The 72089-nt window shown below is 35.6% G+C and overlaps 2 protein-coding genes across 3 annotated transcripts; one reads left to right on the top strand and one right to left on the bottom strand.

Annotated features, from left to right (window-relative positions):
• Positions 1-17566: 17566 nt before the first annotated feature.
• LOC138697565 (fidgetin-like protein 1) lies at positions 17567-46615 on the bottom strand. 2 transcript variants are annotated; one of them, XM_069822910.1, is made up of 11 exons: positions 46373-46615; positions 41028-41164; positions 40643-40909; positions 37460-37597; positions 35626-35810; positions 33730-33896; positions 31682-31886; positions 27913-28139; positions 24640-24754; positions 24431-24559; positions 17567-18029 (listed from the first exon to the last, which is right to left on the bottom strand). In XM_069822910.1, the coding sequence occupies exons 1-11, from the start codon at positions 46516-46518 to the stop codon at positions 17718-17720; spliced, it is 2028 nt and encodes a 675-aa protein (XP_069679011.1). In that variant the 5' UTR covers positions 46519-46615; the 3' UTR covers positions 17567-17717. The 2 variants fall into 2 exon arrangements, with proteins under 2 accessions (XP_069679011.1, XP_069679012.1); XM_069822911.1 differs by lacking the exon at positions 46373-46615 and adding an exon at positions 42139-42205.
• Positions 46616-46746: 131 nt separating this feature from the next.
• Positions 46747-64463, top strand: Nop56 (Nop56 ribonucleoprotein). Its single transcript, XM_069822909.1, has 10 exons — positions 46747-46884; positions 47162-47366; positions 50948-51115; positions 52389-52587; positions 53909-54096; positions 56066-56318; positions 57715-57863; positions 60115-60242; positions 64022-64115; positions 64288-64463. The coding sequence occupies exons 1-10, from the start codon at positions 46882-46884 to the stop codon at positions 64383-64385; spliced, it is 1485 nt and encodes a 494-aa protein (XP_069679010.1). The 5' UTR covers positions 46747-46881; the 3' UTR covers positions 64386-64463.
• Positions 64464-72089: the final 7626 nt, after the last annotated feature.

Below are 72089 nucleotides of genomic sequence, written 5' to 3'. Positions count from 1 at the left end.
CTGACCAAAGTCATCAGTATGCACTTTCCAACAATGTGGCCTCCGCGATCTCCAGATTTCAATCCGGCCGACTTTTGAAGAACAGTTTTCCTGACACGTCCAACAATCCTACTGCAACTGAAAGATGCCATCTCGCAAGAAATTGCCAATATTCCAAGACATTATCTGCAAAAATGCTGTGCATTATGTCGCAGACAGAATGCTGTACGTTGAACAAGAGAACGACGGACATCTTCCCAATGTTTCGTACACCCCTTTGTTTGCCCAACACTGTGATGTTTTTGTTTTTTCCCTATCTCAAATATTATAATATTTATAGCGGTTTAATGTTTGAACTGACTTTCGAAATACCGTATACAGTAGATACTTAGATCGATGAATTTTGGGTTAGAATTGAAAATATCTGAAATGCTTCTTGTGCAAATATTACTTTTTTTTTTAATTGTGACACCTCGTTCAGGCATTAAAAATCCATATTTTTTCTCTCTTTCTTTAGGAAAAATTTCTATTTCCTAAAATTCTCTTGAATTTTACATTCGCAGCAAATTGACCCGGGATCTCCACCGCCACTTACATCATAACATTGGGAGTTGTTAATTTTTGTTTTTTCTTTATTTTATTGGGTTATTTTACGACGCTGTATCAACATCTAGGTTATTTAGCGTCTGAATGAAATGAAGGTGATAATGCCGGTGAAATGAGTCCGGGATCCAGCACCGAAAGCTACCCAGCATTTGCTCGTATTGGGTTGAGGGAAAACCCCGGAAAAACCTCAACCAGGTAACTTGCCCCGACCGGGATTCGAACCCGGGCCACCTGGTTTCGCGGCCAGACGCGCTGACCGTTACTCCACAGATGTGGACGGGAGTTGTTAATACTGGTCTATCAGCTTATTCCCTCCATTTTAGTAAATACTTGTGGAGTTTGCTACAAGTGTGCAAAGGTTAGATTTCTTTCTTGAAAAAAAGTGAAAATGGGTCGAAATTCAGAAATGTGGACGTGAAGTGGCAGATTATTGAGATGTGGAAGAATGACTTGAGATAATATCTAACTCCCTAATCTGTATGAAACGAATCAAAGTCAAGATAGGAGAAGAAAATGTCAGAAGGAAGTGAAATTGGGAGAGGTGTAGCCTATGTCAAGAATTTCCTTTATCACCTACCCTGTTCAACATCTACTTGGAGGATTTAGTGAAGAACTGTTTTCAGAACATGGGAGGGGTGATAGTAGAATGAAGAAGAATGAAGTGCATAAGATTTTCTGATGATATGGCGTTGTTAGCAGAAGAGGAGATGATACTAAGGGATATGTTACTGGAGCTAAATGACAGCTGTGAGCAGTAGGGGATGAAGATAAATGCAAACGAAGACCATGGTCATAGGAAGAAAAGCAAAGAAGGCAAACTTGAAAATTCTAAATGAGGCAGTAGAGCAAGTGAACAGCTTCAAATACTTGGGGTGTACTATAAGCAGTAACATGGGCTGCTGCCAGGAAGTCAAAAGGAGGATAACAATAGCCAAGGAAGCTTTTAACAGAAAAAGGAGCATCTTCTGCGAACTCTGGAAAAAGAACTAAGGAAGAGACTAGTGAAGAACTTTATGTGGAATGTGACATTGTATGGAGCAGAAATATGGACATTACGACAAAGTGAAGAAAAGCGAATAGAAGCATTTTAAATGTGGATATGGAGAAGAATGGAACGTGTGTATAGTGAAGAGACAGAATAAGAAATAAAGCTGTGTTGGAAAGAGTGCATGAAGAAAGAATGATGCTGAAAGTGATCAGGAAAAGGAAAAGGAATTGATTGGGTCACTGTCTGAGAAGAAACTGCCTACTGAAGGGTGCACTGAAAATAATGGTGGACGGGGGAAGAGTTCGAGGCAGAAGAAGATATCAGATCATAGACGACATTAAGATATATGGATCACATGGGAATACAAAGAGGAAGGCAGAAAATATGAAAGATTGGAGAAAGCTGGATTTGCAGTGAAAGACCTGCCCCTGAGCAGAATACTGAATGGCTGAATACATTGCTCTCTTAAATTGACTGAGCATATTGTGAATTCAATCAATGACTTTCCCTAAACATGCTATGAAATGTTTCTTATAAAACATTTTTTATCTCGGGAAGGAAGCACTAACGACCAAAATTGTATTAAACTTTTTTCTTTGAAATATTTCAAAGAATAACCCTCTGTAATTGAGACAGGGAAATCAAAAACTCCCTAACTCCAATAAACCAAATTTTACAGGAGAGAGAAAAAACTTATTATTTCTAATTAATTGATTAACTAGTGGACTTACTAGTGTTAATTATGTAAGATTTGTCCGGCTTACAGCTGTTTCAGTGCTTCACGCACCATCCTCAGAGCCTACTAGATCTAGTAGGCTCTGAGGACGGTGCATGAAGCACTGAAACAGCTGTAAGCCGGACAAATCTTACATAATTAACACTAGTAAGTCCACTAGTTAATCAATTAATTATATTCGTGTTGAAAGTAGTGTACGCAAGATTCAAAATGGATTATTATTTCTCTTACAAACTTTAAATATTATGCATTTATCTATTAATATTGTGTAAAATTACATTTTTTTTATTAATTAAATACTTCAAAACCTAAATTTTTACATTATCTTACGCTACAATTTGAAATAAACACTGCTGGAGTTAGTTAATGTTATGTTTTATTTAACGACGCTCGCAACGGCAGAGGTTATATCAGCGTCGCCGGATGTGCCGGAATTTTGTCCCGCAGGAGTTCTTTTACATGCCAGTAAATCTACTGACATGAGCCTGTCGCATTTAAGCACACTTAAATGCCATCGACCTGGCCCGGAATCGAACCCGCAACCTTGGGCATAGAAGGCCAGCGCTATGCCAACTCGCCAACCAGGTCGACCGCTGGAGTTAGTGGTTTTTTGACTTCCACAGTGTATGAATTAAGAAAAGTGAATAAATATGAGTCATGTGAAGAAAAAGAGATAAGTATATCATAATTCCCTTATGAAACATTGGAATATACGAGAAAATGGAAGTTTATTATTAAGATTAACATTGCTACATTTTTTAAAAGTGCAAATATATGAGACAGAAAGTCACAAATTACCATGAAGCACATCAAAATACACAAATAAAACCACAAAAAATGTTCAAATGTTAACACAGTCCCATTCATGTTACAGATTCTGTTTTTTCTCTCACTCTCATGCTCTTCCTGTGCATCTAGATTCTGTCCGTAAACAAAATTAGGTAATTTATCCTACTTTCCTCAGAAATAAACTGCATTAAATTTTGCAAGTCCTTTTGCTTTCTTCTTCAATGGCAATGCTGAATTGTACTTTAGTTGACTGGGGAATGATGCATCTGTATTGGGATTCTGGAAGTTAATCGACTCGATATTGTGCCTTTAATAGTCTTACTTATATAGATTTCATAGATTTTTGTGACATTCTGAATACCGTATCGTATCACTTTACTCAGCTGGTTGAGCGATAGTGTTGCCACCTATTGGGCAATTAAGCTTGGAATGCAAAAACTCTCTTATTCCATGGAGTAAGTGGAGTTCTGATTTCCACGAGTTTTAAAACAGCCCCTAGAATGCAGATGAATGTCGATATTAGCACAATATACAATCATGAAGCTCAATACTTACTAAATATGCAAACATAGACAGTTGAAATATGCATCCATAGATAGTTGCTAACCACCAGGATCGCTACTATCGCCTCATCACAGACTCTTTCCCTAGCAGATCATAAAATGTATTGTACTTTCGATATCGTATTCTTTTGAAAAAATTAACACCTTCCTTCCACTATTGAAATATGAAATACATATATTATTTTCATAAAATATATTATATTTTATAAATTCACCTTCCTGGATCTCTCGGAAGAAGGATAACTCTGACCTGTTTTTCTTACAATATTTATAGTACCACAAACGTCTCCTTGTCCCATATTATTATTCAAATTATTGTATTTTAGCCATTTACAGTTATTACAACCGATAATGAACATTTCACAGTTTACACAACTTTTCACAACAAAGCGAAATACGGCACAGTCAATGCCTTTTCGATCTAGACCAGGCCGTAATGTATGTTAGGGTTTTCTATTTCAGTGTATGTAGCTCAGTGAAATATTATATTATAAATTTATTGCGTATTATTGCTAAGTTTTATTTAGTGTAATGTGTCCATAAGTTCCGTTTACTTCTTGTTGCATAATATGTTGCCGAAATAATTACAAAACTGTGTTATTTTAATGTGAAGAGAATTTTACGTGTTAACATAATCTGTTCGCATCAAATTTTAAGTTTAGATGGAATCTATTTTGAGGTTCAATAAAAAAGAATTTATATTGTGATTTTGTGCACATCTACCTCCCTTAATTGTAGACAGAAAATTTACCATACCACTCCTATGAAATTAGTGTAGGCCTACGTACGATTATGTTACTTCGTCTCTTAGGTAGTAGATAAATACAATAATTCAGTACTCAATTGTAGTATTAAAATACAGACAAATAGAATGTGACGGGTGTCATACATGACATTATGTTTAATTATATACTGTATAATTGCGAATATAGGAATATAAGTTAAATATAGTAAACATAACCTATAATTTCAATATATCTAAATATTCGTACGGGAAGCGACGGTGATATAACCTCTGCAGTTGCGAGTGTCGTTAAATAAAACGTTTTTTATTCGTACGGTGCAACTGAAAATTATTGAATCGTGCATAAATGAATGTACAAGACTTTTACAATATTTAATCGAAATAGAGGCAGGTGCGGTATTACACATATGAACAACGTAATTTTCACACCAAAAATAATATTACACCTTAACTCGCAAGGAATTATGTCTGAAGTGTCCCCTAATCATTGTTTTAAATTTTATTAATGCAATTACACTACATTTTAGAGAAATATATGTTACTTTTTATACATTTCTATTGTAATTTATATGGTTGAAACGCCGCACAGTGGTCAATATCGCGATATTAGGAGGACAAAAGTCGAAATTTCGAGTTTCTCTGATGATGTTTTGTTGTATGGGAATGCGATAACAAAGAACCAAAGCTTTCTAAACTGAATATAGTTTATGGCTTCGATGTTTGTATTAAACTTGAGACAGGGTCAAAGTTATGGGTTCTTGCGTATCCCTCAGTCGTGCGTTATCTGCAGTGTGGAGCGATCGCATTTCTTGTGTGGTTCTGTGTTACTGGTGAAGTGTTTCGTTAAATCTGTTGTGCAGGAATGGAGAAGAATGTTGAAGGTATGTTTTACATTTTATTCCAAGTCTATAACATTAATAGTTTGGGTGTACATGCTTAACACTTATGCGCGTAAAATATTATAATTTTAAATATATTTCGCAACTTGCTCTTGGAATATAAAAATTGGTTCACGATGGGTCACGATAAAATCTTAGCAATCAATTTCCTTAGAACTTAATCTCTAAGCCTGCATATATTTTATTTGCCGAGGTTTGCCCGTTTTTTCAAAATATCTACTTTCTTGCAGATTGTGCGACTGCAGTTACGCGCCGCGATCTATTCACTTTTCTCCAAAGCACAAACTGTGTAATGAAAGCAAGGTCATCACAAGTGTTACAACAATTACTTTCATATGCATTGTCAAAATTGAAATTTGAAGGTTGTGATGAAAACCTAAGTCAGAACTTTTTGAAAAAATTAGAATTTTTTCGTGTAACCTGTTATGAAGGTGGAGGTCATGTAATAGGACAATGTCGCGATTTTTAGAGAAATATTCAGAATGGCTTGATGTAGAATTGTCAGTTCCAATACCTACTGAGGAATCTTGCCAAGGAGAAGCCTCGGGTGCAGTTAGAGGGCGCCCAAGGAAACTGTTTTCTTCGAGTAGTGTAGAAACAAAGAAAAGAAAAGTGGAAAATCTTTCAAAATCTTGTTCGTCACAAGAACTTGCCCTGGCAACACAGATGTCTCTTACGTATGAAGGTAAAAGAAATGTGGCAACAATTATTCAAGAATCTGTGTCGAAAAGTCCGAGATCAGTACGGAAAATAAAAAAAATTTGCCAACAGCCAGCCACTGAGCCTAATTGTAATACATATACAACAGAGGAGGCACTAGCTTTGCTTGTTGATTTAAAATTAACAAAACATCAATATGTAGCATTACAAAAAAGTGCGAAAGAAAGAAGCGCAAACACCCGCCATATTATAGACTGCTAAATGCAAAATCAGAATGCTATCCCAGTCAGGAAGCGCTAATAATTACAGATTCACTGGCAGAAGTAAAATTACAATGTTTACTTGACCACACTGTTGAGCGTTTATCTATTGTTCAAAAAGAAGTTCTTGAACATTCCTTTCAAAACGAAGAAAACTGAATTCACAAAATTCAAATGACTTACAAATGGGGGTGTGAAGGGAGCTCAGGCCATTCCCTTTACAAACAAAATATTTCGGGGTATGAAGGAGCTACAGATTCTGAAATACTTTTGTCTTCAATAGTGCCTTTACAACTCCTGGGTGAAGATGAAGAGTCTAGGCGAAAAACGGTTCTCTGGCAAAATCCAAGAACATCATCAACAAGACATTGCAGACCCAACCGATTTCAGTTCACAAAAGAGACGCCACAAAAAACGAGAGAAGAAATCGCACATATTGGAGAACAGATACAGAGTTTAGTACCAACCAGAATTATAATGGGAAATAGAGAATTTTTTGTGGAACATAATTTAATTAAAACTATGGTCGACGGCAAAATATGCAATGCTCTCATGGATAATCCTTCAGCCCAAGTGTGTTACATATGTGGTGCTAAGCTGAAAGACATGAATGATTTGAAAAAATACAGTCATTACCTATAAATAAAAGTGCATTTGAATTTGGACTTTCGACACTGCATGCAAGAATTAGATTTTTTGAGTGTTTGCTTCATATTGGGTACAGAATAGAAATAAAGAAGTGGCAGGTACGCGGGGATCAAAGGAAGAAAGTAGCTTATGAGGCAAGGAAAAGAAGAAATTATTAACAAATTTAGAACTGAAATGGGCCTTTTAGTTGATGTTGTGAAACCAGGTAGTGGTACCACGAACGATGGCAACACTTCTCGCCGATTTTTCGAGGATTCAAAGAAATCGTCTGAAATAACTGGTGTTGATGAAGCTCTTATCCATCGTTTCTCCGTAATTTTGGACGTTATGTCAAGTGGATATAGCCTGAACATTGGTGCATTCAAAAAGTATGCCTTAGACACTGCTGATCTCTGTGTGAAATTGTGTGGATGGTACTACATGCCTGCCACTGTCCATAAAATACTTATACATGGTGCAGATGTTGTGAACAACATGATATTGCCTATTGGAGAGTTATCAGAAGATGCCCAAGAAGCCAGACATAAAGAGTATAGATTTTTCCGAGAACACAACACTCGAAAAATCTCAAGAATAAATTGTAACAAGGACCTTTTGCACATGCTTCTAATTTCTTCTGACCTGCTTATTTCAAGCAAAAGGAAATTACCAAGAAAGAAAAGTTCCCTTGGCAGTGAAGTGTTAGGTTTGTTGGAAACACCGAGACTGGACAGCATTGCCCATGGTTCAACGGATGGGAGTTCAGAAGAGGATAGTGATTAAGACCGTCTCTTCCTGTGATTGATGGGAAAGAATACCGTCTTCATTTTACAATAATATCAGGTAATTTATATAATATTTGTAGAAGTTAACAATGTTTATAAATTAGTTGTATCTAAATATCTTGTAACAGTAGGGCATGTTCGTAAAAATTATAAATAATAATAATAATAATAATAATAACAATAATAATAATAATAATAATAATAATAATAAATATTATATTTTCATTATCATTATCAACATGAAGTTGATATTTAGTTAAGTTAACTTCTAGTTGTATCGCATGTATTTTGATATTATTATTATTATTATTATTATTATTATTATTATTATTATTATTATTATTATTATTATTATTATTATTAAATTTTACGTCTTGTAATCTTAAGAGTGTCAATTACTAACAGGAAAGTAAAAAAAACCGATGCTATTGCCAGTAGAGAACAAAAAATAATTTTGTCCTCCTAAAATCGAGAAATTGACCACTGTGCGCCGTCCTTCGTGATCGGGTTAAGCGAGTTACATGGTCTGCCTTACGGCCTGTATTAGATCACGATGACTGTGACAGTCTATTGTTCCTAGTACTCACAGCGCTCCAAGCGGCTAGCAACTATCGCGAGAAATGCAAAAAATCATCCCAAGCTTCGTGACTGTATATAGTAGACTGTGGTATCATATCACTTTACTCAGCTGGTTGAGCGATAATTTGCCACCTACCGGGAAATTAAGTTTGGAATGCAAAAACTCTTTTATTCCATGGCGTAATTGGAGTTCTGACTTCCACGAGTTTAAAACAGCCCCCAGAATGCAGATGAATGTCGATATTAGTGTATTCTTGCCTTCCACTAAAAACATCATCCAGCCCGTAATTCAATTTTGTCAAAAATTGGAGTTAGTGGGTTTTTGATCTCCCTGTCTCAATTAATGACATTACTTACAGTTCCACCTGTATTGCATCTTGAAAACAGGTTTATTTATTTTTGATATAGCAAATACAGAGTTTCGTATGTGAATTAGCCTGTAAAACTGGGTTAGCCATCAGTGACAGCTGCATATCGCGCAGCGAGGAGAATAAAGGAAACTTGTCACTGTTTTATACCAAGCACTAATGTGTCGGTTCAATAGGGAAATTATGTCCAGTTATTAGCCGTTCATTATATGAGGCCAGCAATTAAAGGCAGTAGCACTTTCATTACATTCGCAACTGTACTCTGACCTGTAATGAATGGCAAATGTTTAGCAAATTAATCGAACACATCTCATATGATAATGACTGGGCGAAGAATGGCGATGGGGCAATTTAATTTGGAGAGCTCGACATGTTTAAGAGCTGTACAACAGTAGCTTACTATCACCTTTACTTTTTAACTTCGCTCTAGAGTATGCCATTAGGAAAGTCCAGGATAACAGAGAAGGCTTGGAATTGAACGGGTTACATCAGCTGCTTGTCTATGCGGATGACGTGAATATGTTAGGAGAAAATTCACAAACGATTAGGGAAAGCACGGGAATTTTACTGGAAGCAAGTAAAGAGATAGGTTTGGAAGTAAATCCCGAAAAGACAATGTATATGATTATGTCTCGTGACGAGAATATTGTACGAAATGGAAATATAAAAATTGTAAATTTATCTTTTGAAGAGGTGGAGAAGTTAAAATATCTTGGAGCAACAGTAACAAATGTAAATGATACTCGGGAGGAAATTAAACACAGAATAAATATGAGAAATGCGTGTCATTATTCGGTGGAGAAACTTTTATCATCCAGTCTGCTGTCAAAAAATCTGGAAGTTAGAATTTATAAAACAGTTATATTACCGGTTGTTCTTTATGGTTGTGAAACTTGGACTCTCACTTTGAGAAAGGAACATAGGTTAAGGGTGTTTGAGAATAAGGTGCTTAGGAAAATATATGGGGCTAAGAGGGATGAAGTTACAGGAGAATGGAGAAAGTTACACAACACAGAACTGCACGCATTGTATTCTTCACCTGACATAATTAGGAACATTAAATCCAGACGTTTGAGATGGGCAGGGCATGTAGCACGTATGGGCGAATCCAGAAATGCATAGTTGGGAGGCCGGAGGGAAAAAAACCTTTGGGGAGGCCGAGACGTAGATGGGAGGATAATATTAAAATGGATTTGAGGGAGATGGGATATGATGATAGAGCATGGATTAATCTTGCTCAGGATAGGGACCAGTGGCGGGCTTATACTTTTGCTATTCAGTCTGCTTTAAAAAAAAAACTGAAAATTAGAATTTATAAAACAGTTACATTACCGATTGTTCTGTATGGTTGTGAAACTTGGACTCTCACTTTGAGAGAGGAACAAAGGTTAAGGGTGTTTGAGAATAAGGTGCTTAAGAAAATGTTTGGGACTAAGAGGAATGAAGTTACAGGAGAATGTAGAACTGCACGCATTGTAGTCTACACCTGACATAATTAGGAACATTAAATCTAACCATTTGAGATGGGCAGGTTATGTAGCATGTATGGATGAATCCAGAAATGCAGAGTCTAAAAAGTGTTAGTGGGAAGACCTGGGGGAAAAAGACCTTTTGGGAGGCCGAGACGTAGATGGGAGGATAATATTAAAATGGATTTGAGGGAGGTGGGATGTGATGGTAGGAACTAGATTAATCTTGCTCATGGTAGGGACTGATGGCGGGCTTATTTGAGGGCGGCAATAAACTTCAAAATTTCATCTCCCTCTAGTCATTGTGTAAAAAACACTATATTTATCGGGAAACCGTTGATAATGTCAATTATGTGAATAATTTATATTTAATCTGCATCAACATTTTCTCACATACTTTTTTTACCCGTCCCAAATAATAGGATCACCTATTGAGAGCTAGCGAAACTATTTCAAAGTTTATCAATTTGTTATGTCTTTGGTTCTGACTTTTCCCATGATTATAAAGTTCGCTACACGATAAAAAAAATTGCAGGTCAGATACACTAACGTTCAAAGGTATCCGACCTACGATTTTATGATCGTGTAAGTGAACTTTCTAACAACGGGATAAGTCAGAACTAAAGATATGAAAAACTGACAAACTTTGAAAGAGTTCCGCTAGTTCTCAATAGGTGTTACCATTATTGGGAGCCATTAAAATAGTGTCAGGGAAAATGATTATGTAGATTGAGCATAAACTATTCTTTTAATATACAATATCAGCTGTTTCCAGCCAAACTTAGTGTTGTTTTACAATCAAGAGGATGAAAAATTGTATTCTATAACAGGGGTATATTTATCTACGATTGGCAACAGTGACTTATCTTCGCCATCTATTCATAGAAGTAATAACTAAAGAATCCACACTTACACCACAGTCTACCATATACAGTCGCGAAGCTTGAGGTGTTTTTTTGCAAATCTCGTGATAAAGCGCTCCAAGCGATTAGCAACTAGAAACAATAGACTGTCCATGGTCGACTTTGGACTGTGTCGTATTTCTATCGAGTGCTAGCTCGTATTTCACATTGATGCTTGTGAAATGTTCGTTATTGGTTGTAATGAAAATGTTAATGGCTAAAATATTATAATTGGAATAATAATATGGGGCAAGGAGGAGACGTTTGTAGTGATATAAATTGTAACAATAGTAAGAGAAAGAGGCCAGAGTTATCCTTTTTCCGAGTTCCGAAAGATTCAGAAAGATTCCTGGGTTTCCACAAGAATGCTGTACAGAAACAAAACTCTTAATTTTGAAGTTCTTTGTGACTGTTAGAATACATTATATCCTTAAATTTCACAATGAAATGTTTCAGTCTAACCGAAAGGACATTAGATACCGGTTAAAGTTCTGTCACTTAGGGTGCTAAATTTCCAGAGAAATAAAGGTTAGGTCTATTTTTTTTATTCAGAGGATATAATTTTAATTGTAGCTATTAATTTTGTTATTATTTTTATGTGTCATTTTACTAAAGACGTAGAAAAAAATTAAGTTTGTTTTAATGAAATTTATTGATCACGTTTTATTTTCAATTCTGGTGGGATTATTATTGCTTAGGCCTACTTTTTTTTTTTTCAAAGGATATGTTTTTAATTATAGCTGTTAATTTTGTTGTTATTTTTATTTGTTGCTTTACTAGAGACGTAGAAAAAGTCTGTTACAATAAAATTTATTGATCACGTTTTATTTCCAATTCTGGTGTGATTATTATTGCTTAACCTCATCCCACTTTGTTAACTACGTAAGCCTACACTACAAGTATCGGTACACGTAAGTTACTCCATTAATTCATATTTACATTATTATTGTTGTAAAGGGAAATACAAATCAATATTTATTGGTTTCATAGTTAATTATCGCTATAATCTTGAATGAGTGAAGCTATTATAGTAAATTTCAGTTCGTTTTGCACAAACAAAAATTATATTAACTTATTTCTTGCAGGTATCTTCGAGTTTATGGTGGAATTTAATATACTTCATTAAAATAATAAATTAACTTTATGCATTTAATATTTCAATAATGGAAGGAAGGTGTTAATTTTTCCAAAAGAACACGACAACGAAAGTGTACGTATTTTGTCGTCTGCTAGGAGAGAGATCTGCGATGATGAGGCGATAGTAGCGATCCTAGTGGTGGGCAACTACCCATGTTTGCATTTTTACTACATATTGAGCTTCGCGACTGTATATAGTAGACTGTGCTTACACTAACAAATTTTTTATCACTATCGATTAGTAGTGTCGATATCTTTGAACGTCAGTGTGCCATCAATTATAGAATTTAAAAAGTCTACAAATACGGAAGGACGTTCAGAATTCCATTAAAGAAATCCTAATCGCCATTATCTCCACGAAGGAAAAAAAACGCGACAGAACAGGTCAAAAGGCAAGGTGATGCTTAAACTGTTTTCTGACTCATCGGGAACTGTTCACTTGGAATTCATCCCACAAGAAGCAATTGTAAACAAGATCCTGTACGAAGAGATCCTTAAGTAACTGCGTAAATCTTGTGGGATGAAAATAAAAACAACGTTTTGAAAAGTAAACGCTTCGACTACGATATAGGCTTACTAAATATCTTACTGGTTTCATAATAAGAAAATAAAATACATTGGCATATGCATTATTTTGTCTTGTTTTTATGAACAATTTATTATGTGAAGAAAGTGTTTCATCAGTCAATCAAGACCATAGAATAGACAAATATCAAGACTGAGAACGTAGACAAATAACAAACTTCAGAAATACGATGGCACTCCCATCTGGTGGTGAAACACTGAACTATTTAATTATGTTGACCATATTCGGTGACTCACTCGGTCAAGTCAGCGTACGAGTGCAGACTGCACATTAAAGTCGATTGTTGGGTCTGAATGGCGGATCTTTTGAACTTGTATTCTGCCCGGCATAAATACATTTAATCAGTGTTTCGCTTTAATTTGATCAGTGTTTTTGTGTTTTAATTGTTTAAGTGTTGTTTGTAGTTATAAATTAACAATAGTTGTCCTTGACATTAATAATATTGTGTTAAATAAGACATTTTTCTGTGCCCATATTGGGTTCAGTTTTATTGTTAGCAACGCATTAGACCGACAATATTGAAATGGCTAATGAAAATATCACAAATATGCGTCAGCTGCCCTCGCCTGAGGATACACAACACATTGTGGATAGTGATTTAGAATTACGATATTGTTCCGTAAATTCTCCTGTGCTAAAAACTTATTCACGTTTCCACTCTGTCAAAAGACTTTCCTAAGTGTACAAATACTGTATAGCATACACTTCTTTATTTTTCTTTCTAGACATTTTTCGCCAATTGTTTGCAGCAGCCCAATTGATTGCATCTCTTCTCTAGTAAGTTTTTCCTCCCTGAAGCCAAACTGCTCTTCTTCCAACTGTACTTCCATATTCGAATATAAACGTCGATTTAGTATTCACAGGAGAATCTTCAGAAAGTATGAATCATCTAAAAAGAGAAAGATAAAGATGGTGGCGGTGAAAGGTGGATAAGTAAAATTTAGTATCACAACATTTGCCTTGATCAGCAATATACTCCCTTACTAATGGTAATGCTATGGGCCATGAAGAAAGAGGGTTACTCAAATAACATTATCGCATATGGCAAAAAAGTATGATTTACAAACTACTTCATTATGGGATATAATGAAGAAAAAAGAAGAAATTTTCAATGCCGAGTTTGAGTGTGATTCAGGTTCAACCAAATGGAAGAAAACATCGTGCTACACCATTTGAAGAGTTAGAAAATATTATAATGAAATTTATTATTATTTTTTTTTAATCCAATGCCACCAGGTTGTCTTTCGACATTTCTGGTCTTCTCTCCTGGCCGTGGCTTAGGAGTAACCCACTTCTGAGGTTGGGGCGCCTGGAAGGCGGAGTTACATTACCCCGATGATGTGATAGGATGATTATGATAATGTGGTGCCAGGAGAGGTCTTAAATCTAAACTTAACCTGAATTCCAGACCATGGACGAACACAGGAATAATCCCCTTTAAGGAAAAATTCCTGTGCTCTAACCGGGAATCGAACCCGGGACCTCATGAACTATAGCCAGAAGCTCTGACCACTAGACCATGAGGCTGGTCATGAAATTTATTATAAATAATAATTAAAGCCCAATTAAATGGTTATTCATTCATTCAAAATCTTGTGCCCAAGTGCAGGTCTTTTACTGCAAACCCAGCATTCTCCAATCTTTCCTATTTCTGCCTTCCTCTTACTCTCCACATATGATCCATAATATATTGTGACAGCCGAGAAATGATCTCACGACCGGCAGGAGGGCAAAGTCGGCCGTGGTTCGGCGCGGAAATTGCGCGCGCATCTGCTTCCTGGGGCATGTGCTGTGGTGTAGAGAGGAGAGGAGAGACAGCGACCGCGCCAGAGAGGGGAGAAATCCAGAGAATTCGGGAGGTGCCATCTTCTGGACATCCGTGGAAATTTCTAGCATCGTACTTTCCCAAAACTATGGTTTGGTTATAAAAGAAGAGACGCAAGTTAGTTAGTGGGCAGTTGTTGTTATAGTCGGTGGACAGCAAGCCAGCCAGTCTTGTGTAGCAGTGAAGCCAGCTTCGAGACGCAGCTGTGTGAGCGTCCAAAGTCCTGAGTTTGAGTGCAGTGGACCGCAGTTGGGGGACCTGAGTTCGAAGTTCAGTGGATTGTCTCTGAAGGTCTGAGGTTCGAGATATTGTGAACTCGAGTGACTGAGCTAGAAGCATTAGCCAAGGCAAACGAACTGTGAACTGAGAACTGACAGTTCTGATTTGTAAATAGTGCTCTGTGAACATTAGTTAAGATTAACAGTTCATTGTTGTTCTCAATAATCCAAGTAAATTGTCATTGTCGTCGGTGGAGTGCAATAACGAATACTGTGTTACTGTGTGGAGTGGAAATTCCATTGTTGACGGGAGTATTTGAACTAAATTATAAAGTGACTATTGTTGAAACAATAAAATTACATTATTGTTTTGAAATAAAAGTTACAATATCTTAATGCCGTCTATCATTTGATATCTTCTTCTGCCCCAAACTCTTCTCCCGTTCACCATTCCTTCCAGTGTATCCTTCAGTAGGCAGTTTCTTCTCAGCCAGTGACGCAACCAATTCCTTTCCCTCTCCCTGATCAGTTTCAGCATCATTCTTTTCAACACAGCTTCATTTCTTATTCTGTCTACTTCACATGTTCAATCCTTCTCCATATCCACATTTCAAATGCTTCTAATCGCTTTTCTTCACTTTGTTGTAATGTCCATGTTTCTGCCTCATACAATGACACACTCCACGCAAAGCACTTCACTAGTCTCTTCCTTAGTTAAATTGTTATAATGTTTGGTATATAACACACATATTAGTACTAGTTTTTTTAGCCTTTCCTACCCATTTTTTATGTAAACTCCCTTTTAAGGGAAAAAAAAAGTAATCCCTCAGAGATTCGTTAAAAAGGGGTTTTATCAGGGGCGGTTCGTCCATAAGAGCTGCGGAGCTGCAGCACTCCCTGCTTTGACAGGAAAATAAAAATAATATTTATTTTAATTTTTAGAAAAATTGTTACAGCTTTTATTGGTAAATTGCTTTATATTTCATCTGGCCGGGAATATGTACTATTATCTTATGCATAAATCTTTTTGCGTGTCGACTGTATTGGAATTGACATTGCATTCAAAGTCGTCCTGGGATCTGCAGGGTGGTCAGCTCATAGAGAGTGTGTCTTGCTTGGTCAGGGGGTAGAGAGGTGAAGGGGAGCAGAGGAAAACTGCTGCTGTTTAAAACCCATATCTCGCTGCAGTGGCTTGCAGAGCCAGGCCACAAGGGATCTTTCCTCTCCTCCCACACCGCTATTGTAATGCTGCGTCAAATGGATTCTCTGTTCCCTTGAAACTTAATGATAAAATTTTTATTTTCTTTTCACATACTTATTGTTGTAGAATCTTATCGTGTTAATATAACGAAATTAATATTCTCTTTTGCCTTATTATTACGTATATATCCAGCCTCCAGCAGAACCTAATATTTGCCTTAACTCAAAATGATTGCACGAGCAGAATCCTTTTGATATAGCACGTAAAATACGAAAGAGACTTCTTTTCCAGTTTTAGAATATTGTTGACCATCAGTATATCTGAATGTTGCTTTGGTGTGACGTCTTAATACCATAACTTAACCAGTGCAAATTTGCAAGCATGAGTGTGTGTGAATTACAGAATATTAATTTTATTTTTCTCAACTTTCCCTTGTGGAGAATATTGATGTAATGAAGTGAAATTAAAGGGTCGTTCGTTACCAGACTTAAATCTTACTCAAGCTTCATCCAGCCGAAATAGTGCATATATGCAAGGAAGTATAACAATGAAATTTACGCTAAGCATTTGTGGTTACGTGGATGTAAACAAAAAAAATCTGTATTTTGTTTTCCTTGCCTCCTCTTCGGTGGTGATGCTGCATGGACTAGGAGTGGTGTGACAGATTTAGGACATTTGCCCCTAAAAAGCAAAATGCACGAATCTTCGCAGTCTCACCTGAAAAATGTTGTTTCATTGGCTATGTTACGCAACTCATACTGCTGTGCAATTAAGTGAAACGAACAGAACAAACACTCTCAAACATAATCAAGAAGTGAGAGAAAATCGTGAAATTATTTTTAAAAAAATATTGATTGTATCAAATTTTGTGGCCAATATGAACTTCCCCTTAGGGGACATGATGAAAAAACGATTCGAAGAACCCTGATATGTTTTGTGGGTTGCTACAGTTCGCAAGTAATCTAAACGAGCCTCTCAAAAATCATTTGGAATATGCCACTGTTTAAGGTTATTCTAAGACAATTCAGAATGAACTGGTAGATTGTAAGTTGAGTGTCTGCCGATCTGAAATTCAGACTGAAATCGATGGTATTAGTTTTTCTTAGGGATTAGCAAATGGTCCTACAGACATCTCCCAACTAAGTCAGGAAGTTTTGGTTTTTCGATATGTAGTGCATTTATTTTTGTCCTATACTTATTAGTAATGATATCAAGAAGTGAAATTTGTATGTACCGAAATCTACTGCAGCTCTCCCAATCCACAAGTTCACGAGCCGCCACTGGGTTTTATTGTATAAGGAACAGGAAGATGATAATGAACAACTGTATCAAAGTAGAGAAGTTAACTATATTTATTTTGATAGGCTATGGCAAGTTATCACAAAAATGACATTCAATTGATTAGAATTTCTGTTTGTAAGAAAAAAAAATTACAAATATCTCACTGGTATCAATTATTTAATTAAATTACAACTATTATAAGCCATATTTTATTTAATGATATTGTTCAGTATTTGATGTTGATTGAAATATAACACTGCACTCCTATCGCCAAATATAAATTACAATTACCGATATTCGGAGGTCAGAATTGTACATATTATGCACTCTGTTATGCATGGGAACATTTCGACGAAATAAAAATAGTTACTATGAATCTGATGAACTGAACTGATAACTTATTACATAATCTACATTCAGAGGCAATCTTCTTTCTCTTAAACTTCACAACTACTCCAACCTGCCGTATTAGAAAACTTCGTCTTCTACATTTTATAACAACTGCTTTTTTGCATTACATCCCTGAACCATACAGTTTATCCCAAGCCACGTAGCTATCCAGATCTCCTGGTGACACACTAGCTCGAACTCTGTTTAGAGCAGATTTGAAGTCGCTGACTGTTACTGGACGGACTTGATCAGGACTTATATGTTGAATTTCAATGAAACCAAGGGAACGAATGGGTCCCAAAGATGCTTCTTGGCATAAATTCTTCATATCGGCACCAGAATAGCCATCTGTTAGAGTCGCAATTTCATGCACATCTTCTTCTGTTAGGTTATGGTTCTCATCTGACATAAGTCGATCAACAATTTGCCGACGAGCCTGAAACCAAATCAATATGAATAAAATATAATGGATTGTATTGTCTATTATGCCTGCAAAGGTTAACACAACACTTAAATAACTACAGATAGTGATTTTTGACAATAGCAATAAATTTTAAATGCCTCCAAAATATGTGTATTTAAATACGTAGGATATAAAATGAATTAAAGTGATGCACTAAGTGATACTAATTTTTTAGCTAGAGAGTTGAAATTTTTACTGAATATGCATAACAATATCATAATCCCACATTATACATTTCTATCTTTTCTCATGAACACTTTTTAATAAATTAAACTTTTTCTTTAATTTTCTTAGTGAAAATCCTATTTATAAAAAAAAATATTATTTTTTTAATCTAATTTTTTCTTAAATATAACACTGCATATTGTGCACTATAGATAGTAATATTCTACTCTAATTTGTTCATTTGTAAAAATATATATATATGTTGTTGTTGTTTTCTAATGCCAGGCGTTTGACAATAGAGTCATTTGACCTCTTGCACTCCAATATTTTTCAAAGATATTATCATGGCCAGCCACTGAAGCACAGATTTTGAGGTGTTCCGAATCCATTTCTTGGTTTGAGTTGCACAATGGGCAGTTAGGGGACTGATATATTCCAATTCTATGCCGGTGTTTGGCCAAACAATCATGGCCTGTTGCCAATCTAAATGCAGCTACAGACGATTTGCGTGGTAAATCGGGAATTAACTGTGGATTTTGATGCAGAGAGTTCCATTTTTTCCCTTGGGATTGTGTTATCAAATTTTGTTTGTTGAAGTCTAAGTATGTAGATTTAATAAATCTTTTCACAGAGTAATACGTAGATTTAGTAACAGGTCTGTAAGTAGCAGTGCTGCCCTTCTTTGCTAAAGCATCCACATTCTCGTTTCCCAGGATTCCACAATGGGATGGTATCCATTGGAATACAATTCTTTTATTGAGTGTTATTAGTTGAGAGAGCATTTTAGTTATTTCTGCTGTCTAAGATGAAGGTGTGTGTTTAGAGACTATTGATAGAATAGCTGCTTTGGAGTCTGACAATATAACTACATTTTAAAATTTATTGATGTGGCATAGAAGATTCCTGAGACTTTCACTCATTGCAATGATTTCTCCATCAAAACTTGTTGTTCCATACCCAAGAGATCTATAAAGTGAGAAGAGACAGCACGTAACACCTGCACCGGCACCTTGTTCTCTGGAGATCAAGGATCCATCGGTGTATAAATGAAGCCAGTTTTGTGGAGGGTACCTAATCTTAATTGTCTCTAAAGACAATTGTTTTAGTATTTCATATTTACTTCTGATTTTAGTATTTCTTCTGTTAAATTTAGATTATATTCTATATTTAATGGAGTTAAAGGGTTTGGTTTAATTTGTAGGTTTTCTTTTAAATTCGGGATATTGATTTTCTGTTTTAATTCTTGAACAATGGATATGAAACTTTATTGAGTTTTCAATCTACAGAGAGGACTGTATGATTGCCAATTGTTTCCTGGTAATCTAATAAGTTTTTCATATTGAATCAGTGCTTTTTCTTCTATTGTCATTTTGATGCTGTTAATATTAGTGAGAAATCTCACAGAATCTATTGGAGTTGTTTTGATTCCACCAGTAATGAGTCTGAGAGCTATATATATATATATATATATATGTCCGGCTTCACAGAGAGAAGGGTCACCTTCCGGATCCTAGTTGCCATCTTCTTCTGTCCTCCCAATCACCGTCTTGTAACTCTCTCTGTGACATAGCATTATTAACTCCTTTAATCCATGTATCTCGCGGTCGCCCTCTTCTTCTTCTCCCATTTGGAACCCATTTCAAGATAGTTTTCGGCAGTCTTTCGTTTTCCATCCGCTGAACATGTCCGTACCAAATTAACTGTCTTCTTTGTATTTCTTCGATGACTGTTTTCTCTTTATGCATAAGTCTTCTAATATCCTCGTTCTTAACCCTATCTAGTCTTGACTTCATGGCTGATCTTCTCAGGAAATCCATTTCAGTAGATAGAAGCTTATTTTCCATATGCTCAGGTATCTGCCAAACTTCACATCCATAGAGTAATGTGCTTTTAACTATGGATTCATATATCATCATTTTTGTTTTTGTCCTAATGTTCTTCTGCCGTAGAATAGAATTTAGTGTTCCTGTAACTTTCCTGGCGTTAATTATTCTTGAATTTATCATATTTTCATATCTTCCTGTATTATCAAATTTTGCTCCTAAATATGTGAATTCATTACATGATTTTATTGTTATATATATAATTTCTTCAATGTTCAAACACGAATAAAAAATAATACTGCTTTACGTATATTTCTCTAGCAATAAAACTATACTGAATACAGCCAATAAAATACTCCATTTCACAACAAGATATTAATGACTAAGTATGCCAAACTTCATCACTCTAGCTTTAACCACTGAGAAATAAAATAAATACTTGTTGAAAACGTAGAAAATTTATTTTCTGATATAATTAATTTTAAAGTTTTGGTTACACATAACTCGTACATTAACACAACTTCTAACAATTATTATCAGTTATATAAAAAGTATGCTTATAAACAAGATATCGAGATAAAAAATTCATGAAACCGTACATTTTTTAGCACGAAAATAAAAAAAAGCGATAAAATTTGTCGAAATTCGACTATTTTCAAAAGTCATTGCCTTATTAGATGTTTATTAATTTATGCATTACAAATACGAAATGACGTAAGAAAGAGAAATTTTTCATTTTTTATGACATAAATGCAAAAAAAAAAAAAAAAAAACTTGTTCTTTATTCTTCTGTTTTTAAGATTTAAGTACAAACTATCAATTTTTTAAAATCTTATTTTCAAAAACATGCCTCATCATTACTTTTATTATGTGAGTCTAGGTGATTTTTTGGAAAAATATGATATTTTATATGACCACTTTGTTCACAATATTCGGGACAACAGAGATGTAGATCAATTGCAAACTTTAGTAGCAGTAAGAAACTTAATTGATCAGAATTTGCCTGAAAAATCTTGCTCCACGTTTCTGTTTAACAAACTGATATGTACTAAAGTGAATTCTTTGAATTAATTTAATATCTTTTCTTTCTTAATCTTATAACGTCAATTATTCTTATTTTAATGTAAGTATCTTTTTTAATGTTAATAACTGAAACAAATTTATTTTTTCCATAATTCCTTCCTTTTTATCATTTAAAATGACAATCTTTGATGTCATTTTACATGATGTAAATTATTAAATACATTCAGTTTTATTAATCCCTGTGCTGATATGTACAACTGGAGTCTTTAATAAATTCATCATGTTAAAGTATGACTATTATTTATATTTAACAATTTCGAGGGAAAAATTGTTCAAATCAACTTTACAGGGAGTTATACCTGCTTGATTTGCATTATTTACATTACCTCTTAAAATTTATCTACAGAAATAAAAATCATTATATTAAAAAAGCTACAAATTATTACCACTTCCAAGGATAATTATTATCCAGGATGAGATCCAACGTACAGATGATAGATAATGTGCTTTTTTTTTTTTTTTAAGTTTTCCCTGAATATAGTTTTTTTTTTTTTCTCCCCAGAATTAAAAGTCCCCATTCGTACCTATGTTTATTATTTTTTATATTCATTTACAGTTATAAATTTTAAGTTATATCAATATCTCGGTATATCAACAGATTAATTAGGTGCTACCAAACAGTAACTAATTTCAAACGATTCTGGATAAGTAAACAGGCAATCCTAAGACAAAGAATAATCACGCCAGTTTTTTTTTTTTAGTTTGCCTCTTTATTACTGTTTTTTCATAGAGTTACCAGAAGCCTGGCTTTTGCTAGATATGACATTTCATTTTAATTTGTCCTCTGTCCAGTAGACATTATCTTAAAAAATCAGGAATTGTCCAGCTTTTTAAAATATGAAATTAGATATTGTAATTTTCTTTTTACAGTACACAATTCATAAGATGTAGCTTCCTATACTGAATATTAAGCACAAAACGTCCTAGGCAGAATTCGGCTTTACGAGGCTTTGGTTAGGAAATTGTTTCCTAAAATATGTTCTAAGAAACGATTACGTACAATTTAAGGAATCTTTTAGGATCAAACAAACAGTGGTAGAGTGCTGGTACGTTCAACCAGAGGTCCCGGGATCGATACCCGGCCCCGGAACAATTTTTCCCTTGAAATTATTCAAATCTGCTTTACAGGGAGCTTCATCTGAAAGACTAGATTTGCTTAATATATACGTTACTGTGTTCGTTAACAGAAAACCACAATTCCAAGTCACACAGAGATTGTGTGCACTCGTTGTGGGTCTCTGGCGTTTCGTCAGCCCACGCGAGTTGTGTGGATATAAAGGGAAGAGTTGAGACGGTGTCGGGTGGAGTTCCCGGGTAGCTCAGTGGTAGAGCGCTGGTACGTTCAACCAGAGGTCCCGGGATCGATACCCGGCCCCGGAACAATTTTTCCCTTGAAATTATTCAAATCTGCTTTACAGGGAGCTTCATCTGAAAGACTAGATTTGCTTAATATATACGTTACTGTGTTCGTTAACAGAAAACCACAATTCCAAGTCACACAGAGATTGTGTGCACTCGTTGTGGGTCTCTGGCGTTTCGTCAGCCCACGCGAGTTGTGTGGATATAAAGGGAAGAGTTGAGACGGTGTCGGGTGGAGTTCCCGGGTAGCTCAGTGGTAGAGCGCTGGTACGTTCAACCAGAGGTCCCGGGATCGATACCCGGCCCCGGAACAATTTTTCCCTTGAAATTATTCAAATCTGCTTTACAGGGAGCTTCACCTGAAAGACTAGATTTTGCTTAATATATACGTTACTGTGTTCGTTAACAGAAAACCACAATTCCAAGTCACACAGAGATTGTGTGCACTCGTTGTGGGTCTCTGGCGTTTCGTCAGCCCACGCGAGTTGTGTGGATATAAAGGGAAGAGTTGAGACGGTGTCGGGTGGAGTTCCCGGGTAGCTCAGTGGTAGAGCGCTGGTACGTTCAATCAGAGGTCCCGGGATCGATACCCGGCCCCGGAACAATTTTTCCCTTGAAATTATTCAAATCTGCTTTACAGGGAGCTTCACCTGAAAGACTAGGTTTGCTTAATATATACGTTACTGTGTTCGTTAACAGAAAACCACAATTCCAAGTCACACAGAGATTGTGTGCACTCGTTGTGGGTCTCTGGCGTTTCGTCAGCCCACGCGAGTTGTGTGGATATAAAGGGAAGAGTTGAGACGGTGTCGGGTGAAGTTCCCGGGTAGCTCAGTGGTAGAGCGCTGGTACGTTCAACCAGAGGTCCCGGGATCGATACCCGGCCCCGGAACAATTTTTCCCTTGAAATTATTCAAATCTGCTTTACAGGGAGCTTCACCTGAAAGACTAGATTTTGCTTAATATATACGTTACTGTGTTCGTTAACAGAAAACCACAATTCCAAGTCACACAGAGATTGTGTGCACTCGTTGTGGGTCTCTGGCGTTTCGTCAGCCCACGCGAGTTGTGTGGATATAAAGGGAAGAGTTGAGACGGTGTCGGGTGGAGTTCCCGGGTAGCTCAGTGGTAGAGCGCTGGTACGTTCAATCAGAGGTCCCGGGATCGATACCCGGCCCCGGAACAATTTTTCCCTTGAAATTATTCAAATCTGCTTTACAGGGAGCTTCACCTGAAAGACTAGGTTTGCTTAATATATACGTTACTGTGTTCGTTAACAGAAAACCACAATTCCAAGTCACACAGAGATTGTGTGCACTCGTTGTGGGTCTCTGGCGTTTCGTCAGCCCACGCGAGTTGTGTGGATATAAAGGGAAGAGTTGAGACGGTGTCGGGTGGAGTTCCCGGGTAGCTCAGTGGTAGAGCGCTGGTACGTTCAATCAGAGGTCCCGGGATCGATACCCGGCCCCGGAATAATTTTTCCCTTGAAATTATTCAAATCTGCTTTACAGGGAGCTTCACCTGAAAGACTAGGTTTGCTTAATATATACGTTACTGTGTTCGTTAACAGAAAACCACAATTCCAAGTCACACACAGATTGTGTGCACTCGTTGTGGGTCTCTGGCGTTTCGTCAGCCCACGCGAGTTGTGTGGATATAAAGGGAAGAGTTGAGACGGTGTCGGGTGGAGTTCCCGGGTAGCTAAGTGGTAGAGTGCAGGTACGTTCAACCAGAGGTCCCGGGATCGATACCCGGCCCCGGAACAATTTTTCCCTTGAAATTATTCAAACATAAATGTTTATAATTATAAGGTATCACCCTGTCATTTCATTTAAGTTAGGCCTACTTTGTTTAGAAAATAATTATGTGAACAGGTAACTATATGACTATTGATAATGAATGAAGATTCCTCTACACAATATTTCTTAAATATGAACAATGTACCGGAAACTCAGGCAGAGGAATGTAAAGTTTCTTGACCAGTCTTCGTCGAGCAGCTTCGTCCAGTTCTTGGGGCCTGTTTGTGGCTCCTATGACCAGGATGCGGTCCTCTTCTCCTGTTGCTGCCCCATCCTGTGGAAGGAATTATCTGTCTCAGTTTGTTTTTCTAAAATAATAAGCACCTACTATGTAAATTCATCACGCTCTCTTACCAGTTGTACTAGGAATTCAGTCTTTATTCGTCGAGAACTCTCATGTTCCGTGTCACTCCTTTGGGTCAAGAGCGAGTCTATCTCGTCTATGAAAACAACAGCTGGTTGATGGCATCTGTGTTGTTCATAAAAGAGAAAATAATATTTAATAGGAAAGGAAAAAAATATTTGTCAGTAAACTGGTGGTGCAGTTCTTAATTACTAATTTCTTTATTTCATGATACTTTTCAAATACACTGGAGCTTGAATTGGAGTCGTTTTGATAAGCAAGAGTTTTGTGGAAAGAATTAACAACGATAATCGAAGGTTAAATATGATTTGAGACTTTCACATTACTTAAATTCTACAAAATAATGGTTTTACCTGTATTAATGTATGGATCAGAAAATTGGACTTCGAATACCAAAAATAAGAGAATGGTTGAAACATCGGAAATGAAATTCTTATGTTATGTAACTGAATATACCCTAAGAGGCTTAAATAGTATGATTCGAGAAAAAAAAAATGGTTCCAAAATTTACAAAGAATGACACTATCAAGACCAGCTAGATGCCTTTATGAATACAAACCAAAAGGAAAACGAAGTATTGGTCGATCACGACTACGATGGGAAGACGACCTCTGAGTTGGAACGGATCGGAATCGGTCCACCTTGAAGTAGATGATGATGATGATGATGATGTTGGATGCAGTATAAGCCTTTAAGGGGAGAGGATGGTATTTTTTAAACTTTTTTCCTATTTGGTGTAAAATATTAATTTTTTGTATGTAGAGAGCTCATAGCTGTAGCAACTCAACCAAAAATAAATATTTTGAAAAAAAATTATTGGGGGCCCAGATTTGAAAAAATATACCCAATGCAGGATTTTACTAAAACTGATATAACTTAACCATTTTTAAAGGTAGATTCATCCAGTTTTTGCAATGTCCTTGCAAAAGCATGCTCTACAAACTGTCTGTAACAGAATTATAATATTAGTCCCTACGTTTGTAAAATAAACAATTAAAATTTAATAACACTTTTCTGAATTCCTTTCTTGCAAACAAGCGAACGTAGTTTTAAAATGAAATCAATTAACAAATTTCTGTTACAGAGAAAAGTTTCCTAATAGTCTAAAGAATGTGTGTTCTAAATTTCATGCATGTATCTTCAATAGTTCAGAACTTATATCCATTTTTGTCTGGCAATGTAGCAAAAAAATGAAGAGACCATAAACCGATAAAAGGGGGCGAGTGATTTAAAAATCCATAGTGCAGGAAGTTTAAAAATGGCGTCTCAACATACGATAAGGGCACAAATACCCACGAAATGTTATGCAATGCATTCCACACATATCAAAGAGTATTTTAAAGATTTTTTTTTTTTTTTTTTTTTTTTTTGAAAATTCAATTTACCAGAAACAACAATAAAAGGGGGCGAGTGATTTAAAAATCCATAACACAGGAAGTTTAACAATGGCGTCTCAACATCTGATTAGGGCACAAATACCCACAAAATATTATGCTATGCATTCCACACATATCACACAGTATTTTAAAGAAAAAAAAATTTTTTTTTTTAATTTACTCATTTTTCACAAAAAAAAAATACCATCCTCCCCCCTAAAGTACTTGCACCATACGTAGATGCAGAAACATCCAACATTTTGGATCTATATATCACCTTCATCATCAGGGAAGGCAAGAAAAAGGGGAACCTGTCTGTTGGATCCATTACCAAGAGCTAACCTCCATTCTAAAAGACAGATTTTCATTTTTTTCTGCCTAGAGAACCTGAGCATAAATCGATTATATGCTGGGCATCATATGTGTCGTCAAACGAACAGTAAAACTGATGTTTTGTAGAATTTGTGTGTATCAATAAAGATTTTTAATTTTTATTAAACACATTCACTGTGAAAGCCTAAAATCTCATATTTTGATTACTTCCTCAGAAGACAAAATTTAGGCAGTTGAATGTGCACTTCTTATATTTCAAGTGATCTCTTCTCACTTTATAGATCACTTGGATATGGAACAACAAGTTTTGATGGTGAAATCATTGCAATAAGTGAATGTCTCAGGAATCTTCTATGCCACATCAATAAATTTAGGAATGCAGTTATATTGTCAGACTCCAAAGCAGCTATTCTATCAATCGTCTCTAATCACACACCTTCATCTCAAACAGCAGAAATAACTAAAATGCTCTCTCAATTAATATCACTCAATAAAAGAATTGTATTCCAATGGATACCATCCCATTGTGGAATCCTGGGAAACGAGAATGTGGATGCTTTAGCAAAGATGGGCAGCACTGCTACTTACAGACCTGTTACTAAATCTACGTATTACTCTGTGAAAAGATTTATTAAATCTACATACTTAGACTTCAACAAACAAAATATGATAACACAATCCCAAGGGAAAAAATGGAACTCTCTGCATCAAAATCCACAGTTAATTCCCGATTTACCACGAAAATCGTCTGTAGCTGCATTTAGATTGGCAACAGGCCATGATTGTTTGGCCAAACACCTGCATAGAATTGGAATATATCAGTCCCCTAACTGCCCATTGTGCAACTCAAACCAAGAAATGGATTCGGAACACCTCAAAATCTGTGCTTCAGTGGCTGGTCATGATAATATCTTTGAAAAATATTGGAGTGCAAGAGGTCAAATGACTTTATTGTCAAACACCTGGCATTGGAAAACAACAACAACAACTTTATAGCCTAAAAGTCTAGCAACTCTTAAAGTAATCAATGTTTGAATATGTAATTTTGATTTAATTGAAATGGAAAATGATTCATTAATACAAACATTTAGTTTCATCAGCTCAATGACGACCTCTCACCAAAGTTATTTTTTTATTTGTTGTACTCCATCAAAGAATATAATATTTAAATCGACTTTCTTGTTATATGGAGGCATTTTTAATTAAAACTCTGAACTCACTATAGACAGCTAGTTTGCAACAGAATTTAATATATTCTATATGGATCAATATTACACTTTCTAAATTAAGCGGTGATCAACAAGATCTCCCAGCTAGGTCCAATGGACCCGTCGACCAACAGCAGGTGTGGTCCTCCAGACATTCTGGGGGTTGTGTGTGAATGAAGTAGCCACCAAAACGTTAAAATATGGTGTTCACTTAAATCGGCTACAACTTGCCATTTAACTCTTTGAAAAATATTGGAGTGCAGGAGGTCAAATGACTTTACTGTCAAACGCCTGGCATTAGAAAACAACAACATATTTCAAGTGGTAAATTTAAAGCAGTAGTTACCTGGCAACAGCAAATAGAGCTCGGACCATTTTTTCACCATCTCCAATCCACTTAGACGTCAGAGAAGAAGCACTGATACTGAAAAATGTTGAATGTGACTGGGAGGCAATGCATTTACCAATCAGAGTCTTCCCTGTGCCGGGTGGTCCAAACAGCAGGATGCCTTTAGGGGGGCGTCGTAAACCAGTGAATATATCAGGACGCAACAGAGGCCACACAACAACTTCCTGAAAGTGACATCACCACCATAACGAATGAAGATCAGTACTGGAAAATGTGATATTTTAATAAAGTTCATACCATACGGTAGGGTTTGAAGAGAAAATTCAAATGCGTCTAGGGTACAAGCAAACATATTCAGCCATTTTCTCCAATAAAAATGACTTCTTTATATATTACACTAGCTGAAAGCACCCGGCGTTGCCCGAGTTGTTCTTTTTGCTTCTTTTTTTTTTTTTTAATTAAACTGGTTGTACCAAAGAATCAATATATACATATATCATTTAATTTATATTGGAAGATTTTTTACCCCTTGACTTCTGCATGCCTATTTTTTTAATAGGACTTGAGAAACTCTATCTCACAAATTCAGAACATATTAGGCCTATATTAATTCTTATTTCATACACAGAATACAGATACAATATAAACTCGCAATAAGTCATTTTTTTTAAATAGAGACTAATATTCTGAGAGACGTATACCAGTTTTTTTATAAATTAAGAGATTATTTCCACAACGCGTAACATACTATATTGGTAACGTGATTCTACAGTTAGAATTTCGCAGTAACACATTTTCGGACATGAACAACAATATTTTGAGAGACGTATGATATTATTTTTATTTTTACTATCTGACCTGACAGTGTTATTTTCAATCGGCTTACGTACATTCACATACTACATTAGCAATATGACAAAAGTATCATTGGATTTCTTTTTGATGTGTGTAAAATCTTTTTTTTTTCTACTTCTTTGTACAAAATATAGTTGAGAATGTGAAAAACACGGAGTTTTTAAGTTAATGTCTGCAACTTTGAGCGACTGTCCTTGAGCTTAATTTTAATATGACCATTACAAATGGTAGTCGCACTGAAATTGCTGTTACTTAAAATCGAAACGCATGTTAGTGGGTATCATAAGAATGCGTGGATAAAAACATCTTTCATTTTGCCGGTTAATATTGTCACTTCTATTACTACGTTCTTAATGAGTTTTTTCACACCAATTCTTGTTTCATTGCATAATTTTGGTGGGTCAGTATTTCACAATAGTACTATTGGTGATTCAATATTAAGTATTAAATTATATGATAGCAATCCTTGTGGTTTCAAAGAATTCAAGAATTAAGTTGGATGCAACACAGTCTGCTCACTATGTACAACTGCATTGAGAAATTCATAATACGTTCCTGGGCTGAGTAAAGATGTTGCATGAATTATCTAGTTTTAGCCTTCGCAATCTGTAACAACAATGTAATTTAATTTCGTGTTAAAATTTCCAAGGCCTCGTGAAGTTGAATACAACAGACAATAGTAAAAGAACAATTGACTGTAGAAGATTTTGTATTTTAGTATTATACATGAAGATTTGATATATTTATTTTTATAGTTTATAATTTTAATTAACTTAACTTCTATTTGCACAATTTTAATGTAGCCTATGTTCTTCTCCTGGTTATGAAGGTTAAATGTGCAAACTTTGGCACATATTGGTCAAAGCGTGTAGATTTGTATAGAGAACATACACACACACACACACACACACACACACACACACACACACACACACACACACACACACACACACACACACACACACACACACACACACACACACACACTCATACATACACACATACATACATACATACCCACATTCAATTTATATATTAAGATAACACTGGGTAACAAATTTTGAGGAAGTTTTTGTTTCTCCTGGTTTTTTGGTTTCATATCGATACATCACACACGCAGAGTTCAGAAATATCAGTATTTTCAATGTAGCATCAATAGTTCTTTGGGAAATTAACTGTATAAGTTTAAGTAATATGCATGTTTATCAGGCCTACCAGAAAGAATAATGACTATATAATATAATATTTACGATGGACAATATATATTTATACAATAACAGTCTTGAATTAAGTATGTTACAAAATGCAGATGTGATCGTGCTTTCCTTTTGTGTTGCTGATTACTATCCCTGACCAAACCCCACAGATAGTGCGTGCAAGCCGACCTGGATGGCTCAAGCGGTAGGGGCACGGCATGTCTCTATCATTTGGTCCAAAAGGTTGTTCGAGTCCCGCCTTTGGCATGGGTGTTGTATATGTACTAGTTTAAGAAAGCGGAAAAATAGAAAAAGAGGGAAAAAAGAAACAAAAGACAGCAAAAAAAATCATGGCTGTACTCCGTTTTCCTTTATACAGCAATTTCATAGTTTGCATGTCTTGGTGGAATCGTTGTCCATGTTCTTCAGACACATCGCCTAGATTCTGCATAAAGAAGTCAAAATGGGAGTGCAGGTTGTTTTAAATTTTTCAAAGATGACATATCGACCATACAAAAGCAGCAATTGTCATGGTGGTTGGTTGGTTCCCTCCAAACTCTGGTAACAGCGAAAGGCATACATTTCCGAGATCCTCGTAGCCATCCTTCCAAAGTTGTATTACAGGAACCTAGCACACATGTGGTCCCCATGAAATGTCTTGGTCTCATATTGGTACTTCAAAGTAAGCGTTGCGAGCTGTATAATATTTGGTGCCAGGTCTTATGTTATGCTCCTTCTGCTTTGTACTGATGTAATATCCACAAACGTAACAGAAAGAGCCCGGTGGATTTCTGCAATCACCTCTAGAAGTCATGCTTCAACGTAGAACAAACATAATTAAGAATATTGTTATATTTCTGGAACCATTATCATTTCAGAAAAAAATAATTACAGATTTGAAATCAGCGCAAAAAACTGAACCAGAAACAATTAAAATATCGAGAGAAACATTTCCGTTGTTACCCAGTGTAATCATTTACAATTGTACTTAGAGTTTTTAGCTGTCTTCATCAATCTTTTAGATTTTTCTTTTATTGTTGTTACTTTTTAAACCGTATCTTTCAAATCCTGTTATCTAGGTATTATGTTTTCCTTCTTTATAGTAATGTTTTTCTGTTGTATATTTTTTTCTGGATCTTTTACGGTCACCTGGGATGCCAGGCAGACGACACTAAATATTTCTCTCTATATAATTACTTCTTTTTATTTTATTAAATATGTTTTCCTTTCTTAAGATTGGAAGAGTCAATGCATTCTCTTTCCTTGGATATAAACCATGTAACCTTACTAATTTTGGAAGCCACACATCACAATGATAAGCCAATAAAAATTATTACTCGTCTATATTTTGAATATCTTGTACAACGTAAGTCTATTCGCACAAAATAGACTTAAAATAATCTCATTTAAGTTAACCAAACATTAGTTTGTTACAATAATTTCCAGGGAAAAATTGTTCCGGGGCCGGGTATCAATCCCGGGACCTCTGGTTGAATGTACCAGCGCTCTGCCAACTGAGCTACCCGGGAACTGCACCCTACACAGTCTCAACTTTTCCCTTTATATCCACACAACTCGCGTGGGCTGACGAAATGCCAGAGACCCACATCGAGTGCACACAATCCGGCCCCGGAACAATTTTTTCCATTGAAATCATTCAAATCTGCTTTACAGGGAGCTTTACCTGAAAGACTAGATTTGCATCAGTTTGTTACCTGAATTGTTGCCTTCGCAAACTCTAACCCAGCAATGTCATCCCATGTTACTGGAGTTCCATTGTCCATTATTTCATTCTTTATTAGCGCCACCATTTTGGGATCGATATTTTTCAATCTCTCATCCATTTCTTCTTCTTCATCTCCTCCATTTTGATCCCATTTCCTTTGTCTTTGATTTCCACCGAAAGCTCCTTCAAAATCACTACATAAAAATAAATTATTTTAAAATATAAATAACTTTATTACAGATATTAAGTAGTAATTTTAGTTAACGTGTAATTCATGGTCAGTCATTTTTTCTGACAAACTATACCTAACGATTAAATTATTTACAAATTTAAAATATCACAAACAGTGGTAAAATTAAGTCACTTTGCAAAAATGTTCCAGAATGTTTTTATTGAAAACTGTATCAACTTAAATTTTAACATTTTGAGTCCAGAGACATTTAAATATACAGCATATCCCTGTACGAGTGCTTTTAAATGCCCCTGCTACAAAAATGTTCGTGAGATGGCAGTATTTGATATATGGACATCTAGTTTTTAGCATAAATATTAGATGAAATGGAGTGTCGAATGGTTAAGAATTCACATCGATATTACAGTTGCTTTCCTCAATTAAAAATCGCAAATTTGAACTTACATGCAGAACACAGATGTACTATTACTACTACTGGGTTTAAAATGTTAAAGACTCGAGAAATGTCCTAACATAATTTTAAATTCGGGTAAGGGTAATATCAGTCTACTATATACAGTCACGAAGCTTGAGTTTTGAGGGTGCTAGAAACAATAGACTGTGCCGGTACTATGAGAGGAGAAAGTTACATTCCCTTTCTCTCTTATACCGAATTTTGCACACCTCTACTCCGTCTTACTTATCTGTCCGATTCCACAGTCTTTCTCGGTATCATAACTTAAATACTCGGTCACAATATGATAACACGCTCGAAATACCACTGCACACATCATCTCTTTATTCTTCATCTTTCACTGTTGCTACTTCTCGTCACTGGAATTCTCTGCCGCCTGAAGTCAAGGGCTAGCGAACTTTAATTTCCTTTAAATGTAAATTAGAAAAATATCTTATGATGAGTTGCCAGACCTAACGCATTGCAAATATTTAATGGAATGTGTTCCACTGTATTTACTTTTTTGTTTCTTATTTTTATTATCTAAATCGTGTTTATTTATCACTTAACGCCAATATGTATCCCACTGTGTTGTTGTTTTTTATTATTAATCTATTTTTTGCGTACATTTTATTCAATTGTCGGTTTCTGGTTTAATTATGTAAATCCTACTTAATTGTAATCTAATACTAATATGTATACTAATGTGTTTATTTTTATTTTTACTGTGTACATTTTTTTTATTGAATTATCGGCTTCTGTTTTTATGTGATTCGTATTTGATTCTAACAACATTATTATGTATTTCACTATGTTTATTTTTATTTTATGAGGTAAGTTTTATGTAACTACCTCTTTTGATCTCATTATGTACCTAAATTGTATAAGTATCTAATTACTTCATTCTGATCCAGTTTTATGTTCGATGTGTAAGCAAGTTTTAATCCTGGTTGAGTGTAAGAGAAGGCCTTACGGCCTTAACTCTGCCAGGTTAAATAAAGCCATTATTATTATTATTATTATTATTATTTTGCATTCCCTGTAATGAGCCGATATTAGCAATCCTAGTGGTGAGCAACTATCTAATGTTTGCATATTTACTACGTATTGAGCTTCGTGACTGTATATACTAGACTGTGGTGATATCATACAGTCAACTTATGTTAGATGTTTTTTTCATTCGATGTCTAAGATCTCAAATTTTTTTCTTTATTTCGTAGTTCAATGCAAAAATTTGGGGAGAGATTTGCATATTTTGATTTTATAAGTATGTTCTAATTGCAACATATTATTTTTTTCCTTGGGTGTTCTACCTAGAGTAAAAAATATATACAATGTAAGAAATGTGTCAATAATGCACTAGTAAATAAGGAAAACATTCCTGAACAAAATATATCACTGTCTCACTTACTCATTATTATTTGACCTCACAGGGGGCACAAACTTGTTCATGACACCCCTTCTTGCTCCTAGTGATCTCTTCTGTCCTCCATAGTTGTAAGTTGATACACTTTCTGTAGAGTAACAGTTCGTGCTATTGTTCCCTCTACTGCCCCACTTCTTCATATTTTGTATACTCTACAACACAAACAAATTTCGTACCTCTGAGGTAGTTCAATTAACTTCAGCATAGCTACATTTTAAGTTATGAAAATTTAAGAACATAATTGCTTCTTATAAGTAATCCACTCAAATATTTTCCTCTTTTTTTTTTTTTACAGCTTACAATTCCAAAAGACATTACTTTAAGGATTATTTTGAAAAGTAGGGTAAGGTTGCCTAATTCCGTGACATATTTAATAAAGTCTATATTTATGCCAAACTTGTACTAAAAATTTTCAAATAATACCTAAATGACGTTATTTGGACCTTTAGCTACAGTTTTTACAACATTCAGTGTCAACAGTTTCACAAGTTTGGTATATAATAATATATGATTCTTAATTGTTATACAGTGCCTCCTAAATCCGTAACAGGGATCCAAATTCCGTGATATTAAAATAATCCTCATTAACTGCTCAGAAAACAAACGTGTATTTGGAAAAACACTTTAAAGTCATGGTATATTGTTTTATTATGGATTCAGCAAGAAATTACAACATAGAAAAAGGGCCTAAGTGACAAATTTCATAGAATATACTTGCCTAGCTACACGAATACATTTTACATATTAATATATTATAAACAAAATAAACTGAAAGTTAAATTCAATACAAAATTAAATTTGAATAAATTGAATTACAACAATTATTTCTCATTATTTATATTCTTAGCAACAGCAGTAATTAAGTTAAATATATGTCCTATTTTTTATTATAATTAATTGATGTTTTCTATAACTTATTTCTATTATTATTTCCACGAACTATTTCCTTTCATAGACATTAATTTTCACAATTTAGCGTTGGCATCACTGGTTGAGTGAGCCAGAAAGGAGAAATATGAAAATAAATCTGAAAATGGGAAAGCTCCTGTAGCATTGTTATTGTCTCACAATGTTTAAATAATCATACACATTGATTCAGCTGACTATAATCTACAGTAATATATCATTTTTATAACGCTACATTAATTCTTACCTCAAATATAAAATGTTTCTTCAGGAGCGGTCACAAGAGAAAGAAAAACTTTTTGGTCAACCATCTTTCACTGAACAAAAGCTTCTGCAGTTGACTGCTTCTATTGAAAAGGCGGGTAGTCAATAGAATTGAAAAGAAGACATGTCCTGGCATCTGTTAGGTATTTCAAAAACTTAAAAGTCAGAGACTACAACTCCATGGCAGTCAATTGAAATTTTATCACGGGATTAAGGGTATCACGGAATTAGGCACCTTTACCCTATAAGGTAAGCTGAGGTAGCTAATGGTCTGAGGTTCTCAAAGGGAGTAGGTACTTTTAAGTATCCCATTATTGTAAATAGACTGTTTCTGTTTTGTCAACTGTCCTAAGACAGGTTTGAACCTCATAAGTAACACCAATAAGGCATCACTCATGAGGCAACTAAGCCAGGAGATAATGGGGTAGGGTGGCCAGTTCCTTTCCCCCTCCAATGCATACATCACCGATTAGCTACATATTCCACTAATCAGACTTCAGATGCATACAAACAATTGTTCTTCCTCTGACACATATCATCAAGTGAGATGTACTTCCTGATAATAGATGTACATATCAGATATTAAGTGGCTGGAAACGTTTCGGATAGATTTCATTGAATATAAACTTATCTGAAACAAGTTTTGATACTATCCAAAACTTTCAAGCTCATCATGTTTACAATTTATAATTATGAGTTGAGCCTTCTCACCAGTTCATCTCGGGCTGTACGGAACAAGTTTGTTGCTTGCTGTTTTCCAGTGCTGTATTCCGTCATTTCTTGATTTTGCTTCGGATAGGGGGCTGGTTTCTTCCAAGATGGAGCACTCTCAAAGCCTACATCACGATCTTCAAATTGTTTCTTGAACAGTGGGGCACCACCCATTGTCCTAGACACTGATCAACAAGCAAATAGGTATGAAATGGAGACTGCGTTATCTACATACTTATACTTTATATTTGTTTATGTGGAAGAAAAGCAGTTCTATTTTATCTTTTTATTTCGATTCACTTTATAACACTTTCAATATTTAATATATGATAAATAGGGACCGGATTTTTATGTAATTACATATTATATTCCTTTCAACCTAACCGTACATAAATAATAAATCTTTGCGAATCTTGTAATTACCATTAATATATTAAAATTTGATACTACGTATTTCTACATATTTACCCCACATTACATATTATGGCTTGGTATTGCATAAATCTAATATTTAGGGGTTTTATTCATTTATACTTCTCTAAAAGGGGAAAAAAAAACTTCTGCTGGGGAAGTTTACAATTTGAAATACACAGATTTAAAAAGCCTTTTTTATCTACCCAAGAAAGGATATATTTCAGGACGAAACATAATATCCCTAGTTCCAGAAAGTAATAGAGGCACTCATCGCATACCATCCACTGTAAATATGAGTGAACAAAAGGCAACCTTTCTCATACAACTACCTTGTATTGTAAAAATCACTCAGAAAGTAGCGTTGCTTTCATGCTGTGGATGGGACGAGGACGACATGATTTGTCTCGAACTATAATTGTTCTGCACACGTCTTAACAAGCTGTTCCCATGCAATTTGCAACCTTACCCACCCTCTTCCTAATCCTTCTAGGGAAACCCGTGTCAAGTCTGACGTGAGCCGCAATAAAGTAGCCGACTTTTGAAAAGAAGCTGGAGTGAAGAAACAAACTGGAAAGATGTTGAAAGAATAAAATAAATAGCTTTTCAGATTATTGCTTGACCTCTTTACTTTAAATTTAGTAGACCTATATGGAAATGGGATTTTCCGAGCAATTAGAAAGTATGGTTCTCGGCTGGAATAATCCTACCCTTCTGAATGAGACAGGAATGTCACTTAGTTTGTAAATGCCTATAGTTTGAGGTTTTAGTAGGTACTTTGTTTCTTACAGGGAGCAGCTAAAATGCTTGTGTCCCACATCTCCTCTTATTTTCTCGTAATTCAGTAAAGCGAAACAGTGCTTGCAGTACTGTTGTGTCATTCATTTCACTCAGTTCTCTAGTTTCAGTACTTACAGTATATAGTGCAAGTGAGTTTATCTACTGCTTTTAACTAACTAAAATGGCCCCTGTATCTTCAATCCTAACAACAAAAATAAAATTATGGATTGCGATGGACGAAGCTTTCAGTACAGATAGAAAAATAGTAATGTGTCAAGTGTGCAGTAAAAAAGTCGGGTGCTCTATGAAATCACAACTGGAGAGTCTTACCTATCCTATACCTGCCAGATATTGATATTAAATATTTTCATGATTTTACATATTTTGGTACATATTCAGCTTATTTTTCTTACATAAATATGTACATATTTCATACCTTGATATTAAATAAAAATCCGGTCCCTGATAATAAAAGATTAAGATCTAAAAACTTTAGAACTTCATAGTGTTAAAATATGTTGAAAAAAGGTACCACCTCACTCTAGTGCCTAGGTTGAAGATGTTGCCATGATCCATTACATGGTCATCATACCAAACTGAATTCTTTACCATCTTTCTAATAGTAGCAAGCAATGAGCAGTACCTTGTTGTCCTCTGCTTGTGTTGTTAATCGACTGATATGAGGGGTGTGTTAAAGATTGGTTGCTACTGATTTGTTGTGGTTTTTTGGTATTGAACATTTGATGTTGATTTTTTGGAACTATTTCTTCAGGTGGAAAATCTAGAATAGAAAGAGACAATTGATTTTCTGTACTAAAGTAATCAATTATATTGCTAAAGTCACGTTTAAACTAAAATGTAACATACATCTTGATTACACAACTTTTAACACTGTATCACTTCGCAATATGTATGGTAAGATTTTCCTGTGTTAAATTTCAACGTACCTCGTTTACATGTTTCGACCTATTTATGAGTCATCTTCAGAACTGGTCGTTGGTATTGGCACCACTTGTTCTGTTTCCTGTGAGGGTGCGTTCGATTGATACAGTGTAGAGTCAAAGAGTGTGTGTGTTTTGAAGTTGAGTTGTGTGTTGAGAATTTCGTTGGGGGTGTGTTTTTGTGTGTCTGTATATTTCATATTGTTCCAGTGTGTTTAGTTTCTGGCTTTTTGGTTGGATGTGCAGTATTTCCATGTCTGTGTTGATGTCTCTGTGGGTGTCGTTAACATTTGTGATGTGTTCTGTATATGTTTTGTAATTTTGTTATGGCTGTGATGTGTTGTTTGTAACGTGTTTGAAATGATCTGTCTGTCTGTCCTATGTAGAAGTGGTTGCAGGTGTTACATTTGAGTTTGTATACGCCTGTGTGGTTGTATTTGTTTGTTTGTGTTGTTTGTGTGTTGAGATGTTTTTGTAGAGTGTTATGTGTTCTGTATGCGATGTTGTAGTTTAATTTCTTGAATGAGGTTGCAATTTTGTGTGTGTTTTTGTTTTCGCATGTTAGTGTGATGTACTTTTTGTGTTCTTGTGTTTGTGTTGTATTCTTATGTTTTTTGTGATTATGTTTTGTCTTAAGTATTATGTTGTTTATTATGTTAGGGTTGTATCCGTTTTCTTGTGCTATGTATTTGATTGTGTTTAGCTCTTCGTTATAATCTTGTTGGTTCATTGGAATGTTGAGTAGTCTGTGTAATACAGTGGAAACCCACTAGTCTGAACTAATTGGAACCAAGGCCTGTTTGGATTATCGAAAATTCGGATTAAGCGGGGACAGGAATGCAAGCGGGGAAACCACGTCTTATCCCGTCCCAACCCTTCACTGCTAACTGTATATCACATAATATATTTATGAAGTAATGCGAGACATTGTCGCTTCGTCAAGATTATCTGCTCTTCAACAGAAGTTCACAGATTATCATAATAGTATAGAATACAAGGACTAATTTACTAGTGATAAAGTAAGCTGTACTGTATATTGTACATCTTGAGCTGTAAATGCTACAGCATTAAATTGATCAAGTTTCAGTTCATATACTTTTTTTTTTTTTTTGAGATTATCTGGAATTTCGGATTAGCGAAGGTCGCACTAGTGGGTTTGTACTGTAAGGAAGAATAAAATTTGTGAAACAACATAGTAGTTTTTGAACAAATAGAGGTAAAAATATAATATTCGTGCCAGATGAAAATAAAACTCTCAAAGTTTTTCGTCTTTAAGTTTGAGGCACTGAAGGAAACAAAAGATAGTACCAATCGAACAAATGCAATAATTTTCATTGTTACAATAAATTATACAAGCTGTTGAATGTTGTTTTCAGAAGTCCTAATTGTCGGACACATAATTTGCGAAATGATTTCTTTGGACTCTGAACAAATACTCTTCAAATGGCTTCTACCATCGATGGTCTTCCAGAACATTTTTCCTCCCATAGGTTTCTAGTCTCTCTTAACTGTCTATCCCAAAGACGAATGTTATTCTCGTGTGGTGGTTCTTTGTTAAACACGCGACGAATTCACGTCATAAACGAGTAACAGATTCAAATTTTGCCAGCCACAAAATGCATTGCACTTTTCCTTGAACATCCATCTTGTAGGCTACAATTAAGGGGAGAGGACGGTATATTTTAAAACGTTTTTCCTATTTGGTGTAAAATTCTAATTTGTTGTATGTAGAGAGCTCATACCTGTAGAAACTCAACCAAAAATAAATATTTTGAAAAAAAAAAAATTGGGGGCCCAGATTTGAAAAAAATATGCCCAATGCAGGATTTTATTAAAATCGATATATCTAAACCATTTTTAAAGGTAGATTCATCCCGTATTTTGGAATGTACTTGCAAACGCATGCTCTACAAACTGTTTGTAACAGAATTTTGATATTAGTCCCTACATTTGTAAAATAAAAAATTAAAATTTAATAACAATTTTCTGAATTCCTTTCTTGTAAACAAATGGACGTAGTTTTAAAATGGAATCAATTAACAAAATTCTATTACAGAGAAAAGTTTCCTAATAGTCTAAAGAATGTGTGTTCTAAATTTCATGCATGTATCTTTAATAGTCCAGAGATTATATCCATTTTTGTCTGGCAATGTAGCAAAAAATTGAAGTTACCGTAAACTGATAAAAGGGGGTGAGTTATTTAAAAATCCATAACGCAAGGAGTTTAAAAATGGCGTCTCAACATCCGATAAGGGCACAAATACCAACGAAATGTTATGCAATGCATTCCACACATATCAAAGAGTATTTTAAAGAAAAAAAAATTTTTTTTTTTAATTCAATTTACCGGAAACAACAATAAAACGGGTCGAGTGATTTAAAAATTCATAACGCAGGAAGTTAAAAAATGGCGTCTCAGCATCTGATAAGGGCACAAATACCCACAAAACATTATGCTATGCATTCCACACATATCACAGAGCATTTTAAAGAATTTTTTTTTTTTTATTTACTCATTTTTCACAAAAAAATACCATCCTCTCCCCTTAATTGCAACATTAAAAATGATTGAATTTATTAGATTGTTACCGTCTTTTGTTTTCTTTAGTGCTTCAAACTTACAGACGAAAAATTCTGAAAGTTTTAGACAATTTTTTCAAAGAGCATTTTATAGAACTACAAGGGTATATCAATATTCATTATCACAGTGAATTGTAATACAACTGTACATTTATTTTCAGTACCGTATGCATTAAGATGCACACACAAAGATAATACAACTGTGCATTTAAATATGCATTATATACACACACAAAGAGTACCGGTATTGATTAATGTTGTGTATCGTCTACATAGGCATATATGCAGAAATTTCACATACTTACACCTCATATTTTCAGCTGAGTGTTTTGGAACTTTATGATCAATCCAGGATGCTGAAGCGGTCTCCTCAGTCGATTCCCACTTATCAGTAGTAACTGTAGAATTCTTAGATTGCGAACTTAGCAAATCTGAAAGTTTTTTTTCTGGAACATCCCAGCTAGAGCATAAATTTTGCTTTGAATCTTTGACCATTTCACAACTGATTGGTTTTATAAATTTAGAAATGGTGTCTCCAGCACTAGTCAAACTGCTCTTCCATTGCTGAGTGTCTAGTGATAAAAATAAATGAAATATACTTATTAATCGTTTTAAATCAAACTATAATCAATTACTGTCAGAAGTTGATTGTACAGGGAATTCAGTAATACAAAGAAACATAATTCTTACCATTTTTACAGCGAGCAGCTATTGCTAAAGCTGTTTTTGCATAATTATTTATTGATTCTTCATCCCTTTTGTCGACCAAAGCCGCATATGTATGAAGTTTCTCCTTCAGAAGAATGCATGAGGCATCATTACTTGCTCTGAAAGCAAAATATTGTTAAGTAATATTGTTTGTTAGGCTGCTGTAACCTAGATCAGAAATGATGAACCATTAGGTTTAAAAGTCAACCTGCATTATGATATGTGTTCGGTATTTTAAAGTTTAAATCATATTTATGGTCAAAATAATATTAGGATAAGATAGATAGATATTTATTTGTCATCAACATTTATATTAGTTATGGTGTACCACAACTTATGTATGCGGGTTTCTCCATAACTTTCTATTTATATAACTACAATTAGCATGCAATCTCGACAGCCTACTCATCTACTCTCGCTATTAACTTAACTCCAAACAGTCAATTTCTTCTTACTGATCTTACATGTCCACCATCTGTTCCTTACACACGTTCCTTTCAGCATTCTAATCTTGCTAACTAAATTTATACATAATTCCGTCTTTCTACATTACATCTAACTTGTAACACTTCACACGGTTATAATCATTGGGATATTTTTTTCTACCTAATACACGTCATTATAATCTTATTAAATCTTGACATGAGTATCTAGTTCACTTTAGTTTGATCATTCATTTCTTAACCACAATCAACACTCAGAAAAAACCATAGAAAATTGTAAATACTATCACTAAGATCATCTACCATAACTTCACTAAATCACTTTCGAAGATTTACTCCTTTACAGTAAACTTCAATGGATAACTATATTTATTAACTAGCCACTTTTTAATTTCCCAACTTTTTTTTTTAACTTCCTACCTGATCTCTATATTTATGATCCCCTAAACACATTTTCATCACACTAAAACACGATTTACGACATTAAATCACCAAACTTCCTGTTGTAATTTCATTCAGACCTTTTATTTATTTCTTACCGCTCATGCACCAACTTCTAAGATTATAACTTTTTTGGCCCTTAAATGTACCCGTTGACGATAAAATACTGCCTTGTGGTGACGAAATCACTATCTCTTCACCCAACATACTTTTCGCATCCTGACGTCTTCTCTGAACACTTACAGCACCTTCTCTTGATCTCCCGTAAAGCACACCTGATTCTGCTCCTTGTCTTCTTCTTCTCACTGACTCACGTAGGCTAGACCATATGTTACTGCGATTTCCTACTCGGTCTACACTTCCACTTGGCTCAGCAGATTCCTGACTGGGTCCTGCTCGGTCGTCACATTTGTCCATCAGCTCAACATAATATTACACCCATGCATGTCTTTTCAGTTGATTATTTAACCACGACTGCCATGGAAGAACTTGGATTTCCTCATAAGCTCATAAGATTAGTGAAGGCCACCATGGAAAATAGTCAATGTTGTGTGAAAATACAAACGGACCTCTCTGATAAGTTTACTACCAAGGATGGACTCAGACAAGGTGATTCTCTTGCATGCCAATTGTTTAATATATCATTAGAAAAGATAGTGCGGGAAGCAAAAATACAAACAAGAGGTACCATCTTTTATAAGTCTGTACAAATATTAGCCTTTGCGGATGATATTGACATAATACCGAGGTCAGAAAGAGATCTAATGAAAACCTTCAGAAATCTAAAAGATGCAGCTGGAAATATGGGATTAAAAATTAATGGAGACAAAACAAAATACATGGTAGTCAATAACAAAAATAATAATAAAACTTCTAAGTACATTGAGATTGATGATGCCAAATTTGAGACAGTCCAGAGCTTTGTATATCTTGGATCACTAGTTAATAGTAACAATGATATCTCAGAGGAAGTAAGTAGAAGAATACAAAGCGCCAATAGGTGTTATTATGGGCTGCAAAAACAAGTTAAATCAAGATTGCTATCTCGTGGCACAAAATGTAGACTATATAAGACCCTAATAAAACCAGTGTTGACCTATGCATCAGAGACGTGGCCTCTTAGCGAAAGGGATAAATTTAGATTGGCCGCATTCAAAAGGAAGATATTGCGAAGGATTTTTGGACCTGTAAGGGATGGTGAAACTTGGAGAATAAGATATAACAACGAATTATACCAGCTTTATGAGTCTCCCGATATAATAACATCCATTAAGATTGCTCGTCTGAGATGGGCAGGGCATGTTAAGAGAATGGATGAATGTGAAATACCTAGGAAGGTAATGGAATATGGGATTGCTGGAGGAAAAAGAGTTGGAAGGCCAAAGCTACGATGGATGGACTGTGTTATAGATGACATTAAGAGGCTTGGAGTGAAGAACTGGTGGACAGTGGCTAAAGATCGAGACCGATGGAGAAGAATTCTTAAGGAAGCCGAGGCCCAATCCGGGCTGTAGCGCTATGGATGATGATGATGATTTAACCACGACATATCGACTACTCAGTTATTAGAGTAGATGGAATTTGTGATATAGAGTGGTATTTGGCGAGATAAGGCAGAAGATTCGTCATGTGATTATCTGGCATTTGTCGTACAGTTGGGGAGAACCTTAGAAAAAACCCAACAAGGTATTATTATCATTTCAAGTGGAAATTGAACCCAAGTCCAAGCGCAGCTCCAGATCACCAAGCAAACACACCTACCACCTGAACTATGCTAGTAGCATTATGCATGTTCCAATTAAAACACATTAAAAGAGACAATCGCCATTCATTAACATCTTTTGAGTCCACCACTGTGGAGTAATGCTCAACAAGTCTGACAGTGAAACGGGTTCAAATCAAGTTACCTGATTAAGGTTTTTTCCGGGGTTTTTCCTCAACCCAGTAACAGTAAATGCTGGGTAACTTTCGGGGCTGGACTCATTTCGCTGGCATTATCATCTTTACTTCATTCAGACGTTAGATAATCGTAGTTGATAAAACGTAGTAAAATAAACCAATAAATAAAAAACATCTTCTGTACCATTCATTTTATGTTACATTTTGTAGTGAAATAGCAAGGGTTATAGATGCATAAACTTTGAAAACAATTCACAATAATTTTAGGACCACACAACAATAACACCTCTAGACAGGGGCAGATGCAAGGGGGAGGATTAAGAGGATATATCCCCTCCCGAAATTTTGAGAAAAATGCGAAACAAGAAACAAAAATAATATTAATTTTAATTCGTGAATGTGCATGGGTAGCTCAGTTGGTAGAGCAGCTGGCTACGGACTGGAAGGTCCGGGGTTCGATCCCAGGTGGTGACAGGATTTTTTCTCGTTGCCAAACTTTCAGAACGGCCCCTAGGTTTACTCAGCCTTCTATAAAATTGAGTACCGGGTCTTTCCCGGGGGTAAAAGGCGGTCAGAGCATGGTGCCGACCACACCACCTCATTCTAGTGCCGAGGTCACGGAAAACATGGGGCTCTACCTCCATGCCCCCCAAGTGCCTTCATGGCATATTACGGGGATACCTTTACCTTTTATGTGCATAGGAATTAGAGTTTTCCACGTAACTTCTCTTTGCTGAAATGTTAAATTCCAAGAACTGCAGGAAGACAAACACAGCGTTCTTACTTCAAGACAGAGAGTCATGAAGAGTATTTTAGGCTTTTAATTTTCCTTCTCTTCTCAGACTATTTCATTAGTCAGCTCAAGGACAGGTTTTTAAATCATAAGGGAATACTAAAGTCCATACAAACTTTTCTGCCTAAAAACATAGTGCGAGCATCAAATGAAGATTTAGAAACTGCTGTTGAGGCTGTAGTAAATCAGTGGCCCAATGATGTTGATGCATCACCGGAGTCTTTCTTCAATGAATTGAAGATGTGGAGAAGAAATTTCCTTGATCAGAAAAATCTTCACCTAATACCTCTGATTTTATATCATCTTTGAACAGGTGCAATGAAATTATTTTTCCCGCACTCGCAAGGTGCTGAACTTTTCTGCACGTTGCCTGTAACTACAACAACACCAGAACGGTCGTTCTCAACATTGCGGTATTTGAAGACTTACTTGAGGAGCATGCTGGGAGCAGACATTAAATGGACTGGCCTTGATGTGTGTGTGTGTGTCTATATATATATATATATATATATATATATATATATATATATATATATATAAATGTAGAAGTAAAAGCTCATGAAGTACTGGATGAAATGTCTAAAAAGCCTCGTCGCCTTCTTCTGTAAATGTCATTCTGTCATTGTTTTTGTATTGCAGTCATTGTAAATGTTAAAATTAAAATATATGGTTTATTTTACAACGCTAGCAATTGTCGAGGTTATATCAGTGTCGCTGGTGTGCCGGAATTTTTCCCTCAGGACTTCTTTTACATGCCAGTAAATCGATTGATATGAGGCCTGTCGCATTTAAACACACTTAAATGCCATCGAGCTGGGTTGGGGTAGAGCCCGCAACTTCGAGCACAGAAGGCTATACCGACTACTCAGGCCAACTTGTAAATGTTTGTGACTTGGAAACAAATTGTGAGTATATAAACTTATTTCTCATTACTCCATTTTTACTATCTCCTCAAATCCCTCCCCGAAAAAAAATCCTGCGTCCGCCCCTGCCTCTAGATATACCTAACTACTTGTTCTGAAATCAGAAACTATAAAATACTTTGAAAAAATTGTGTTAAAAATAGGTATAAAGGTAAAGACACTTGGAGCATGTAAGTTTTGGCAATAGAATGAGGTTGTGTTTTTCGCATCGTGACCCAATAGTCGATAGCGTTTACCCCCCAGAAGAGGCCCATACTCAGTTTGATAGAAGACAGAGTGAATCTCGGGGCCATTCTGAAAGTTCTGACAAAGAGAAGGCTAAAATAACGTTGAGGCAGTTCCCTTGTACTCCGCTTATATACATTGCATATACGAATCTATGATAGGTTTGGTTAATTTAGGCTTTTGTTATGCTTTGCATATAAGCTACGATAAACTAGAACTCTAAAAAAATCCATTTATAAATTCAACGATTTTCACTTCCGAAAGATTGGTCTGGGTAGCGTAGTCGGTATATCGCTGACCTTCTATGCTCGAGGTTGCGGGTTCGATCCCGGCCCAGGTCTATGACATTTAAGTGTGTTTAAATGCGACAGGCTCATGTCATTAGATTTACTGGCATGTAAGAAAACTCCTGCGGGACAAAATTGCGGCACACCGACGACGCTGATATAACCTCTGCAATTGCGAGCGTCGTTAAATAAACCATAATTTTAATTTCACTTCCGAAATCATCGCAACTGCCTGTCTTACCAGACCATAAACTTGTATGTGGAATACTTAAATATCCAAGTTCCTTTACTATAAATGAAAATGCCTCATACTTACAAAGTAACAGAAGCTAAATACAATTGTGACAAACATTTCCTTCTAACAGACGATGTAATGAACGGATCACAATCATGTTCCTGAAACTTTCGACGTTGGTAATGATGCAAAAAGTTTTCTTCGAATGAAGTCATGTCACCTTGCATTCTAAGTAACTGCTTATATTTTAGTAGATATTTTTACAATATTTACAGTAGCATAAGCACACTATTCAAAACATATTCCCGCCCATTTGGTTTTAATTGCAGAAACCTCCATGGCCGTCAACTGTTGAAGTATTCAAATCACCAGATAAAGTGCATCACCCCAGGGGCATCACCCTAGCTCATAATATAAACCAGAGATTATACCGACATTGCCAACATTTACATAATGTTGGCAATGATATGTTTGCTAGGGAGGGGAGTGGGGACGCATGGACGTGTTTAGGCGTATGAGAAGAAACATGCGGATGTTGTAATATGTATACGTGTTTTTCCGCTATTTAGAGTTTGAAAAGTGGTGTTAAAATGGTAAATAGAGTTCTTACATAAGTATTTTACATTTAAGTCATTAGTATTATTATTTTTTTAGCATCAGTGTCTTCAGTTTATGTTCAGGCGTAGTTTCCAAGTAAGAGGTTATGTTTTCTTGGCTAACGTGATATCTTAACACAGAGTTTGCCTTCGTTTTAAATGATTATATTGTAGATCTTGAAATTTCTTATTGTTTATTAACATTTCATGCCTCTCCTGATACAAAAAATATATTGTCTGCACGAGATTATTGTTTTGTTTTCTTACATTTTAGTCTGAACTCTTCGTACTGTTCGAACATGCAGCAGGCTATGCCCTGTTCAAAGTTAATGAGTTCGAGGAAACAGGAATGTTGCTGCCACAAGTTGAAGCTTCTGTCACTGACTTGAGCCGGTTCAATGGAGTTGTAAAACTTGTTGGATTTTCGCCATTTAAGACAGCAATTAGTGCACTAGAGAACATGAACAGCATCTCTGAAGGTAATAACTAAAATGTATACCGGGTAAGGTGGGGTTCTTGAGACATCGGGGATATTTGAGCCAAATCAGGTGTTTTGATGTTTTCGTTTCTGTGATTTTTGTAATTTTTTAATTCAAATTTTGGAATTAAAGAAAAGAAAATTATGTGTGCATATTATCTCAGTGAATTATAGAATATAGCTAAAGATAATAAACTACATATATACTGTACCCAAATCTATAAAATGTTATCATTTAAGGTTTTATTAACTCAAGTAACCTCATATGAAGTTTAACTTGCACCACATATCATTTTTAAATGGGTGGCTCAACTATACCCATTTACTGGGTAACTTGAGCCACTAATAAAACAATAAATAAATACATAACAATAGTGACAATGCAATAAAGCTGCTTGCCTATGGTTTGTATGTCGCAAGATTCAACATATAGGAGAGCAATGAAAGTTTCTCAAGGTATACGTTTTTTGTAGGAGTTAATGAAACTTTCTGAGGTGGTTCAAGTATCCCCAGTTTACGGTACCAATAACGTTAAAATTAAGTTTTCTATAGCACGCGACTCTGAAACTTCCAACATGGATTAGATTAGCTTCGCTCATAATTATTGTTATGTCGTAAGAAATATTTATTTCGGTATTCGCGTAAATTTGGCTTAGGTTAGCTTCACTCATAATAAGTTACATCGTAAAACATTTTTTCCCCGGTATTCACGTTCATTTTGAAGTGTTACATACATACATACATACATACATACATACGCCTACATAATGTTCTTCCAAATGGCAGGTCTTTCACAGCAAACCCAGCATTCTCCAATCATTCCAATTTTCCGCCTTCCTCTTAGTCTCCGCATATGATCCATATATATCTTAATATCGTTTATCATCTGATATCTTCTTCTGCTTCGAACTCTTCTCCCATTCACCATTCCTTCCAGTGCATCCTTCAGTGGACAGTTTCTTCTCAGCCAGTGACCCAACCAATTTCTTTTCCTTTTCCTGATCAGTTTCAGCATCATTCTTGCTTCACTCTTTCCAACACAGCTTCATTTCTCATTTTGTCTGTTCATTTCACACGCTTCATCCTTCTCCGTATACGCATTTGAAATGTTTCTAGTCGTTTCTCTTCACTTCGTCGTAATGTCCATGTTTCTGCTTCATACAATGCCACATTCAACACAGAGCACTTCACTAGTCTCTTCCTTGGTTCTTTTTCCAGAAATACTGTAAACCAGGGTTAACTTTGACCCACTGAAATACATTTTTAAATGTTCTTTTGCTGGTTTCTTGTAAAATTTTCGGAGATAAAGCTCCAAATTTCATATGTGAGTGCGAGAACATTTCCTAAAAGCATTTCAACAATCATAATAATCACTGATAATAGCACATGTGATAAAACTTAGTTTAAAGCTGTGGGCCAAAGTTACCTGGCACATGGGGTTCCTTTGACCATACCATACCGTACTTTACACATGATTATGATATTAAGATGTATTTGCAGAGACCCAAAGTATAGTATAATATAGCCTACCTGCATTTGTGCCCTAAAGGTAAACATTCGGTAGATTTTATCGCACTCCTCATACGAATCGCACGCAACAGATATTTCAAGTGCAGTGCGTTCACTGTAACGGCTCCACCTCATCGCCTCATCGGATTTCCCTATCAGCTGTTTAAAACATGACGTCGTACGATATTGACATTGCTGAAAACAGAGGTTAGGTCTATTAATTATGACTGTTAGTGAATAAGAATTTGTAATTGCTTCATGCGTCTTAATTGAAGAGGAAGAAACGAAAGAAATATTGGTTACATAATATATATGTAAGAAATGACTTGATTACTGTAATGGGAATGCCTCAAATTATATAATTCTTTTCAAATTTCTACAAGCGAAATAAGTTTTCCGTCTGCCATTTTGGCGCGACACTGAACATGGCACAACATAATAGTAACAGGTGAGCAATTAAAATTGATTTATTAAATAAGGCCATGGACACACACATCGGAAAAGTTGCTCATCCGAGAAACATGGATGGATTTGCCGATAGGCGATGCGTGCGATACGATGTAGTGAACGCGGTTACATAGCAATTACAGCAAAGATAGTTTTTTTCTGATACGTGCGATTCGTCCAATGAGTGAGTGCGATATGATGTAGTGAACGCGGTTACATAGCAATTACAGCAAAGATAGTCTTTTTCTGATACGTGCGATTCGTCCAATGAGTGAGTGCGATACGATGTAGTGAACGCGGTTACATAGCAATTACAGCAAATATGGTCTTTTTCTGATACGTGCGATTCGTCCAATGAGTGAGTGCGATACGATGTAGTGAACGCGGTTACATAGCAATTACAGCAAAGATAGTCTTTTTCTGATACGTGCGATTCGTCCAATGATTGAGTGCGATACGATGTAGTGAACACTTACCTTAACTGCAACCTACAGAATTTTTTCAGCATTTTTCTTTATGTCGGTGATTTTTTTTTAAGTGTAGAATTATAATGAACTTTAAAAATAAAACAACAAATGTCTCAGGACTTGCAAGGTTAAAGACTATAAAAATCCGTAGCATGGCTTCCTCTGGAATGGGAGTACCATGTAATAGATTTACGCCTTATAAAAGAACCCTGGCCCCGATGGAGGGCTCCGTACAATATTCGTCAATCAGACATTGCCCATATTGCATTTTGACACTGCACAACCTTCACAGTCGAAAGCATTGATAAATAGGCCTATGTGGCTGCTATTCACTTGTCTATTACATTGTAGGCTACTGTGTTCAACTCAGGCTGGTGTTTTATTTTGTATGTATGTATTTATTTACACTGCAAGTGGGCAAGCACCCGGTGGCAGTGGTATATACAATATTAACAATACACAGTTAAAATGATAAGCAATTAATATAATTATATCGTAGCTATTGCCTCGTGGTTTATTAAAGTGAATTTATATTCCATGTTGAATCTTTTGTACACTACTTTTAACACTTGAATATAAATAATTGATTAAATGGCGATCTTACTCGTGTTAATTGTGTAAGCAATAGTTGCGACAGTTTCTACATTGGACATACAGGCAGATCATTCCAAACTCGATACAAAGAACACATTAAAGCAATAACCAGAGGGCACAATACATCTACATATGCCAAACACATAACTAATGCTAACCGCACATACAATAACATAAATACAGACATGGAAATCCTATACATACAACCCAAAAACTCAACACACTAGAACAATATGAAATATACAGACACACTAAAACACACCCTGATCAAATTCTCAACACACAGATCAATTTCAGAACACACACTATTTGACACCACATTTCAACACTTTTCAACAATCAAACGCACCCACACAACAGGCAGCGAAGTTCGAGATGATGCCGAGATCTAGTAGGCTCTGAGGATGGTGTGAAGAAGCACCGAAACAGCTGTAAGCCGCAAATGCTTACACAATTAACACGAGTAAGATCGCCATTTAATCAATTATTTGAATTTATATGTTCGAATTGTATTATTGTTCAATTGTAATAACAGATTGCAATTTTTTAATGTTCTTATTTTTAGGTGTCTTGCCTGAGGACTTACAACTCTTTCTAGAGACGCACTTTCCAAAACCTAAGAAGAAGGACAAGGCAATCCTTGGTGTAAGCGATCCAAAACTTGGTGCAAGTATAAATGAAGCAACCGGAATTGTCTGCCAACATGTTGGTGTTGTACCTGAAATCGTTAGAGGTCAGTTGTTTATTATTATTTTAACTAATGAGGTTAGGTTCAAGTTACAAGTCTTTAATGACGGGGTAAATGTCTCCATTAGCAACAAGATATAAGATCATTGAGGTCTATTTTGTCATAAAGAATGTTCTGATTATCTTCCTCTGGATCTTCCCGTCTCTTTTGTTGTATTAATTTATTTTGCATATACAGTTGAACCAGTGCTCTCATGGAGGCCATACAGGGCCGTACATCCTATGGGAACATACAATTTTTTTTAATTAATCGTATGGGGAAAAGAAAATTTTGTCTCTATGGAGCCATACGACATATGGGTGCCTAAGTTTTGTACGTGGAGATCTGTACAGATCTTAGAACTTCTCTTGCTCTTCCTAATGTATTTTGTTTGATGTTCATAAACAAAAATTGTCCACCTCTGCAGCACTGGAATCCAGAATTATATAAAATAGTGGTTGAAAAACAAGAAGTGCTGCAAATACACACTCCAAGATTCATAGAGACAAGTGTGCATCTACGGTGGTGCTACAGGATGTATTCTTTAAATCAAACTTGTTGTATAATTAAAATTTAAAGCAAAACAAGCAGCATTATCATACCTTAAAACGAAACGTCATAGGAAAATTCTGTTTGGATTAAAAATGTGTTTAAATTATTCTTGAAAATTTCTTACTTGGAAAGTCACTACATTCTTCAAGTGATATTATGACCTCTGTAGTTTGAAAACCTCTACACTAAACTTTGAATAAAAGGCAAATTGAGGTTACATTTTTCTCTTGGAATTTTTTAAAACAATAAAATTACGTTACTCACAATAATAATTGTTTTCAGATAGGCCTAGTGAGAAAAGTTTTAAAATGGCTTTGCAAACCAGTCAGCAAGATTAAGTTGCTGTGCATGCTTAGATCTCCTAACAGATACTGTATAAATTGGACTTATTCACAAGTGGAATATAATCCATGAGATAGTTTTGATTTGTCTAACTTGATCTGTGAATTGAATTGATTTCAGTTGATAATTTCTATCCATTTGTGTTCATGACATAGACTCTGTTCCATGCGTGAACATTGGAGGCAACCAATCAAAAATCCCTGTTCCTGCTACTCCTCTAAAATTACTAAAATATCTTTTATATGACTTGAAAACTTTCATAGTTTAGATCCTTTATAAATTTTTGCTTCCGTGAATTAGCTGTGATAAAATGAACATACATTGCACACAGGTACAGAGATGAATACTATATTAATTTATTTTTTCTCTCACAATTTGCATTCAGGTATCAGGTACCATTTCCACAAGCTGGTGAAGGGTTTTACTGATAAGTCTTCAGGCACGGCACAACTTGGACTGGGTCACAGTTATTCCAGAGCGAAGGTTAAATTCAATGTGCATCGTGCAGATAACATGATAATTCAAAGCATTGCTCTTCTCGACCAGCTGGACAAAGACATCAACACCTTCTCCATGCGCATAAGGTAAATAAATGAATAACTTGTTAAGCAAAGCAGTTAATGGAAGAAAATTATGTTTCGTACTTGATTAGCAAATTATAATCATAAGAATCTTAATTGTTAATATGCTCTTTCTTTTTTTTTTTAATGAACTTTATGTAAAAATGCTTATATTATAAAGTAGGCTCATGCAAATCATGAAATACACTAATAAGAGATTGTAATATTTTTATGTTCATATACAGTCCACATATTGAGGTTTTTGGTAACCACATTCTAGACTTTAGCAATATGCTTCATTGCTAAGTTAATGTTATGTTATAATTGGATTGCTTGATTAATTTTTTTCTTTATATGTTGTTGTTTTCTAATGCCAGGCGTTTGACAATAAAGTCATTTGACCTCTTGCACTCCAATATTTTTCAAAGATATTATCATGGTCAGCCACTGAAGCACAGATTTTGAGGTGTTCCGAATCCATTTCTTGGTTTGAGTTGCACAATGGGCAGTTAGGGGACTGATATATTCCAATTCTGTGCAGGTGTTTGGCCAAACAATCATGGCCTGTTGCCAATCTAAATGCAGCTACAGACGATTTTCGTGGTAAATCGGGAATTAACTGTGGATTATGATGCAGAGAATTCCATTTTTTCCCTTGAGATTGTGTTATCAAATTTTGTTTGTTGAAGTCTAAGTATGTAGATTTAATAAATCTCTTCACAGAGTAATACGTAGATTTAGTAACAGGTCTGTAAGTAGCAGTGCTGCCCTTCTTTGCTAAAGCATCCGCATTCTCGTTTCCCAGGATTCCACAATGGAATGGTATCCATAGGAATACAATTCTTTTATTGAGTGATATTAATTGAGAGAGCATTTTAGTTATTTCTGCTGTTTGAGATGAAGGTGTGTGTTTAGAGACTATTGATAGAATAACTGCTTTGGAGTCTGACAATATAACTGCATTCTTAAATTTATTGATGTTATTGTCCTGAGACTTTCACTTATTGCAACGATTTCTCCATCAAAACTTGTTGTTCCATATCCAAGAGATCTATAAAGTGAGAAGAGACAGCACGTAACACCTATACTGGCACCTTGTTCTCTGGAGATCAAGGATCCGTCAGTGTATAAATGAAGCCAGTTTTGTGGAGGGTACCTAATATTAATTGTCTCTAAAGACAATTGTTTCATTATTTCAGTGCTTACTTCTGATTTCAGTATTTCTTCTGTTAAATTTAGATTATATTCTATATTTAATAGAGTTAAAGGATATGGTTTAATTTGTAAGTTTTCTTTTAAATTCGGGATATTGATTTTCTGTTTTAATTCTTTTCTTTATATGTAGAGAATGGTATTCATATCACTTTCCGGAGCTGGTGAAAATTGTGCCAGAAAACTATCTTTATGCCAAAGTGGCCCGTTTCATAAAGAATCGCAAGGAGCTGAATGAAGATAAGCTGGAGGAACTGGAGGAAATTGTAATGGACAGTGGAAAGGCACAGGCTATTCTTGATTCTTCGAAATCTTCCATGGGTATGTATCTCTCCTAACATTCTAAATATCTAGTACGTTGTATTAACTTTTACACTAAGTTTAATCACTCAGGCTTACTGTTTTTGAACAACTGAAGCAGTAGTCATTGTCGATTCTACAGTGTGTATCAAAAGATTGTTTACAACAGTTCAGGGGTGATTGAAGTGGTAAAGAGGAACATTTCTATATGCCTAAAATCGGGATTCTACTGCAGTGTCAAACTTTACGATAATTAATTTATTAGTTCATACATAACTTCGTCAGGTACTTAGCTATGTATAGTCTTAGAAAAAAGTTTTCTCACACAGATAAGTTTCAGAAAGGAGGCAGTGCGCATGATCAGACATACAACGAAACAAAACTAATTTTATGACGTCAACTAGTCGTTCTCTTGTGAACCAGGTTGCTCGTCCTCTGATCATGCGCACTGCCTCCTTTCTGGGACTTATAAAGTATCTGTCCAGCAAAACTTTTTTTCTAAGACTGTACATATGTCACAATAGTTAGCTTTGAGGGACGAAACTTTATATTCTGCAAATGTATTGCAGGATAGTCGAACAATTTTCCACCTGCAGTTTTTAGGTTGCAAGAAGAAATGCCTTTTAAACTTTTCAATTGCATAGAATGCTAAACATGTTGTTAATCAGTTGCTTATGTGGTATTGTTCATCTCTGTCCTCAAGAGTTTGAGCGACCTCATTATCATGGATATGGATGAAGAAATCGGAAATGATCAAATTTCATGACCAAGCAAGAAAGAGGGTAGTTTGAAAAAATGTAGAAGCTGAAGGATGAAACTACGATAAAATTCATGGTGTGATTTAGTAATGTTTAGCAGCGTCTCTCTAAGTTTCCACAGCAACTGTTCCACTTTGTGCTTCTATCCCATTATGTTGACAGCTGTCATGCATTTTCTGTCAGTAGACAGAGTTTAGTTACATGTTATTAATTTCCGTGTTATACAGTAAAACCTGTTCAAGACGGAAGTGACATGGTCCCAATTTTTTTTCCGTTGTGGACAGGTTTCCGTATTATTCAGGTGTGAAGTTAAAATGGAATATTTTATCATTTGTATAAATGAAAAACAAAATTGCATGCCGCAAACTGCAAGAAGTAGAAAATATTCCGTTTAACACTACTGTGATTAAATCAGCATTCTGTCGCTTATTCCATTACTGAATCATCTTGATTAAAATCTCATTTTCTGTATAAATGTTGCCGTAACTCACTCATTATATGCTACTAAAGCTTATAAATCACATTAAATTTAATATCCAACACTATACTATATATCCAGCACATTATTTAATTGGACTAGGAGACATCCATTAGAAGTCTTGAATTTTGGCTCATCTAATTTATTTGCCAGTTCAATTGCTTTGCAGAATAGGTCCAGAAATAAGCATGGTCCTTGAAAGGGCATGAAGAACCCACTCCCACAATAGTTAATTTATTTCTACATAACCAGTTGTTTTCTGTTTCCTTTGCCCAGTCAAGAGGGTAATAAAATTTATGACCGTCAGGGCAACACACCCACGCACCCTCTAAAATTTGCAAAAAAAAAAAAACTTAGTTTTTATCTTGGTGACATTGTTTGAAATTACACACTGTTTCAAAATATAGCTTACATTAAAATAGTGTGTCTTAACATATTATTTCCGTTTTGAACAGCAGACAGTTTCCGTTTCCGCATTGAACAGTTTCTGTTTTGTTCAGGAAAAATTACACATATTACATATGAATTTCGCCGGGTCCAATAAATTGTTCCGAAATAGGATTCCGAATTATTCAGGTTCTGATTTGAACAGGTTTCAGTGTAATATATTTGTGATTTAAGTTTGTAATGAATTAGCATGTTGAAATATGCCCCAGTGATCTGCAGAACCTAAAAATGCATTTCCCTTAAAACTACTAAAAGTCACCAACCCTCTTGAATATCTGCAGCACGTTTGTAATTTAATTTCTTTTAGGTATGGATATTTCACCCATTGATCTGCTGAATATTGAGATGTTTGCAACACGTGTCGTTGCTCTGGCTGACTACAGGAGTCAGCTGGCCAATTACCTCAAGAGCAAGATGGCTGGTGTGGCACCTAATTTGGCAACTCTTATTGGGGAGCAAGTGGGGGCCCGACTTATAGCTCATGCCGGCTCACTCACCAACTTGGCAAAGTATCCTGCTTCTACAGTCCAGATTTTGGGTGCTGAAAAAGCCCTTTTCCGGTAATAATGTTGTTGTTGTTATTATTATTATTATTGTTATTATTATTATTATTATTATTATTATTATTATTTTATCCCATTAGGGAAGTACAGGAAAACAGAGAGAGTTTGTAATTGTACAGGTTACATCAGCTGCTTGTTTGTGCGATAGTGTTATTTGAGGATTAGCCTCGACATCCCTTATTATTAATTAATATTTGAGGAGAAAAATTCGCTCCAGTGCCAGGAATCGAACCCGGGTCCTTGGTTCTACGTACCAAGTGCTCTGACCACTGAGCTACGCCGAATCCAATCGACAACACCGGATCGAACCTTCCCCCTTCAATGTTTCCCTTTGTGGCCTGACTCCAAGTTAGGCTTATATGTTGGTTTTATGTCCAAGTCAACTGCCATTATACAAGGGGTGCACTCAGTTGAGTGACTTGTTTGGCCGGGATTCTGCAGTTAAGTGCACAGTAATCTGTACAGAAATATGCACTGCTAGCTATGAGATCATTAAAGATTTTATTAATTTGTCCAACAGAATAATATCTGTAATATTGATAATTAATATTTGAGCACTTAACTGCGGAATCCTAGCCAAACAAATCACTCAGTTGAGTGCGCCCCTTGTATAATGGCAGTTGACTTGGACATAAAATGTCAACATATATGCCTAACTTGGAGTCAGGCCACAAAGGGAAACACTGAAGGGGGAAAGTTCGATCCAGTGCTGTGGATTGAATTCGGCGTAGCTCAGTGGTCAGAGCGCTTGGTACGTAGAACCAAGGACCCGGGTTCGATCCCTGGCGCCGGAGCGAATTTTTCTCCTCAAATATTAATTGTCAATATTACAGATATTATTCTGTTGGACAAATTAATAAAATCTTTAATGATCCCTTATTATATTCATTTTCTACCCTATAATTAATTTCTTTAATTTAGTTGCCATTATAACGATGCATAAACAGCATAAATTAACAAAATAAGACTGGAAACAGGATCCACATAACTTGAGAAAATAAAACAAGCAAAGCAAGACCATAAAGATCGATAAATAATAATGATGCCACATTACTATCAACTGAGATGCACTATAGAATATACCAGTACTATTGATTATTGAAAAATGAATCAATATTTTGGGCTTCATTATCACAAAATCCACTTGAAAAGTATTCCTTAAAAGCAGGATTTTCCTTAAATCGGGTTTCCTTAAAGGCAGGAATTAATTGCATTATTCTCATGGTAATTTAACTCACCAGATTAATGCTTAAAAAATGGGGAACGTTAAAATGAGGTTTTACTGTATATAATTGGAAGTCCAGATTTTCTGTCCCAAGCACTTCGAATTAACGAATTTTACTGAAGGAACTAATAATATTGACAACAGTTAATTTGTTTTATTCTGTTACAGAGCTCTGAAGACACGTAGCAACACACCGAAATATGGTTTATTGTTCCATTCAACATTTATTGGACGGGCGGGAGTAAAGAATAAAGGGCGTATTTCAAGATACTTGGCAAATAAGTGTTCCATTGCCTCGAGGATTGATTGTTTTTCAGGTAAGATTTAGCTCGTTGGAATTACCTGAGATATTTCGGAGTTATTGTGTGAAATGTTTTTATGTTGTTGTTTTCTAATGCCAGGCATTTGACAATAAAGTCATTTGACCTCTTGCACTCCAATATTTTTCAAAGATACTGTCATGGTTAGCCACTGACACACAGATTTTGAGATGTTCTGAATCCATTTCTTGATTTGAGTTGCACAATGGACAGTGTTATGCCGCCAGCACTCCATTGTAAGATGTTTAGTTGATTCTGTACCATTAAAGTAGTCCCCATCCGGAGATCTGATTGGGGGACTATTTTACCTCTGGATTATTTTACCTTAATGGTACTCATTTCATATTGGAGTGAAAATGGCAAGTTGTAGCCGATTTAAGTGAACACCATATTTTAACGTTTTGGGGGCTACTTCATTCCCACACAACCCCCAGATTGTCTGGAGGACCACACCTGCTGTTGGTCGACGGGTTCACTGGACCTAGTTGCGAGATCTTGTTGATCACCAACTTTCCCTCCTTATGCCACTGGAGGACGATTTTAGTGCCATAGCAGGTCAGCACTAGAAACAGGAAAGTAGGAAGGGTAGGAAGGAAAGGGAAATGAACCCCTAGGCCTCGAATGCTCTAATACTGTCGAGGTCGAAGAAAGTAAGAGTTCAGTCAGAGGACTGGATAGGAAAGAGTAAATAGAGAATTAGTTATTGAATAGAGAAAAATTATACCAAATTCGGCCAATAACTCATCAAGCTGACCAGTGCTAATGGATGAGTAGCCCCTCCCTTTAGTTCAGCTTGTAAATTATGCTTACTAACAGCTGCACCACGGGAAGGTAGGGATGGGACATTGGGTATTTGTCCAGGTTGGTTCCTTAAAGCCTTCAATGGGAAGGATTAATGGCTCTCCTCCCTGTATTCGACAAATACCGTTTTGCAGCCGAAATGTTTTTATATAATTTTAAATAATGAAGAAAGTAAGGTAATAGAAATGTTGTTGTTGTTGTTATCTAATGCCGGGCTTTGGCAATGAAGCCATTAGCGTTCTTGCTCTCCAATATTTCTCTGTGGTGGATCCATCAGGTAGAACTTCACAGGTTCTTTGTTGCATAGAGGGCAATTTGGATTTGTGTAAATTCCTATTTTATTCAAGTGTTTGGCCAAGTAATCGTGTTCTGTAAGCAGTTTGAATTTTGCTACTGCAGATTTACGTGTGATTTCTGGAATAATTTCTGGTTTTTTTTATTAAAATGCTCCATTTTTTATCTTTGGCTTTGGTACATAGCGCTTGGTTTTTGTTTGATTTTATATTTATTTTTAATTAGTCTTTTGATGGATGTAAAAGGTAGGCTTCTATTTGTATTCTGAATTAAATTGGATCCTTTTTTGGCAAGAAAGTCAGCAGTTTCATTTCCAGCAATTCCGCAATGTGCAGGTATCCATTGCAATTGAATTCTTTTCTGTAGTTTTTGAAGTTGTTGGATCATTTTGTGACATTCTTTAATTTGGATTGACATCATTTTATATGAATTTATTGCATATAATACTAATTTAGAATCAGAGAGAATGACAGCATTTTGAAATTTATCTATTCTGTATAGTAGGTGTTGGAGTGAGATATGAATAGCCATTATTTCCGCATCAAAATTTGTTGTATGATGTCCTGCTGGTTGGTAAAATGAGAATAACGCACACGTAATTCCTGATCCTGAGTTGTTATCGATAGTAGACCCATCTATGTAGATATGTAACCATTCTTCTGGTGGGTATCTATTGTTCACAGCTTCTAATGCCAGCGCTTTTAGTACAGGTTTGGAAGCTTCAGATTTTGTAACTGGTTCTTCTAAATCTAGTTGAATGTTAATTGGTTCGAAGGTTAGAGGGTTTTCTCTGCTTAAAATGTTTTCTTTAGATTTAGGGAGATTCAATTCTGTTTTTATTTCCATGACTTTGAGGTAATAGAAATGTTATATACATGTTCCTCTTCTCCCTGTCACATTTAAGTCTCGAACTGATAATTCGATATTTATAAAATGTGATACACGAATCATGTTAATAATGGGTATTTCGTCATATTTTTTTATATTCTAATGTCTTGTGAGCCCCCATAATTCGGAAGTGGGTTAGAAAATGGAACTGCTTAATTTATAATGCTGACTTGCCATATTTATTGTATCCTAAAGTGATTGTTGAGTGGATATTACAAAAATAAAACTATTGTAATGTCTAATGATTATGCTTCACATATTTCAGAGCAGCCAACTAACGTTTTTGGCGAAAAACTTCGGCAGCAAGTGGAAGATAGGTTAAAGTTTTATGAAACTGGAGAAATACCACGTAAGAACATTGAAGTGATGAAGGAAGCAGTCGAAGAAGCTCAGGTGAGAATTTATCTTTATTTATATTTACATAAAACTTCTGTACAATGAATTCAAAGAGATATTCTGGGTCATAACATGTTTGTAAGTTCATATTATTTCTTAGCTTAATATTCCAGTCATTATATTGAAAGTAGCTATGTGTAATATTGTGAATGATTCTTTGTAATCTGAAGCTATATGAAAACAAAGGTCTTTTGGCTGTTAAAAATAACGTGTTTGAGCTCCTAGCCTAAGTATGCTATCTGTCTCACTCCATTTGCAATGTCCTATTTAAGGAGAGAGGATGATGTTCTTTGGTGAAAAATGAGTAAATTAAAAAAAAAAATTCTTTAGAATACTTTGTGATATGTGTGGAATGAATTGCATATCATTTTGTGGGTATTTGTGCCCTTAGCGGATGTTGAGACGCCATTTGTAAACTACCTGCTATATGGATTTTTAAATCACACGTCCCTTTTCATTGTTTTTCCGGTAAATTAAATTTTCAAAAAAGAAAAAGTCTTTAAAATACTCTTTAATATGTGTGGAATGCATTGCATAACATTTTATGGGTATTTGTGCCCTTATCAGATGTTGAGACGCCATTTTTAAACTTCCTGCACTATGGATTTTTAAGTCACACGACCCCTTTATCATTGTTTCTGGTAACTTCATTTTTTTTGCTACATTACCAGATAAAAATGGATATAATTTCTGAACTAGTAAAGATACATGCATGAAATTTAGAACACACATTCTTTAGACTTTTAGGAAACTTTTCTCTGTAACAGAATTTTGTTAATAGATTTCATTTTTAAAATATGCCCGTTTGTTTGCGAAAAAGGAAATAAAAAAAGTGTTATTAAATTTTAATTGTTTATTTTACAAACATAGGGACTAATATCAAAATTCTGTTACAGACAGATTGTAGAGCATGCTTTTGCAAGTACATTGCAAAAAATTGTTTGAATCTATCTTTAAAAATGGTTTAGGTATATTGGTTTTAGTAAAATCCTGCATTGGGTATATTTTTTTTTTAAATCTGGACCCCCAAATAATTTTTTTCAAAATATTTATATTTGGTTGAGTTGCTACAGCTATGAGCTCTCTACATACAAAAAAAAATTAATAATATACACCAAATAGGAAAAAAGTTTTAAAAAATACCATCCTCACCCCTTAAGGAAATTCGGCAGAAAGTTTTTCATAACAATTATCTTGAATTGTAAATAATAATTTGATATCGACAAACATAAGTGTCAAAATCTTTTTTTATTAAAATTAATTGATCTGTCCATTACATAGCAATTTCATTGATATAAATAACAATATTAAAATATAGTGAAGGCATACTGCAGCGTTGTTTTTGTGAGTTTAAAACAAAACTGAATGCACACATACCTGTCACGAAAATTTACCATTGCAAAAGTCACACACAGCCTACAGTATGCTTTCAGAATGACTGATGTAGCACAGAGGAAAGCAGTATCTTGCACACTATCATCTCACCAGAGCGATGTAGTCAATGGCCCATCATGGAACTATGCTGTATTCTCATGTGGAAAATTCAATCTTTGGGTTACATTGACTACAAAGTATAGCTCATAGCTATTGTGTAACAAAAACAGATGATATACAAGTTGTTTGATTTTTCTACAATGAGTTCCATTAAGGAACTACAAATGTTAACACAGATCACGTTAGTGTAGAAATGTTCATGGAATATTTGGAGTGCTCAAAGGGATAAATCGTGAAACAGTGAACGCCAGTAGGGAAAGTCATCCCCACCCTCGCTGCTCGGCACCTCGCTTTCCTGCTCTCTCTCTACTGTCTCTCTCTACTGTCTGCCCCACTTCAGTGGATCACTGCCTATTGCCTCACATGTATTTCATATTTTACAACGCAATACATTTTTTCCTCGAACTAACACGTACTAATACACAGTACAACCAAATCAGGGCGCATTAGACAACATGTAATGTGGATTTTTCATAAAACAACCTCACCTGTTAACTTTGCACTGTCCTCGAAGTAACACAATAGTCACCAGAGTCTCATCTGATGTAATCCATGCTCCTCACAGTACCTTATCGTATCCGCCGCGCTGGCCTTCTATGCCCAAGGTTGCGGGTTCGATCCCAGGCCAGGTCGATGGTATTTAAGTGTGCTTAAATGCGACAGGCTCATGTCAGTAGATTTACTGGCATGTAAAAGAACTCCTGCAGGACAAAATTCCGGCACATCCGGCGACGCTGATATAACCTCTGCAGTTGCGAGCGTCGTTAAATAAAACATAACATCGTATCCGCCTTCAAATTCTCCCAGCACAATTTGAGGAAGAAGTACACGTCTTCGGTACGGCTCATCACAATACGTTCCATCTGTACACGAAGCTGGACATGGACACAATGAAGCTTTACAAGCGCGCGTTAACACTTATGCCACCCCTGCAGTCAACCTCTACCAATATATATTATTTTAATGTACCGAAGTACATATGATATTTCCATGCAGATATTCTGCGTCACCATACGATGTAAGAGTAATGGAACAGAAAAATTCTCTCCGGCGCTGGGATTTGAACCCGGGTTCTCAGCTCTACGTGCTGATGCTTTATCCACTAAGCCACACCAGATACCACCCTGGCGTCGGACAGAATCGTCTCAGATTAAGCTCCAACTCTTGGGTTCCCTCTAGTGGCCGCCCTCTGCACTACGTCATAGATGTCTATGAACGTAGGACTGAAGTCCACACATGTGCTGAGGTGCACTCGTATATGATATGCGTAAATCACTTCGTGATTTAAGACGGCGCTTATTCTGTCGGATCCCGGCCAACTAGTCACTCATAACGAGTGCACCTCAGCACATGTGTGGACTTCGGTCCTATGCTCATAGACATCTATGACGTAGTGCAGAAGGCGGCCACTAGAGGGAACCCAAGAGTTGGAGCTTAATCTGAGACGATTCTGTCCGACGCCGGGGTGGTATCTGGTGTGGCTTAGTGGATAAAGCATCAGCACATAGAGCTGAAAACCCGGGTTCAAATCCCGGCGCCGGAGAGAATTTTTCTCCGTTCCATTACTCTTACATCGTAACCTCGTAACGCTAAATTCACAAGCTCGCCACTTTCTACCCACGCTATTAGGTCATTGTCCCCCGCGCCATTCCATCATTGTCTCCCGCTATGAATCCTTGCATCAATCGTATTTCTACAATATGTTACGGCAGTTCCCTTGAACATAAATAGATTCATTTTCCCTTCTACCACCAACTCGCCTCGGTAACCGAGAGGTCTAAAGCGTGCGTGCGTTTTGTAGGAAGATACCCGGATCGAATACTACCCACTGCGAAGTCATAAGAAGAAAAAAAAAAAGAGAGACACATGAAGCAAGGAACAGAGAAGAAGAGGCTGGAGAGAGAGAGAAAGGGTGTTAGGACGAAGTTCCTCTTTTGCTTCGTAGATGCCGCATTCACTCTTTTTGTTCCACTTTCCTCGGCTAGATGTCACCCTCATCCTAAACCCCTATTTCCAATCTTTCCCGCTAGAGTGTGTTGGGAGCTTGTAGGAAAGGGGTCGTGGGCGGAGCTTAGCGTTCGCTGTTTTACGATTTGCTCGCTCAAAGTCCAAGTAGAAGCATTGTAAGAAAATTGTTAGTCTTTAAATTCATCAGCCTGATCTAGGCTTCAGCATGAGTCATTCACAGAATACAATAGCCCTGAATATAACTCAGGCTGGGGCTTCAGAGTGTTCAGTGAACTATGCGTAAGTTAATATTTTGTTATATTTTATTTATTCAGGCTATTGCAGAAATGCAAACGACTAAGAAGAAAAAGAAGAAGAAGAAGGATAAGAAGAGAACTAGTGAAGTCTTGAATGAGAGTGTCGAAAATGGTGAGTTTGATTAAATGTGAAAAAATTTAGCTCAACTCTTTAACATTTAATTTTGCAAGTTATTCTCATTATCAATGAGAGTGATTGCACTATTACTGCTTATCTGGCTGTGTATATAATATGAGTTGTGTCATAGTGCTTGTTATTCTAATAATTAAATTATTTTTCTTAGGGGATGATATACTTAATAGCACAGTGGAAGAGACTGAGGAGCCTGTCAAAAAGAAGAAGAAAAAGAAGAAGAAGAGCAAACAAGAAACTGATGATTGAGTTTCTCATCAAGTTGATAATGATTTACAAGAGATCTTGAAGATTAATATGAAATATATATAAAATTATTGGATTTCATCAAGTTTTCATTGAATTTAATGAACTCGAACCTTTTCCTTTTCCAATCTATGTGTTTAAAACATTTCAGACAAAGTGTAATTGAAGTCTTTTTTTACTTTTTATCTTGGAGAGAGAATTTTTCATGTTGAGAGTTTATTGATATGTGTGTACATACAGTATGTATGTGTATATACATTTTGCAGAAAAGAGATTCCTAATATCTATTTTGTCAGACACATATTCATTTTATATTTTAGTTGTGTCTTATTTCAGCTAAGCTTGGCATGGAATATTGAAGCCATAATAAAATTGTGTAAAGGTACTTACTGCAACTTCCTACAAATTAGTTCACTCTTGTCTTTTACTTTTGAGACTTATATTATAGAGGTCTTACTAATAAACCGTGTATAGTTTTTATACGAGACTTATGCAGAGTTGAGACAGAAAACATTACTAATAAAACGTGAATAAGTTATGGACGTATAAACAGTCTGTAACTATACAATGGGAATTGCTTTGCAGTAGTTATATACACGAAACCCCTTGTTTAAGCGTTGTATATAGCGAAAAAATGGCCGCCCCTTTAACAGCTGTTCGTATCGACTGTCATTTTATGATGATGTTTACCTTGTAACCACAGAAGAACAAACCAAAGATCGTAGAATTATTAGAATAATATTGCTGTAGCTTATACTCTTTGACCAAAATGTAGTGTGGTAATCGATTAGAACCAGTTGTACTATCGATATTTAACACTCCACACTAGAGCGCTCTATCGGATGCAGTAGAGAACCTCAGATATTCTATTACCTTTCGTAACGAAGTAATGACGAAACTATGACGTAGCTGTGTAACAGTTATACTGTTATACACGACGTATGTACCCATAGTGATTATTACACATGACTTATAAACGAGCTACTCATTGTATAAGTATAAGACAGTTAAACGTCTGTATATAGAGTTTTTATTAGTAAGACCATAGATATATTAATTTATCCTACAGAATTTATCTGTAATATTGACACTTAATATTTTAGGAGAAAAATTCCCTCCGGCGCCGGGGGTCGAACCCAGGTCCTTGGTTCTATGTACCAATTGCTTTGACCACTGAGCTACGCCGAATTCAATCCACAGCACCGGATCGAACCTTCCTCCTTCAATGTTTCCCTTTGTGGCCTGACTCCAAGTTAGGCATATATGTTGACGTGTATCCAATGTCAACTGCCATTATACAGTGAAACCTGTTCAAATCGGAACCTGAATAATCCGGAATCCTGTCTATTTCGGAACAATTTATTGGTCCCGGCGAAATTCGTTTGTATTATGTGTAATTTCTTCTGAATAAAACGGAAACTGTTCAACGCGGAAATGGAAACTGTCTGCTACTGTTCAAAACGGAAATAATATTTTCGACACACTACTGTATAATGTAAACTATATTTTGAAACAGTATGTGCTTTCAAGGAATGTACGAAATACGTGGGTCACTAAGATAGAAACAAGTTTTCTTTGCGAAATTTTTGAGGGTGCGAGGGTGTGTTGCCCTGGTGGTCATAAATTGTATTACCCTATTGAGTATGTAGACGAGTCCCTTCAGAGAAATTCAATGCGTCACCCCTGTATACTGTCATAGCTGGGTAGAACGCAAGTCTATTAGTGAGTTCGTGATGAAAAAAAGTTGCGTAAAATTTTTGCACTATCATTAACTGATGAAGTAAAAGTTATCGAGGAAAATTAGAAACGAAGCGTATGGAAAATAATGTTGAAATGTAGGAATGGAAAACTCAGGTGTAACTTAACACTTTCAAAAATAAAGGCCGTATCATGAGTTAGTGGCTTGCGGTCAATAATGGTGACATAAAAGGAAACAGAAAACAACTGGCTACATAGAAATAAATGAACTGTTGTGGGAGTGGATTATTCTGGCCCTTTCATAGATCAAGCCAATTTCTGGATCTATTCTGTAATGCAAACCCTTGAACTGGAAAAGAAATTAGATAATCCAGAATTCAAGGCTTCTAATGAATGGCTCCTAGTCCAATTAAATAATGTGTTGTGATATACAGTACAGTATTATAGTATAGGGTTAGATATTAAATGTAGTGTAAGTAATAAACTTTATAGTGTTTAATGAGTGAATTATGATACAATTTATACAGGAAATGAGATTTTCATCAAGATCGTTCACCAATTAAATAAGCGGCAGGAAGCTGATTTAATGTCAGTAGTGTTAAACGGAATATTTTGTAATTCCTACAATTTGCGGCATGCCATTTTGTTTTTCATTTATACAAATGATAAAATATTCTATTTTAACTTCACACCTGAATAACACGGAAACCTGTCCACAACGGAAAAAAAATTAGAACCATGTTACTTCCGTCTTGAACAGGTTTCGCTGTACTAGGAGCGCACTCAGCTGAGTGACTTGTTGGCTGGGATTCCGCAGTTATTATGCACTGCTAGCTGAGAGAATATTATAAATATATTAATTTGTCCTACAGAATTTATCTGTAATAACTTGGAGTCAGGCCACAAAGGAAAACATCGATCCGGGGCTGTGGATTGAATTCGGCATAGTTCAGTGGTCAGAGCACTTGGTACGTAGAACCAAGGACCCGGGTTCGATCCCCGGCGCTGTTGCGAATTTTTCTCCTAAAAATATTAAGTATTTTGAGACTTATGGTAGTGAAATTAAATTCACTGTAGGTATATATTTTAATAGTGGGTACTTAAGCTCGTCTTTCACCTGTATGAAGTCAGTTGTGTTGACCAATTTATCAACGAAGATGTTACCCAGGGTGTGCCATAGGAGGCTGGTCTACACTACATCCGTTATGAGATGAGATGGAGATTTGTTGGGATGCCACAGGAAACCCCTGTGTTACCTGGACCATGGGCTTGCCCAAAACAATCAATAATTTGGGTTAGAGTTCTGACACTTCATATGTGCACTCTGATGATGTCAGAGTAGTGCAGGAATATCTTACTACAACTCACAACAAAAGTATCATTTTAAGCATGAATGCTTAGTATTTGTTTTAGGAGAGGAATTGAATTATTTGTAAAAGGAACCTTAGAGTTTCTTGCTTTATATTTATGTACAGTAGAACCCCGATTTTAGGCGACCTCCATTTAACATTTTTCTGCATTAAACATTGTCATTAAAAAGGGAGTAGAAAAGATAAGATTAACTATCGAGGCATTAGTCTATTAAATTCAGCCGCTAAAATATATGAAAAAATCATAGATAGCAGACTAAAGCCAATCACGAAACGATACTTCTTGAAGAACAAAATGGCTTCAGAGAAAATAGATCTTGCATTGATGGAGTTTTTACATTGGCCCAACTTATTGAGAAACATCGAGAGTTCAATATTCCAACACACATAACATTTATCGATTTCCAAAAAAGCATTTGATACTGTAAATAGATCAACACTTTGGAACATTTTAAAGAAAGAAGGGATACCTCAAAATTTAATTTATGCCATTCAAAGCATGTACAGAAACACAAAGATTAAAATTAAAATTAATAAGATTAGTTTAACGACTAGGATAACAAATCAAGACTTAAAACAAGGTTGTCCGCTATCTCCTTGTTTATTTAATATATATATTAATGCACTTATTAAGGACTGGGAAATTGATTTGGCCACACATTTTATGATCAATAATAAACCCCATAACACTCTGCTCTACGCAGATGATGTAATTATGTTAGCCAACACCGAAGACAACTTACAAATGGCAATTCATAGGTTATATCAAAAAGCAAAAGAGTACAATTTAGAAATTTCTATACACAAAACAAAAACCATGGCCTTTATTGGTAAAAATTCTACAAGAACGAAAATAGTTATCAATAACTCTGGAGTAGAGCAAGTAAATGCTTTTACTTACCTTGACTGTAATCTCTCCTATATTCATTCTCCAGATATAGATAATAAATTAGCCAAATTTCAACAGCTGCTAAGAACAATTAGAAATACACTGTTTAAGAAGGTCCGGCAAGACACAATTTTGAAATTCTACAAAACAATGGCCATTCCAACTTTGCTATATGGATCAGAAACTTGGACTCTAACAACTAGTCAACTGAAAAGAATAGAAGCAGCTGAGATGAGATTACTAAGACCGCTAGCAGGCTGCACTCTCTATGACCATAAATATAATGAAGACATCCGACAAGAACTAAATATCGCTGCCATTACAGAGACAATCCACAAGTATCGGAGCAACTGGCATGAGCATGTTCTACGGATGCCAAATGATAGACTACCCAGGAGATTATTAAATTACAGACCCCTTGGATACAGGGATCGTGGACGCCCGAAGAAGCGATGGAGAGACCAGCTTTTCACCTGAGACGGAACAGACCAAATGGCCTAAACCCTGATAGCTATTGATGATGATGAACATTGTAATTTCATGGTCTCATTAATTATTACATATGATAAATGTATTTTTATATTCGATTTAACATTATTCTCTTTGCTGTGAAACCCGCATTTTACGTTAAAAATTGTTTTTCAATTATTTTATGCCCGACCATGCCGAAATGTAGTAATTATACACTTGGTAGCAGTCCTTTAATGCATGTCATTAAAGTACACCTATTCATTAAAGTTCAGGTTTTCGATTATTCTCGGATATGCAATCGAAAGACAACGAGGGAAACGTCACGGAGGCTGGAAATCCAATACTGTTGCAGAAGGTTATGTTCTGTTACTATAATAATTAGCGTTAATTGTAAATAATATTCAAATAAATTCAATTTGTCATCTCGTTTTTCAATTCTAAATCAATTTCCAGGTTATATCAAAATTAGTTCATGTTATTGTTTACATTACATCAAGGTCAGTGACATTATTGTTCCTCGGAAAAAATCAATACTTTCGCGTCTGCGCACATCTCACAATATACGAGCTATGCACAAGGTTACTTCCGATCTTCAGTCAGATACAAATAAAATGAATGCTTCTGAATAATTACAAGTTATATATTGTTGTTTTCTAACGCCAGGCATTTGACAATAAAGTCATTTGACCTCTTGCACTCCAATATTTTTCAAAGATATTATCATGGCCAGCCACTGAAGCACAGATTTTGAGGTGTTCCAAATCCATTTTTTTGGTTTGAGTTGCACAATGGGCAGTTAGGGGACTGATATATTCCAATTCTATGCAGGTGTTTGGCCAATCATGGCCTTTTGCCAATCTAAATGCAGCTACAAGTTAGAAATATGGTCTAGCATAAAAAGTCGTATGAAACTTGCCTATAATGGTAATTAAGCAGGGGCGTATTTTGCGGGCTACCGGTGGTAGCCCAAGGAAATTACAAAAGAAAAAGTTTATAATATAACATAATGTAATAATTTTGTATTATTAGTTTTGCCATAGTAATTAAAATTAAAGTAATTGTTAGATATATTTTGTGTAATAATAGGGTCAGTGGTAGCCCAAACCCTTTAACCAGTATACGCCACTGTAATTAAGACGCTCGTATGAAAATTATGAAACTCGCACTCGTTTCATTAACAAACATACTCGCGTCTTAATTACTATCATAGGCTCGTTGCATAATGTACTATTTTTTAAATTTCGACTAATGCAAAAATAAATGCATTTCAATTCAACTCATAAAATACAAATGTTTTTTAAGACTCAGTGACTTGGCAATGCTGCTGCCTCACCACCACATGATTTCCCACTCTCTCACCACATCTACATGAAGCTGCATTTCTATTCGTCTGCTAATGTCCACCCTTTGCGAGAACCAATCACATTCAATGATGGATGTAGCAGCCATCCATGACAATCTCTTCTTGTCTTGGTTGTGCTTACTGTAGTGTTTGGTGTCAGCACTACTACAGTGAAGAGAAGAAAGTTTTCACTGTTACAGTACATATCACTAGAAATAAATGGCTGTGAAAAGAAAAATGCTTTCTTTCTTGAAAAAAAGTTAATTTAATTTGCAAAATGGAAAAAAAAAATCCAAATGCTAAGATATCAGAAATGACAAGGAGACTTGATTGGCACGAAGCCAGGTTTGCCAGATGTCCCAATTTGGCGGGACTTGTCCCGATTTTCATATAAAAGTCCTGAGTCTCGCTTCGATTCGAGGCGGGATGCAAAAAGTCCCTCCTTTAGAAAATTAACGTCACTTGTATAATTGTGTTGTTACCTCTTAACTATTTTGTCCTAGGCCTAGATAATTACAACAAATTTAAATTAATTTCCTTAACAATGTAGGTTTTTGTATTCGAAAAAACGAATATTTTGGGAAGTGTAAGGTTTGTAACAGCTAATTCAGTGGTGAATATGATATTTCTAAACATTTAAAAAGAGACGTTCATCCCAAATGCATGGCAAAGAGAATGGAAAAAAGCTTGTTGGAAATGCTAAAGTCCAGTAATAAATATGTAGGAAGCTCTGAAAATGTGTACTGCACGGTATGTTAAATTATGGGTTTCGAGCAGTAATAAGTCATAAAATAAATATGAATTCAGGTTTCAGTAAATTTTATGTGTATTGTTATCAATTAATAAACATTGGAATTTATGCTTTACAATTAATAAAAAACAGCTGGGGAAATCTATGAGACAGAACTACTATTAAGTCATTGAGTTAATAATTTGGCATAACATATTGCCACAAGTCCTTCAGAAAGACGCCAGAGAAACGTGATGCCCTAGATGTTGATACAGCGTCGTAAAATAACCCAATAAAAAAATGATGTAACTTGCAGCCAGATAAATATTATTTTATATTGGAAATATGTATCTACAATATGTTTTTTAAAATTAAAGTTTCAATTTTCAGATTCATATTATTTCTTCAACAGTATGTAAAGGGATATTTTTTATTTATTTTTTTTTTTGTAGTGATGAAAATGTCAACTCTGCCCATATTCATATCGTTCGTTCTTTAAAATAAAACGTAACTACTGTATATTATGATGAAAAAAGAATGTCCCTCTTTGGTAGATCTAAAATGTGGCAACCCTGCACCCAGCTTTCCCTTATGTTTTCCATTTTTTGTGCGTATTGTCAATAATTAGTTGTAGGTTTTTCCAAATTTCATTTTTGCTAAAGTATTCAAACGTATTTGAACAATGTGTAAAAAATGTTTACCAGTGGCGTAGCATGAAATTTTGAGTAGGGGAAGCTAACTCAAGTTGTCTTTCATGCAATATGAGAAAACGTATTACAAAAATACAGTCTTAAAATAAATAGTAGTCAATGTCAAGTCAGCAGTCGAAGATTGGTTGGAACCTCGTAAGTAACACCAATAAGGCATGACCTCAAATGATACGTAGTAAAATATGATTTCACGGTTTACACATATCTCTTAACAAATAGACACGTATACGTATAACATTAGCTCGCTCCCTGTCATACTTAGAGAAATCACAATATTAGTATCATTACGTAAGTATGCGTCTGTCTTTTGGTTGTGTCCTTCATTCACAGCAAGGGAGTCGGTCATTTGTTTTTTAAATCACACTTTTGTTCGTAAGTCAGTTTTGATAATACAATTGTCCTAAAAAAAATTCAAGTAAATTAGTGTCAGGAACTGTTATTTCGCTCATTATTTATTATATTAGCCACAATGCACACTAACACTTCAACTGAACACA

This window comes from Periplaneta americana, chromosome 4 (genome assembly GCF_040183065.1).
Source record: "Periplaneta americana isolate PAMFEO1 chromosome 4, P.americana_PAMFEO1_priV1, whole genome shotgun sequence".
In the NCBI taxonomy this organism is placed as follows: domain Eukaryota; kingdom Metazoa; phylum Arthropoda; class Insecta; order Blattodea; family Blattidae; genus Periplaneta; species Periplaneta americana.
This window is presented reverse-complemented; position numbering and strand designations above follow the sequence as displayed.

Bases quoted from the DNA above. Each gene is read 5' to 3' on its own strand.
- Nop56 (XM_069822909.1), top strand. The intron at 52,588-53,908 runs GTAAATAAATGA...CTTTATATGTAG, and splicing joins ACCTTCTCCATGCGCATAAG to AGAATGGTATTCATATCACT. The intron at 57,864-60,114 runs GTAAGATTTAGC...CACATATTTCAG, and splicing joins GAGGATTGATTGTTTTTCAG to AGCAGCCAACTAACGTTTTT.
- LOC138697565 (XM_069822910.1), bottom strand. From the start codon at position 46,518: ATGCAAGGTGACATGACTTCATTCGAAGAAAACTTTTTGCATCATTAC. The intron at 40,910-41,027 runs GTAAGAATTATG...TTTTATCACTAG, and splicing joins AGCTGCTCGCTGTAAAAATG to ACACTCAGCAATGGAAGAGC. The intron at 37,598-40,642 runs GTAAGTATGTGA...TTTCTATTCTAG, and splicing joins CTCAGCTGAAAATATGAGGT to ATTTTCCACCTGAAGAAATA.